The sequence below is a fragment of the Protomyctophum bolini genome (genome assembly GCF_963924005.1).
Source record: "Protomyctophum bolini genome assembly, chromosome: 1".
Classification (NCBI taxonomy): Eukaryota; Metazoa; Chordata; class Actinopteri; order Myctophiformes; family Myctophidae; genus Protomyctophum; species Protomyctophum bolini.
The window spans coordinates 42,862,869-42,927,115 of NC_137862.1; the positions used below are offsets into that span (position 1 = coordinate 42,862,869).

The 64,247-nt window shown below is 43.1% G+C and overlaps 4 protein-coding genes across 6 annotated transcripts; 3 read left to right on the forward strand and 1 right to left on the reverse strand.

The window, feature by feature from the left end:
* The first annotated feature begins 7,156 nt into the window (after positions 1–7,156).
* hdgfl3 (HDGF like 3) lies at positions 7,157–16,781 on the forward strand. 2 transcript variants are annotated; one of them, XM_080772744.1, is made up of 6 exons: positions 7,157–7,389; positions 8,585–8,661; positions 9,071–9,209; positions 11,680–11,841; positions 15,435–15,560; positions 16,119–16,781. In XM_080772744.1, exons 1-6 carry the CDS (start codon positions 7,306–7,308, stop codon positions 16,143–16,145), a joined length of 615 nt encoding a protein of 204 aa, XP_080628870.1. In that variant the 5' UTR covers positions 7,157–7,305; the 3' UTR covers positions 16,146–16,781. The 2 variants fall into 2 exon arrangements, with proteins under 2 accessions (XP_080628870.1, XP_080628869.1); XM_080772743.1 differs by having other exon boundaries at positions 7,160–7,389; positions 15,432–15,560.
* Positions 16,782–20,665: 3,884 nt separating this feature from the next.
* LOC308312658 (histone-binding protein RBBP7) lies at positions 20,666–30,812 on the forward strand. Of its 2 annotated transcripts, none has more exons than XM_080759321.1 (12): positions 20,666–20,825; positions 22,633–22,777; positions 23,181–23,331; positions 24,096–24,267; positions 24,901–25,016; positions 25,645–25,805; positions 26,114–26,240; positions 26,627–26,704; positions 27,541–27,617; positions 28,188–28,245; positions 28,870–28,980; positions 29,438–30,812. In XM_080759321.1, exons 1-12 carry the CDS (start codon positions 20,810–20,812, stop codon positions 29,504–29,506), a joined length of 1,281 nt encoding a protein of 426 aa, XP_080615447.1. In that variant the 5' UTR covers positions 20,666–20,809; the 3' UTR covers positions 29,507–30,812. The 2 variants fall into 2 exon arrangements, with proteins under 2 accessions (XP_080615447.1, XP_080615448.1); XM_080759322.1 differs by having other exon boundaries at positions 23,181–23,326; positions 24,094–24,267.
* Positions 30,813–32,532: 1,720 nt separating this feature from the next.
* On the forward strand, positions 32,533–53,975 carry LOC308316245 (alpha-taxilin-like). Its single transcript, XM_080764746.1, has 12 exons — positions 32,533–32,584; positions 33,992–34,106; positions 36,593–36,749; positions 37,045–37,136; positions 37,282–37,452; positions 38,362–38,556; positions 40,993–41,112; positions 41,322–41,396; positions 41,814–41,906; positions 44,144–44,239; positions 46,361–46,490; positions 48,136–53,975. Exons 2-12 carry the CDS (start codon positions 34,014–34,016, stop codon positions 48,750–48,752), a joined length of 1,839 nt encoding a protein of 612 aa, XP_080620872.1. The 5' UTR covers positions 32,533–32,584; positions 33,992–34,013; the 3' UTR covers positions 48,753–53,975.
* A 1,265-nt stretch (positions 53,976–55,240) lies between these two features.
* Positions 55,241–60,658, reverse strand: LOC308316254 (gap junction delta-2 protein-like; the record flags this gene model as incomplete). The annotated part of the gene is made up of 6 exons (XM_080764757.1): positions 55,241–55,763; positions 56,205–56,269; positions 56,575–56,787; positions 58,716–58,858; positions 59,790–60,021; positions 60,512–60,658. 6 exons carry the CDS (start codon positions 60,656–60,658, stop codon positions 55,241–55,243), a joined length of 1,323 nt encoding a protein of 440 aa, XP_080620883.1.
* Between the last annotated feature and the right edge of the window lie 3,589 nt (positions 60,659–64,247).

A 64,247-nucleotide genomic window follows, 5' to 3' on the forward strand; every position in this document is an offset into this window, starting at 1 on the left:
ACAGAGTACATTACAGCACGAGCCTTGGGCCGTTCCTGGGGCTCTGGATGTTCCCCCCGGGGACCCCCACACGGACCCCCCGTGGACCTAACTCTGTCATTTCTCCACCGTTTTTCTCGTGACATATACGGTATCTTTGGGGGAAAGATCTAGCAGGCTATATATTTACGTACCGTTAATATGAAAAAGGTGCTATAAATGTAACAATGTCATTCAGGTGGTGCCATGGATGAAAGATTTATTTACAGGTGTTGACCTCTGTGTGATTAGCGAGACACGATAGATCAGGGGTGTCCAAAGTGCGGCCTGCGGGCCAAATGCGGCCCGGGGAAGAATTGCATGCGGCCCGCAGCTTCACACCTGAATTTTATTATGAACGGCTCACGCAACAGTATAGGACATTTTTACGGAAGTTTTTTTTTTTTATTCACCCGGTTATTTCTTTTTGAAAAAAGTTTGGACACCCCTGCATAGATGGATCTTTCACATTATTATCACCCCCCTTGATCTGGGGGACAGCGGTGGTAGGGAGTTTTGGGTCCTCTTCAACCCTGCTCCCTTCCCCCACCCCTTTCTTTCTCTCTCTCTCTCTCTCTCTCTCTCTCTCTCTCTCTCTCTCTCTCTCTCTCTCTCTCTCTCGGGGTCTTTTGGTGGGGCGAGAGAGCTGGCTGCCAATTACTGCCAATCAGGCCAGCGGTGGACTGATGTGGTGGCAGCCGCGTGGACTGCAGGGACCACCTGGCTAGCGTTCACAGCTGGCCTCTCTCCCCGCCTTGCCTTACCTGTCAGGGGCCGGGCCCCTCAGAATGCTGCACGTCGTATATACGCACAAGGCTGGAGAGCTCATAAGATGCGCTGCCAAAGCCTAGCTATGTCCGCCATGGTTTATTAATGCCAGGGCCATACTAAAGTCTGCGTGCATGTATGAGATTGAGACAAAAAAAAACAAAAAAACACAGCGTGTGGGCAATTCACGTCATAGTATCTCAGCTATAGCCCTGCAAACGCCCAAGAGTCTCGTCTGAAACCGCCATTTTAGAACTCAAAAGATCTTTGTAGAAATTGCACCTGATCTGTGTGTTCATTAATGCATCAGCTTTCCTTTTTGTTCTGTAAAAAAAAAGAGTTGGCTTTTAGCAAGGTTTGCGGGACAGTAATGCCACCTGACGTTCGTTCCCAGCAGTCTTGACAAGTGGCCGTAAAAAAGAACGGCATCAGGCTCCTTGTGATTGACAAGGACAAAAAGAGAGCATAATCCCATTTCTGTTTTTGAATTGTCAACCGCAGCCTTGGGATTTGAGAGCGAAGGATGAAACCGTGACTTTGACTACAAGAGGTAAAGGACTTAAGCATGACAAGTGTGATTACAATATCTGGGAGAGTCATTTAGGAGCGGAGGCAATCTGAGCAGGACATTCAATTATTCATCACACCAGGGAGAGAGTGTGCCAGCTACATCATTCAAGGCCAAACACCTTGCAGTCTTTCCAAGGGCAGTATCTTGTATGTATAGCCTACTTAAGCAACACTAAAATCACTGCTTGGATCAGTGTTAATTTTGACAACATTTTTTAGTTAGTTAGTTTTTGTCAGTACAAAGTTGGCAGTAACTAGTAAAAGTATTAATAATAATAATAATAATAATAATAATAATAATAATAATGAATAATAAAGTGCTCTTTATTCATTCATTCATACATTGGGAGGTGAAGCAGTGAACAGTCGACACCAGCATCGTCACTTCCCACATTCACACACCGATGGTGGCAAGCTCACACCGACCAACTCATTGGACGCAATGTAAGGTTCAGTGTCTTGCCCAAGGACACGTGGACAGGACGAGCCGGGATTCCAAGTAATAAGTATGTAATTACTGTGTTATTACTTTTTCTAAGGAGTAATAAGTAATAAGTAGCATATTACTCTCCAAAGTAATATTGCCCAACACTGGTGTTTCCGTCTACTGGCTGATGATACTCACACTCTACACACGTACAGAACACTCCAATGGGAGTCACATGGTTTGACCAAACATTTGTGTGTGATTGCTGATTACTGTCCCCCCTCCCCCCATCAAACACAAACGTATGGTCAAACCATGTGACTCCCATTGGAAAAGCATTGAGGCGGCCATAAAAGACAGACAGATCACAGAACATGCGTTCTGCACGTGTGTATGGGGCCTTAGTGTATAGGGAAGGCCTATATGCATCACCACAGCAAAGGCACATTTCCCCCCCTTACAAAAATGAGCACTGTTTTGTTTTGCCCACTGTGACATAATGTCACACCAATTTGGATAAGTTATGATGATTTTATCCTCTCTATATACTAGTAGCTGGACGGGTGTCAAAGTGTGTTCTTTGTGTTTATGTGAAGTGTCTCATGTAATTGCTGCAAAGCATGAAATGCCCTTTGGGACGACAAGGCCAACTTAGAGCTGCATGTCAGTGCAATGTGATCCCTGTGTGTGTGTGCGTGTGTGTGTGTGTGCGTGCGTGTGTGTGTGTGTGTGTGTGTGTGTGTGTGTGTGTGTGTGTGTGTGTGTGTGCACGCACACATGCACACACACGCACTGTCTATTGTAGCCATGCATGCTCACTGGGCTGTGAACACGGTGCGAGGCGAGGCGAGGCGAGCGGATGTGAAACGTATCACTGGCATAGTCACACACACACACACACACACACACACACACACACACACACACACACACTGGCCTATAGTCACACACACGCGAGGCAACGAGAGGCGGGGGCATGGTGGACAGTCAGACACCCACACCAGATGCCGCCCGCCTGTGTGCCCTGTGGGCTCTGTAGAGACGGTTATCCCTGTGAGGGCACATCGCCAGGGCGGGGTGAGGGGGGGGGGGGAATGAAACAAGCACCTGTCATGTGCCAAGTGAAGTGTTAAGCGCACAAATTGTGGAGGCGAGGGTGATGCTTCCGTCCTTAGGGGGTGACAGCTCTCTGGGTCTGGGGTGCCATGTCAGAGCCTGGCATATCACACAGAGGACTCCACAAGTATACCAGTTTCAAATAAATGTAGTGGAGTAAAAGTACAATATTTGGATCTGAGATCTAGTGTAGTGGAGTAGAAGTACAAGTATTGGAAATACTCAAGGAAAGTATACAAATACCTCAATACTGTGCTTAAGTACATTACTTAAGTAAATGTACTTAGATACTCTGGTCTACTCCCCCCAGCACTGCCCGCTGCTGTGAGGCACAATGGCAAGTACTATTTACTGGCTGTCTGCCTCATTTCTCCACATTCGTCCTGGCTGGCCATCGCTGGGCCACGGGGGGTGCATTGTGCCCCCCCACCCCGTGTCATTGCTGAGGGGGGCGGCAAGTGGCAAAACAATCTCATGGCGATCATTAGGATCATTTATTCGTAGCACCGGGGTGTCAGAAGCAAAACCAAATTGCCTTGCATTTGTTGCTGTCGCGCGGGGCCTCCTCTCTCTCTCTGTCTCTCTCTCTAGCCTCGATCCCGTTTCCATGCAGGTCAGAGATGAGCGCGGCCGGGCGGTGCCAAGGTGCGTCAGGTATCAAGACTAACGCTAATGTCACCTGAAGGGCCAAACGATGGAACGGTGTGAAACTGTAAAATGCATGATAAATTGAGTGTGCCGGGGGGAGGCTTGCTTCATGGCTGTGAAACACTGCAGTGTTGTGACTGTGGTTGTTTAGTATCATGGGACTTGACAGTAGCACCACTGGCAGCCATAGAATCCAGATTTATCTGCATTTTGTGCACCAATGAACAGCAGTCACTGTGTGTGAGGCACGGGGAGAAAACACAAGAGTTCCAGAGGCGGTTTGAGTAGTATAGGGCAGGCCATAGTTCCACATAGGACAGAACTCTCAAGGACATAATAAAATGTGACCCAGACCACAGCCAATGAGATAAATAAAAATAAAAAAGCCTGAACAAATGTATTACGGCATTCAGCGCTGCCTACTACTTTTTGGTAGAACACCTATAATATCTTCAATGTGTGACGGCCGCGATTCGAACCACACAGGGGCGTCATTTGGGGCACCAGCCGAGGATTGCAATTGCCATTCCCTATAGTGCTCTCAACCAAGCGTTGAGAGACATTTTAGAAGTGTGGCTTTAGATATTAGGGTTTTGGTCATCAGGCAGAGGCTCTGTCTGACCCTTTACCGCTAAACTCACCCCCCTTTTGACCTCCCCCACCACTCATGGCGACGGCGGGAATGATAACCCTGCTCTCCCGTGTGGAAAACCATGCAACATTTCCCCCCTGGGGAGAGGGAGATATTCGGCTATTGGTCATCGGACAGAGGCTCTATCTGAGCTATACCTGTAATAATTAATTACTCAGAGCTCATACGTTGATTGATTGATTGATTTATTTCACAGAATGCAGTCGTACCCAGACAGCAGAGAGCTCTAGGACTCAGAGCAGCAGTCGCATCCAGACAGAAAGCTCTATAGGGACTCAGAGCAGCCGTCGTACCCAGACAGCAGCAGAGAGCTTTAGGACTCAGAGCAGCCAGTCGTAGCCTACCATGCAGCAGTGGTGAGCAGTAGCACACTTCTGTAACACACCAGCCTTCGCAAGTTTGCATCTCGAGAGTGCATTTCCATTTTTTTTACTGTAGCCTACTGTGATGATTTTTTTTTTTTTTTTTTTACCTGTGATGATGATATAGATTTTTGCTGTTATTGTTCATGTCATGTCTATGAATTGATTGCGTAGGGCCTAAATGGAAACAAGACAGCAATTACCTTTTTTTAGTACTCTCGATCCCTTTTGGACTGAGTGTTTGAGCCAAATCCGGGTTTGTTGAACTCCCTCTGGTGTTGTGATTGTGATTGAACACACCTGAAAGGCATATGAGCTCACCTGTGCAGCTTTCTGGAGACTTATAGCTTGATTAATGTTATTATTTTATTTTATCTTGTTCTGCGTATGCTTTCCTGCCCGGTGTTGTGATGATGACACTGACTGCACGATGGAGTTCCAGCCTGGGAGGAAACATCTGGAGGTCAAATATGAAAACTGGGGTCATCGCCATGTTGAGAATTTGCCACGGACCAGGCCAAGTCTTTGCCACGGACACATTTTGTCTGTGTGCGGACATGTCGATGACCCCTGGTCATCAAATCAGAACAATATGAAGTGGTCCAGTCCACTAGTCCAGTCCAATAGCCTATGCTGAATGAATACTCCATTGTAAAACTCGCCCTCCAAAAATAGCAGATCTAGAAGCTCATAATGCACTGGACTGTCTATGTTCAGCGAATGTCCATGACTCTGCTGCCACCCACAGCATTAGCTGGGTACTGTTGGACTACCGATCATCTTGTTCAGTGGTAGTTTTCCAACCAGTGGTCTGTCAACCATCAGTGGGCTTTGAGGGGGTTCCAGGTAAATGGTTGGTAACCAAATGGACCTTTAACTCTTGAGAGCGTAAAATGAAATAATTTTAGCTCTCAAGAGTTAAATTATTGTTAAACTGCATTACTTTAGACAATTAGGTATTAATTAATGGTACCAACACATCAATACAGCATGGAAAATCTTATCGTTAACGATAACATATTTGGGTGTGATGTATTGATGAAATGATGAATTGAAAATGCAGGACCCTGATGTAAACAAGTCCTAGTGCTTTTTCTGTATTTATTTTCACTTAGTGGTTTTTATATTGATCTGTTACCATTCTGCAATCAGTTAATAAAACTAAAATTACATTCAATCAATCAATCAATCAATCAATCAATCAAAACCATTGTAGCTAGTCTACTGGACTGTCTGGTAGAGGAAAGGGAAATCTAATTAAGGTCATACAAGGTCATACATCTTATGATGTATGACACTTTAATAAAAACTCTATCTATCTTAGTGCTTTTTCTGATTTATCCTCTTAGCGGTTTTTGTATTGACCTGTACCTTGGACTCAATCAATCAATCAATCAATCAATCAATCAATCAATCAATCAATCAATCAATCAACCAATCAATCAATCAATCAATCAATCAATCAATCAGGTCATCCAGGGTCGAATAATGCTGCTGAACAGGATGTTGTAGCAGATTAATACCACTAGAGTGTGCTGTTGGTTGTTGAGCATAATGAACAGCTCACTTTAGGCTATATGCTTAAAAATTATATTACTTTTGTTTGCCTAAACAATGAATATCATATTGACTGAATGAAATATAAAACTTACCGTTTATTGTGATATCGTTGAAATGACTGTTGAGGTGGTCCATGCCATATGCCTGATGCCATTTCATATCACAGCTCTATCTATCTATCTATCTATCTATCTATCTATCTATCTATCTATCTATCTATCTATCTATCTATCTATCTATCTATCTATCTATCTATCTATCTATCTATCTATCTGTCCATGTCTGTCTGTCTATGTTTTACTTTCTAATGGAGAGTAGCCTAGTCCTGGGGATAAAGCATTGTTAATTTTCCTTTTTATTCTGTGACTCTTAAACTAACTAGTAACTATACTCAGTATAGTATACTGTTATTTAGTGAAACATGACAAACTTCAACCTGTGTTTTGTTGTGCTCCATGCATGTACAGCCTACTTACATCTACATCAACGTTCAGATTCCAAATAGAAAGTGTTCACCCCAGAGCAACGGATCTTGCACGTCTCCTCGGGTCGGTATTAGCGCCCGTACCTTCCGGATCGTCCAACGAGGAGAATTTTAATCCGATCGGTGGCCATACATTTTCTCCGTTTTCTACGCGACTCTATCGGTTTGGAGGTGTACTGCACGCTGATACACTACTTTATGTGGGGGGGGGATGGCCACCGATATGATTAAAATGCTCTTTGTTGAACAATACGGACGATTCGGGCGCTTATACACACTCAAGGACGTGTGTAACATCCGTGGCTCTGGGGTGAGCACTTTATATTTAACCTTTGGCCGTTTGCGTAGACGTACGAGTTGTATAATGGACAGAGTCCACAAAAAAGGCTGAAGTTCCGCCATAACGCTCGTGACGGACGGTGATCATAGAGGCTACGTACGGCCATTCTCCATTCATTTTTACGCACATTTTTGTGCGCAGGAGGATAGCCTTTTCCATGGCCTTTTTTCCCTCCGCGTTTTAATTATTTATTTCCGTGTAAACTGCAGTCTAGATATATATATATATATAATAAAAAAAAACATTGATGGTCGATAATTTACTCCTGTGTGTTGAGGGCCCGAGGAGTATCTAGATACTGAAAGAATCATAAAATAAGAATACAGTTTAACTTCGCATCTATTTGACCGTAACATAGACATGGCTCGACCACGGCCGCGGGAATACAAGGCTGGAGATCTGGTTTTTGCTAAAATGAAGGGATACCCACACTGGCCGGCGAGGGTGAGTCTGTGATGCAGCCGAGCTGAAAGCGAGGAAGGCGGGGTTGATCTGAGACAATACAGCCTGTATGTGTGTACATATGCCTCTGCAGATCCTGGAGCATTTTTAGGATGCGTGCATGCTTGTTTTCGGAACATATTAGGCGAGCCATCGAGTATAGGTTCTACCACCGTTCATCATAAACGCATTTACTCCCCGTGAGAGATCGTGTTGAATTGCTGATCACAACAGTTTAGCCTCCTTATTAATAATTCAAGTGTACAGTATACCGTTTTGTTTCCTCTTCATTTGGAGAGGATATGTCGTTAGAACTACTTTTTTTTTTTTTTTTTTTTTTTTTTCTTTTACCGAATATGATTTTCCCGGGAAGATTTCCCTCAAATTGGCTTAGGATAGTCTATATATGTATACAGTATCATCACTTGACTGAACAAACGACCATGGCATTGACCTCAAGTAACCCGCTGTGCCAATAGATATCTAGTCTCTGCAACATGTTGACATTTTGACCACAACAAATCGATGTTTTGCAGCGTGCATGACAGACACTAGACAGTCAGACCTAATGACATTTGATTTTTATAAGGTTACAGTACATTTGCAAACATTCAAAAGACTATAGTGGAGTCGTGAGAAGTCAGAAGAACAGCATTCTCTCAAATCAAACGCCAAATCCAGTGGTTACTTAAAGTACAATTTAGATTTAGGCTACTTTACTGTACTTTACCTTACTGGAGCAGGCCAATTTTCAGTATAGGCCTATTGTATTTCTACTCCATGTAGGCTTCTGGCTATATATATAGCCGTATTAGCATACAGATCTCAGATGAAAATATTGTACTTTTTTATTATTTTTATTTTACAACTTTATAGTTAGGCCTACTATTATAGTAGTAGTACTATAAAAATATATAGTAGTACTATATATATAGTTACTTTTTAGATCTTTATATTACAAAACATGAACCACTTCAGCCCTATGTAGGCCTAATACATTTTGTCCATTTGAAGATAGCCGATCTACAAGCTCACACAGCCTGTAGATCTGCAATATATTTAACAGATTTTTTACACATTTTATACATTTAAAAACTTGTGAAAAATGACATTTTACTTAATGATAGGCCTACTTCTCTCTCTCTCTCTCTCTCTCTCTCTCTCTCTCTCTCTCTCTCTCTCTCTCTCTCTCTATCAGATTGATGAACTTCCAGAAGGGGCGGTCAAGCCTCCTGCTAACAAGAATCCGATCTTCTTCTACGGGACTCATGAAACGTAAGCAAGCTTCAAACTCTTCCTGGACCTGTGTGTGAAGTGTGAACGATGTACAGTTGAATAATAGGAATATTTGTAAAACCCATATAATTGCTACTCCATTGACCGATGGTCCGCCAGGGGTTGGTACTGTTGTACTGTTTGATTGGCTGAGCACCCCATAGTGATGATTTGATTGGCTGAGCAATGTATGAATTGTGGATAAAAATCACACCCGTGCAAAGTGAGTGGCGCTCTTATAATCATGCATCATACTGGCCAATCAGAATGCCTGTTGCCACAAATCTACGTCATATTTGGCGGACATTTGACCTAATTTCTCCTTTCATTTTCGATGGCAAATATGAGACGTGCGGGGACAAGAACAAGATGACGTAAATGTTCGTATATTCCTTCCTTCCTTTTATAGTGCATTTCTGGGACCCAAAGATCTGCTTCCATACAAGGAGTACAAAGACAAGTTTGGCAAGTCCAACAAGAGGAAAGGGTTCAACGAGGGCCTCTGGGAGATCGAGAACAACCCCGGGGTCAAGTTCACCGGCTACCAGGTCAGTTGGCTCTCCGCTATGCTTGTCTATGACTTTGATTGATTGATTGATTGAACATTTAGCAGTTTACAGAATGGGTACAGTTCAAGGAAAGTACAGGTCAATACAAAATCTGCTACGAGGATAACACACACACACACACACACACACACACACACACACACACACACACACACACACACACACACACACACACAAACTCCCCATGTCCATTATTCTGTATAGTTGCTATGGGTGAATAATCAATAATTCCATGTTTGCCGCTTTTCTATTGGATTAGTTAAGTGTATTACTGGAACATTACTGCATTATGAAGGAGCAGTTCCCTCAGCTTATAGTTTACAACACGTTAACCAGATATGTGTTTAGTATGTTTACAGTGTCTGTGGAACACGGGAATAGACACTTTTATAACAAGGCAACTATACACTACACTCAACTCTAGAATGACACTTCAGTCGTTTTGGACTATAGTGTTATAATATACGTCAGTGGTCCCCAAAGTGGTGTCTAGAGTTCCAGGGGGTCCCCAGCTAAATGATAATTAGGAACAAAATGGACCCTTATGGTTCTGTAACTCAGAGAGTGTACACATTTGTATACTCTGAGTTAAATTAACTTTGATTAAAATGCCATTAAGGCGAGACACTACAGGTGAAATCATGATTTTTCTTCTTTTTTTGTTTTTATTATTTATGTTGCTATTTTGCTTCCTAAACATGTTTTCTTTCAAACTAAAGCAAAATACACATTACAAATACAGATTTAGATGTTTATTTTGATCGTTTATTTTAGCCAATGACAGCTCGTTTTTCTGGGTGAAAATCTATTTTCATGATTGGTTGTTGGTACAAAGGAAGTGACCATATTTGGATCAGACCACAGTCAGCTCGAGGTCCAGACCTTTCCAATGATATATGCCATTATATGTTGTTGCCAAGGTTTTTATGAGATATTTTGTCTCAAAATATTGGCTTCAAATAAAACGTTTTGGAATTTTACAATACAAATCTTTAAAGGCCGTTTTCTCAAAATGAGTTTTCCTCATACCTGGGACAAAGAATCTCCACTTCAGTTGAACTCACATACACCAAACGTTCCAGTCTTATTCATAACTATATTCCGCAGACATTTACAGATGGATTTGTTGATATATCATTCACAGCCTGATTTACATCACATTTTATACCTAAAGTGTGATTAGAGATATCAAAAGTCCCATTTGTAATTTTCTTTGTCTCTAATGTGTCAACAAAATGAAATGATAATTTTGAACCTGGCTTTATCCGATCTTCAGATTTATCGTCCCGAAATGTATGCAAATTAGTGCATATAATGCCTAATTTGCATATTTAAACATATAATTTCAGAAAACTTGTAATAAAAAAAAACTTAGTTTATAAGTAATCAACTGGAGAAGTTTCATTGTGATAGCTATTATTTAACTTTTTTTCCCTATTCACCTGGGGTGTCTCGCCAAACCGGGGGCCCTTGAAAAGCCGTAAAATAAGGGTATATGGGGGGGGGTCCTTGACATGAAAAAGTTTGGGAACCCCATGATGCCATGCACATTTAGATTTTGTTTAATAATCTTTTGAATACAATTCCATTTAGTCCACGTTTCTCATCTGTGTCATAGCTGGCTCATGCTGGCTCATGCTGGCTCATGCTAGACATTAACATCTACATAATGAAATTTATACGTATATATGTAAAGTTTATACGTATAAATTTCATTATGTAGATATTCCACTGTTACTTTCTTAGCTTACGCATGTTTCATGATGAATGTTTTTATGTGATGTATTCCCATGCTTTTGTTCTTGCTTAAATTAATGTAAGTCGCTCTGGATTAAGAGCGTCTGCTAAATGCCTAAATTGTAAATTGTAAATTGTAACATAACCGGGCAACAAATCCTATGAGGTGTGAAATCAGTAATCATTGGTGTGGTGGTGATGTTTGTGTGGATGGAAAGATTAAGGTAAACATCAATAGTAGGACATGGCGGCAAACAGGCAGTGGACAGCATGTCTGCCTCCTCTAGATCTCTCAGTGTGAATGGCAGGGATATTGCTTTTATAGCTCACTGGAGGCACCGGGCCCAGGTGCTCTCCAATGAGTAATCAAGATGGAGTGCCCCACCCAGGCTCACCTATAGGAAGACAATTAGGCAGGTGCTCCCTAACCACTACACACACACATACGTACTGTGTGTCTATATGTGTGGGGCATCATATCACATCTGAAATATGTTTTAGTTGTAGTTTAATTTTGACTAAATATAGTTAAAATATATTTAGTCTTAGTTTTTGTCACCCAGCTTAGTTTTTATAAAGTTTTCGGCAGTAAAAAAAAGGTAGTCGACGAACATTTTTCGCCATAGTTTTGGTCGTCGACATTAACACTCTCTCTCTCTCTCTCTCTCTCTCACTCTCACACACACACACACACACACACACACACACACAGGCCGTCCAGCAACAGAGCTTGTCGGAGACGGAAGAAGGGGGTGTAGCGGCCGACGGCAGCAGCGAGGGAGAGGAGGGAGACCTGATAGAGGAGCTGGACGACCAGGAGAAGGCCAAGGGAGACAAGAGCGCGTCCAAGCGGAAAAAGACGGCCTCCTCCAAGGTAACAATAATCATCTTTATCCCATTTAGACATGAGGCCAATTCTAAAAATATGTCTTCTAAATCAGACAGTTTTCTGAAAAACCTCATGTTTCTATGTCAGTGGTGCTCACCTTTTTGTCAAGAACCCCCAGAATTATATGTAATCGGCCGCGGACCCCCATCTGAAAATATGTTGTTCCAGGGACCCCCCCCCCCCCCAGAAGCAAAGATTTTAGTTAAAAAAACGTTCGCTTTGAAATAATATATATTCAAAGATTTGCACCACATTTTCAAGTAAAAAAAAAAAAGCAGATCTAAGCTCATAGGCTAGCTCTCTGCTACTCTGTGCCACGCTATGAGCTTGTATATTTTTCAATAGGTATAACATAATGCTTAAAACACCAAAAGGGGTTCCCGTCCAGAATGGGTTATTATTTTCCCCGCCCGAAGGGATATTTGTCTTCACAAGTCTGTTCAACACCAACAGAAAAGTCCATAGACTTGGTTACAGACATTATAAAATCACACCTGTTTGAAGTGAGGGGCACTCTTATCATCATACATCATCATACATCACAGTCCGTGCTCAGCCAATCAAATCATCACAAATGTCATTCCGGCCGATCACAATTTGTTTGTTGCTTCACTTTTCTGTCCTCACTTTTGTGTTTACACAAACACGGCAAGCTGGGCATATAGTAGGGGCTAGCACCATATGCCTTCCGCCAAGTTCCTTCTCAACCTACAGAAGCAGTTCGATCAGTTGGGGGAGTCAGGCACAGAGATGCCAGCACCCCAGCTGCTCATCTCAGTCTACAGAAGCAGTTCATTACAGCACGGGGAGTCAGGCACCGAGATGCCAATACCCCCACCGTTCATCCCAGTCTACAGAAGCATTAAGCAGTTCACTACAGCACGGGGAGTCAGGCACCGAGATGGAGAGTCATTCCTCTCCATGCAGGCCTTCAGGCCTAACGATGACACCAATAAAAGTGGACCATGCATCTTCAAGTCAATTATTAAATTATGGAACATTGTTTGCAGCATGACCGCTCCGAGATGTGACTGATGCACCCATTGCGTGCCTCTAATCCTCCGGCTATAGTTTGACAGCAAATTTTGGAAAAGTCGTAGTCTAAAAAACCTAGTTTTAGTCCTATTTTAGTCATCTGAAATAGTTTAGTCTTAGTCGACTAAATATCAACAAATATCAACATTTTATATATATATATATTTATATATAGAGAGAGAGAGAGAGAGAGAGAGATTTTCAAACCAGAGAAAACTTCTGTTGGAGAAGGAAGGGACCACACACTCCAAAAGATGCTCGACAACAGTCACAGGACTTAATGCTTCATTTCATGTTTTATTCACACAACACGCTTCGCCATGTTGGCTTCGACAGGTGCTATATATGTATACAGCACCTAGCACCTGACAAAGCCAACACGCTGAAGGGCGTAAAACATGAAATGAAGCATTAAGTCTGGAGTCCCTTCCTTCTCTAAGGGACGTTTTCTCTGGTTTGAATACAATACCTGGCCTACCAGCACGGTAGCACCTCCTCCACCTGGATGTGCACGAAAGCTATTACTGTTTGATTGTATTATGTATTAATTACAGTACTGTAATTTGCAGAATTACAGTACATTTCAAGCACAACTCAATACAAAAACTGTTAACTGTGAGTGGACGACACCATAAAGCATTACACTTGTTTACATTCGGATCCACCTCATAACATTTAGAGACGTACAAATATACTATAGCCAAAAACAGGAAATCATAGAGGGGGTGATAAGGGAAAAAAAACATATACAGTGAGGGGAAAAAAGGGTGTGGGGGATTCAGATTTTACGGGGGCCAGTTTCGAATTGCAGCCATCCGTATAGGTGCCGTTTACTTTGTACTGTGTGTACATATCCTTGCCTCTCTACACAGGATGTTTCATATTTTCCATGACAATGCCCCTCCTTTGTTAGACCATGCCCTAATTCTGGATTAAAGGCTCTTTAAATGAACTGAGCAGTGCAGAGATACAGAGAATACTGCTGTAGTAGTAGTGTGTTATAGCTATACTGTAATTCCACTGCAAATGGAAGCAGGTTGAAAAAGTCACCCACATCTCCCACTCCTCCTCGCTTAGCAACCACTGTTGCCTAGCAACTGGCCTCCGTTTACGCACGGCACACGCGGTGCATCCGAAGGAATGTAAGCGTTTTTGTGGAGAGCGGCCATGTGCTGATCCAAGACAATCCTGTCACATCTCTGAATCTCTCTGGGGTGGAGGGGTGGGTGCTAGAGGTTAAAATTGTCACATTATATTCTGTTGTTCAACCCATTCAGGGCGGGAACCCCTTTTGGTGTTTTATGTATTATGTTATGCTTTAGCTATTGAAAAATAGAAGATCTACAAAATCATAGCTACAAGCTTGTGAAATTGTGAAAATGCAATATATATTCACAGTGAACGTTTTTAACTCAAATCCCCGGGCCAATTTCATATATTTTGGGGGTCCTTGACATGAAAAGGTTTGAGAATGACTGACATAGAAACATGGGTTATTCAGAAAACAGTCAGGATTTAGAAGGCACTTGTTGAACTGTCCTCACGTCTATATGGGTTAATGTAGACGTTTTTTCAAATCGTGGCTTGGACACCAGAGGAATCTGCCACAGTAAGATAAAAAATAAAAGATAAGAATCCTTGGGCAGATTGGGTCTGGCACTCCTCAGTTTAAATTACATTTCGCCCACCCCAGAATTGTGGGTGACCAATCAGAGCCCCCTATTCAAAGTGACCCTTTTCTTTGGTTGCGGTGACACAACCAAAAATCTTCCACACCGAAGTTCCAGACTAATATCTACGCAGTGATATAGTCTGGCAATGTCAGGCTATATTAAAATGGTGCTCTCGAGGTATTTGTGGCTGTATAGCAGTGGTTCTCAACCAGTCCCCAGCTAAATGATGAGTTGGAAACTAAATGGACCCTTATAGATCTTTAAACAGGAACCGTACAGGTCCATTTGGTTTAATTTTACGCTCTCAAGAGTTACATTGTTAAACATCTGCATTAGTTCATTTTGATCAACAATTGTCTGTAATCTCTCCTAATAATACCACATACTGTAAATTCAGCGTAGAATTGTCGATACAATTTTATCCAACAGCAACAACAAAATCTCCTGTATAGTTTTGGGTCAGAGAGGCTCACATCTCATCAAATTGGCTCAAATGCCGAATAAATAATGGTCCTTGATAAGAAAAGGGTTGAAAACCACTGATGTATATTATAGGACCTACACACTGAAAACAGTGCATGGCCACCTGCTATTTTGCTCATTGTTACTTCTTTAGCACTATATTTGTGTTTACGTGTTCCCAGCCCCGAGTGTGAGATGGGGTTACAATTTACAATTTAGGCATTGACCAACTCAGTGGCCTTTAGTGGTTTGAGACTGTCCGCCCTGAACCTGGAGATAGGCTCCTGCCCTATGGGCCACATGGCTCGGCAAGGCTTACTTACTTACTGTGTGTGTGTGTGTGTGTGTGTGTGTGTGTGTGTGTGTGTGTGTGTGTGTGTGTGTGTGCGTGGGTGCGTGCGTCAGAAGTCCTCCAAACTGTCAAGGATCTCCTCGGGGGAAGAGGACCTGGAGAAAGACGGAAAGGATGACGATCAGAAGAGTGGCTCTGAGGGAGGAGACGATGACATCATGGAAAACACCACCGACAATAAGGTGAGGGAGTTGACGATGAACCCGTTGGTGTGAAAAGTACTCAAAGTTTTTCACTTAAGTAAACGTGTGAACAGCATTTTTCACTTTAACCTTTGATTGATTGATTGATTGACAGTTTGCAGAATTACAGTACATTTCAAGTACAACTCAAAACAAATACTGTATACACTCATGTGGACGACACCATGATTAAGCATCACACTTGTCACAACAGGGTCCACCATTTTCAATTCATCAGAACATTTAGAGACGTACAAATATACACTTCTATATAATAAATAATCACATCCGTGTGAACTGAGTGGTGCAACTCCCCTCTCCCCCTGCCTCTCTCTCTCTGTAATTAGCAGGCAACAGTGCAACACTATCTCTCTCTCTCTGTTTCTGGCACAACAGCGCCACTTTTGCCACTACTGGTACTCTAAACATCGGGAAATAGTCACCACTCAAAAACAGGACGCTATAACCTTCCCTACAGTCGCCTCGGTTGATCTTAATCACATTTGCATAATTGTTTATTAAATAAGTTATTGATTTGTTGTGTCTCCTTGTCCCCAGAACCAGCTGCTCAGAGAAGAACATTAAGTCCTGAGGACGATGGAGGGAAGTCATTCTTTGTAGCTGTGGAATTGGAATTACAACATGATTGCTCATCATCAGCACCATCTCCTGGCCACCATCGTCACTACTATCACTATCTGTGAACTTGTGTCACTAGTCTGTATGAGGGATGCACTGACATGCTGCCTGGTGTTGGATTTCGTGCTTGATAGCAGGGCAAAATTGGACCTTAATTGACACAATTCCTACAGTACAAAAAAATCTGATACCAAAAGCTTATATTGGTATCAGATATTATGTATCGTGTGTCATATAGCAAAGGGACTCAAATTTCAGTTTTCCAATCCCCCCACATTATTCAAAGATAATGGATCTCTCTAATAGAGAGTTATATCTAATAATTGCACAGACTAAAGAAAAACCACCGGAAAATGGAGAAAGAAATGTTTTTTTCAGCAAAAAAGAAAAAGCAAATTAATCAGAGTGATATAGGTTTTCAACATACCTGTAATACTTCAATCTCCGCGTGCACAAATCAGTTTTGGCACGGCCATGAGGAAATGCTGCCGGTGTATCCCTGTTCCATTTGCACATCGTTCGTAACACACTGTATATTTACCAGTAAACCTCTCTTTGGGCTCGTATAGGCCAGCCGAAACAGACCGGAGGGTGGTGGGATGTAAGGTGGGGTGGGGGTGGGGAGGGGCCGGGTCTTGTCATCTTCACTTCATAACCGAAACCACAGTGTAAGATAGCCATCAATCAATACAATATTTATACTGACTCATTGTCTATATACCTATTATGAATTGACTCAACCATGATTACCTGTCATCATGTACAAACATGTCTAGTTTCTATCACGTACACACCCCGTGAAGCCTTGAATTCACAGAGATATGTTTGTTTTTGTCACATTCCTAAGACAAAAATGTGATGACCGGCGGAGACTCAATGGAGACTACCAGAGACTCTGCCATCCATCCGTCCGTCCATCCATCCATCCATCCATCTTTGACCGCTTAATCGTAGTTAGGTCGCGGGGACAACAGGGCAACGGGTCGCGGGGGCCCAGAGCTCCAGACTTCCCTCTCCAACATTATAGTAACTTCATCCTGGGGGATCCCGAGGCGGTCCATGGCCAGTGTGGAGATGTAAATCCCTCCATCTGGTCCTTGGTCTGCTCCGGGGGTCTCCTCCCAGTGGGACGTGCATCGAGGACCTCCCTAGGGAGACGCTTGAGAGGCATCCTGGACCTCACTAGATGCCCGAACCACCCTAAGCTGGCTCCTTTCCAAGTGAAGAAGCAGCGGGTCTACTCCGAGTCTCTCTCGCGTGACTAGGAATGCGACGAAAACAAAAACAAATCTCAATGAATTCCACGTTGCACGGGGTGTGTAAGTGTATATACTGTATATATACACACACACAGACACTCTGTTACAGTCATTCCATGACATGTTGGTATTAATGCAGTGTACTGATCACTCATCCATCATCACGCCACACATACATACATACGTTACTCTTTTATGTAACCACAAAAAAAGAAAATAAACGAGGAATGGACGACGTACATATAGATAAATGTATGAAGTGTTGTGCACAAGTGGGTTACACATTGTAGCTCAATATAAACTATAATATCTGTATATTTTACCTTTGTTGTGTAGAATATTTAGAAGCACTACTGTTCTACTTGGACTGCTCTAGAATAACCGCTCATCTTTTTATGGGGATACTAATATTATTATCTGTTCTTCTGTGTATCTGTGGAATGGGTTACTGTATATTTCAAAGCTTTTTATATTAGTGGCATGCTCAACTTGTACTTAAAACAGTTGTTTTATATTATGGTGTAATTAGATTTTCTTCTTTTTTACTTTGATTTGATTTTTGATTTTCATAGTTTTGTCTTTATGCGGTGCATTGGGGAGCAGTGGTTCTCAACCAGTGGTCTCCCTTAAGGGGGTTCCAGGTGGTCCCATTCAGCTAAGTGATGGAAAGTTGCTAACGTAGATCTTTAACTCTTGAGGGTTATGGTTAGTGCCATGAGTTACATTATTGTTAAACATCTGCATTACTTCATTTACAGGAAGTCTACACAATACTATAGAATAACAGTTTAATTATTCTGACCCCTTATCCATCTTATACATTATGGATAATTAGTGTGGACATAAACTGTTATTCGTAGATAGTACTGAGAATGTAGAAGAATTGATGTTTGGAATTGTGGACAAAATCTTATCCAACGATAACAAAATATCCTTTAGTTTTGGGTCTGAGAGGCTAAATCTCATCTAATGGTGGTCCGTGTGGCTCAAATGCTGAATAAACAATGGGCCTTGATATGAAAAGGGTTGAAAACCACTGCATTGGGGGTGTGGAGCTGACACACAGGTTGAAAAGCACTGCATTGGGGGTGTGGAGCTGACACACAGGTTGAAAACCACTGCATTGGGGGTGTGGAGCTGACACACAGGTTGAAAACCACTGCATTGGGGGTGTGGAGCTGACACACAGCCATGTTAAAAGCACTGCATTGGGGGTGTGGAGCTGACACACAGCCATGTTAAAAGCACTGCATTGGGGGTGTGGAGCTGACACACAGCCATGTTAAAAGCACTGCATTGGGGGTGTGGAGCTGACACACAGCCATGTTAAAAGCACTGCATTGGGGGTGTGGAGCTGACACACAGCCATGTTTGGATGCACCTTCTGTTGCCTATTGGTTCAGCATCCTCATATACAAAGCAACGATGACGAACTTAAAATAGCTCCGAGAATGTACAAATGCAACCACATTCCTATGGTTTACGTGTGTATACTCTCGTTAATGGCTGCTAAATCAATAACACTGAGGGTTTTACGGTGGTGTACATAAAAACTGTACATATTACTTTCAGGAGAACAAAGTGAGGATGAATATAATCATAAACTGCAACGATGGTGCATAGGCATGTAACGTTCATTCACTCAACTCACACTGCGATTCGAATCACGGTATTAGGTTCACGATACGATACAATCATTTTTAACACAACATATATTTCCATTCAAATGACCAATTTATTTTCTCTTACACAAATCCAGTATTTTCTTTCTCTTTAAATGTACGTCTCATCTTCTATTCAATACAGAAAATGACTGATTGTCCTGTAGTTTCTTCTCTTTTATAACGCACTCTGATGTTTGCATCACGATTCAAATTGCGATCTAATTGCGACTTCAATTGTCACCAGTTTGAATCGATTTGAATCTATTTACAATAAATTCTAGGGATGTCCCAATCACGTTTTGCTGCTCGTGATCAGATTCCGATCATTTGATTTTGAGCATCTGCCGATACCGATTTTTCCCGATCCGATATTTATATAGAACACATTTATGCCATATCACAATATACAAACTCACAGACAATTTCCAGTCTAATATCATGATATGGATATATCACGTTTTTTTTTTGGTCCCGATCCGATCACTTGAAAATGACGTGATCGGATCGGGACAACCCTAATATATTCGTTACACGCCTAATGGTGCAGCAGCACTATGCTATGACAATGCCTATCGAAATGTGCCAAATTCAATTAACGATCATGCAGACATGCTGATTTAGATTTGACTAGTTGAGAATTAATCCACACCCGCTCAGTCTATCTATGTGCCAGTTTTTGGCTTCCATAAAATATTGTCTACATGAAACATAGCCGATTTATTTATTTGGATGATGAGTTGATCATACAGCTGTCTGTCTGTATAAGCTCGTGCATTCTTTTATTTCCCTAACTTTCAATCTTTCTTATGCTTGCATTGTATTGGAACACCTTTTACATTTTCAAGGTTTGTAGTTTTACTGTAAACTGTTTTTTGCTGTTTATGGACAAGACTTTTACAGAATAAACTCATTGGAATGCATTTAATTTGGTGTTCCTGAGTCAGTGTCTACAAACAATTTGTAGAATGGGTACAGTTCAAGTACAGTACAACTTTTGCTAAGAGGATAAAACAAGCACTGAGACTTGTTTACATAATGGTCCTCCCTTTTCAATTCATCAAAACATTTAAAGACATGCAAATATATTATTATTATTATTATTATTATTAGTAGTAGTAGTAGTAGTAGTACTGGTAGTAGTAGTAGTATTGATTGATTTATTTATTAACAATTTCCAGAATTACGGTACATTTCAAGCACAACAAAAACTGTTAACTGTGTGTGGACGACACCATACAGCATATTACACTTATTTATAAGAGGGTTCACCTTGTTCAATTCAATAAAACATTTAGAGACTGAGACGTACGAATATACACTTCTATATAGCCAAAAACAGGAAATCATCATAATAGTATAGTATGTAAGAATTTACCTTTTTTCATGATCAACACTTTATTTGAGTTTTAACAGCTACAAATAAACATGTAACAAAATGTATTGAACGCATATTTTTTCTTTCCTGCGCAGTTTGTACGCAGCCGTGAAGTTTACTAGTTTGACAGTGCGCGCGTGCGCAACACGAACAGATGAAATCCGCGCTGAAAAGGGACGGATACGACTTGTGTTGTGTGTGTTCATACATACAAACCAACAGAATAATAATAACAACAACAAAGCAAATCAATAAATATCAGTTGTAGCATCACCGTCTAGTTGCTGTTGTGCCGAGCCTGGAAGGAACAACATGGCTGATAAAGAAGGTAGGAGGAATAGAGCCAGAGAGTGGCCCAGTTTACATGCTGCATGCTGCTTTGTGCTGCTGCCTGTGTGTGTGTGTGTGTGTGTGTGTGTGTGTGTGTGTGTGTGCGCGCGCGCGTGCGTGCGTGTGATGATTGATGCTTGAAGACGTACTAGTTAGTTAGCATCGCATGCTAACCTCAACCCTATAAGTGTGAACTGTTGAGAATAGGAGGCTAGCATAGAATTCAGAGTATTTATTAGCAAGCATTTCAAGCCCAACTCAATACAAAAAACTGTTCACTGTGAGTGGACGACACCATAAAGCATTGCACTTGTTTACAAGAGGGTCCACCTTGTTCAATTCATCATAACATTTTGAGACGTACGAATATGCACTTCTATATAGCCAAAACACTGGAAAAGAAAACGTATACAGTGAGGGGGAAAAGGGGTGGGGATTCAGATTTTATGGGGGCCAGTGTCGAATTGCAGTAGCTTTTTTGGGGGTTTGTTTTGGGTTGTTTTGCGAAAAAAATCCTGCTATTTTATATATATATATATATATATATATGTGTGTGTGTGTATATATTATGTATGGTAATACAATCACTAGCAATTCAATTCAAAGGAGTGTTATTATTGACATTGCCAAAGCAAGTGTCAAAATGGTTATTATTATTTTATTTTTTATATATATATACGATTTTTGTAACCCATTTTTCACCCCTGTGCCAATCATCTACTGTGATCCTGGGCTCTACACACCCTCCGCCAACCTGGGGAGAGCAACGGACTTAACTCATGCTCCCTTCATGCCTGAGTGTCCAAGTTGCTCCTTTACACCTGACAGGGGGGAGTTTCCCTGGTTGGATGTAGCACGTGGAAGGAACATGTTATTCCAACCAGTTCCTTTCCCCTCCATCAGGCGCCCCGGCTGGCCAGGGGGAGGTCCTTTTAAAAAAAAACAAATGGCACCAATCTTGCAATCACTTTGAGACAAATGGCATAATTTCTACTGAAAACTATTTAAATAGTAGGCTACACACTCTAGACGGCTAGACCCCATGTTCACTTGACTAAGTAACTGCATAATGTGTGTTGTGTTGTTCCTGACAGTGTATGGACTATGGAATATAGATCAGGATTACTGCATGCTTTTTGTGAGGGTACCGACCCTAGGCCTAGGGGACACGGGAAGAACATGTGAGGGTACCTACCCTAGGGGACACGGGGAGAACATGTGAGGGTACCTACCACCTAGGGGACACGGGGAGAACATGTGAGGGTATACCCTAGGGGACACAGGGAGAAGATGTGAGGGTACCTACCCTAGGGGACACAGGGAGAACATGTGAGGTTACCTACCTACCCTAGGATTACACGGGGAGAACATGTGAGGGTACCTACCCTAGGGGACACGGGGAGAACATGTGAGGGTACCTACCCTAGGCCTAGGGGACACGGGGAGAACATGCAGCAAACTCCACACAGAAAGGCCCTTTCACCAACCCCACCCAGGTGGGAGGTGATGACGTGGAGGAGAGAACACACTCCCAGCGTCCCTTGCAGGAATCAAACCCAGGACCTTCTAGCTGTGCGGTGACGGGACTCTCTTTTTTCGTTGTTGTCTTGAGCCTGGGGGTCAATGGGCTCTGAGGGGGCGCTTGTTTTACAGCACCGGCAGGCGGCTACTACTACTACTAGCAGTACCAAGTAGTGTGATGCCCGTGTGGGTGGGGCTTTCATATTCTAATCCGACTGCGCCACCGCGCCACTTACCAAGTTCACTTGACTAACCGCACAATATGTGTTGTGTTCCTGACACAGTGTACGATGACGCCGTGGAGGAGAGGGTCATCAATGAGGAGTATAAGATCTGGAAGAAGAACACGCCTTTCCTCTACGACCTGGTGATGACGCACGCGCTGGAGTGGCCCAGTCTCACCGTGCAGTGGCTGCCCGATGTCAACAGGTATGAATGCACATAACTCTAAAAAGCCGTATCGTGGAGACATTGTATCGTCCCGACGATATTTATCACCATATCGAACACCCCTACCGTGCAGTGGGCCTCAACGGAGAAATATTTTGCTAGCTTGCCTTGCTCTCGTTTCCATTAATTAGCTAAATAATCCAAAGTGTTCATATTTTGAACGAGAGGCAGATGAGAGTCAGAAATTAAGCGCTTGGTATATCCATCAGATCAAAACCACGGAGAGCAATTCATAATATTATTCTCTCACCTGATATCATTGAAGATGCGCTAGGACGTGTACACACGTCATTGTGACCCGTCGGTTGGATTCCCTAGGACGTGTGGTCATGTCGGATGGACGGAACCTGTTCATATTATGTCCCTGCGTTTTGTGGTGCAGACCTGAAGGGAAGGACTACGCGGTCCACAGACTGGTTCTGGGCACCCACACGTCAGACGAGCAGAACCACCTGGTCATCGCCAGCGTCCAGGTACCCAACGACGACGCCCAGTTCGACGCCTCGCACTACGACAGCGAGAAAGGAGGTAAAGTTCTCGGTTCACAGTTTTCACACGGGTGTGATTTTCTTCTTTTTTTTTAATAGTTTATCTCTCACACTTACGCCAGTGTTCCCTTGACCACCCTCCTTTGTGCAAAGGTTGCCTAGCCCTGAACCGTACATTAGGGGGCAGTAAACCATTTTTTAACAAGTTTGTGAATTGTCATTATCATTACTGGCTACTGACATGTTGTTGTTCTGCTTTCCAGCAGGTATGTTGAGGGGTGTCCGCCTGTGTTGAGGGGTGTCCGGCTGTGGTGGGCAAGGGTCCAGGAGCCTCACTGGTCCTTTGTTGGGGTGATAGTGGTGCTAGTAAAATGTTTGTTGGTTTGTAAGTCAACGGAAGACTCTGAAGGTAGAGTTGAAGCCTGATTCAGTTCATACATATGAATACAGATGGCAGATTTTGAAGACTTTTTGACACATCATGAGAAGAGGTTTGAGGATGTGTGTCAGCTTTTGGAGAATAATCTGTGTTTTTGGAGTGTGATTTCAATTATTTCAACATATGTTGGATGCATTCATGATTTTGTCAGTTAATTTTTCTTTTATTCTTTGTGTGTATGCATACACTTAAAACTAGCAATAGTTGTATTATTAGGTGAGGAAAAAATATTATAATGTGAATAATATGGTTGGTAGAGTTTGAAACTATTAACACCACAGCAGCCACAGATGTACAGTATCGTCTTATCTTTCAGACTCTTGGATGCAATAACAGCAAGGCGTGAGTGACCTGTATTCTCTCCTCAGAGTTTGGCGGCTTCGGTTCGGTCAGTGGCAAGATCGAGATCGAGATCAAGATCAACCACGAGGGAGAGGTGAACCGAGCGCGCTACATGCCCCAGAACCCCTGCATCATCGCCACCAAGACCCCCACCTCCGACGTGCTTGTGTTCGACTACACCAAGCACCCGTCCAAGCCAGGTACGGACGGCTCTCTGGATGCTCTTGCTTCAGTGGTTCCCAATAAAGTGGGGTCCGGGGACCCCCAGGGGTCCTTGAGGGAGTTCCAGGGGGGTCCCCAGCTAAATGATAGTTGGGAATCAAATGTACCCGCCTATGGGTCTGTAACTCTGAGAGTGTACAAATGGTGTACAAATTTTCTCTCTGCCTCAGGTCGTGACCACCAGGCTTTTCTCTCTGCCTTAGGTTGTGACCAGGCTTTTCTCTCTGCCTTAAGTCGTTACCAGGCATTTCTCTCTGCCTTAAGTTTTGACCAGGCTTTTCTCTCTGCCTTAGGTCGTTACCAGGATTTTCTCTCTGCCTTAGGTTGTGACCAGGCTTTTCTCTCTGCCTTAGGTTGTGACCAGGCTTTTCTCTCTGTCTTAGGTTGTGACCAGGCTTTTCTCTCTGTCTTAGGTTGTGACCAGGCTTTTCTCTCTGCCTTATGTTGGACCAGGCTTTTCTCTCTGCCTTAGGTTTACAATGAAAATGTAAAAAGGTCGACAAAGGTCGAATTAACACTGTCTTGAATCATATATTTTGGGAGTTGGAAAACCTATGGTCAATAATGGCATGTGTTTGTTTGATTCTTTGTGTGTGCGTGTGCGTTTCCAGACCCTAGTGGAGAGTGCAGTCCAGACCTGCGTCTCAGAGGTCACCAGAAGGAGGGCTATGGTCTGTCCTGGAACCCCAACCTCAGCGGGAACCTGCTCAGTGCCTCTGACGACCATGTGAGGACCACCGACATGTCTGCATTCACTAACAATTATAGCATTATATGATCGTATACTTATTATTAATAAAATGCGTAACTTACAATATAACCAATCGTCACTGTCGGCATGAACCAGCAATCTCCATTTTTCTACTTTTTTAAATACATCAGTGGTATTGAACACCCCAACGTCTGTGGATTTTAGTATTAAAGAAACAAGTGCTTCTAGACTAAAGCGCATAACTCCTTTGGATCCTCAAACTGTCGGTCAAACCACCTAACTCCAACTTTGGAGATACCTGTGTCCACCATTGATTAGAATGGGAAAGATCTCCACATAAAATGATCAAAAACCTCCTAACTCCACTTGAGCTGTATTTGAGTGAAGTAATGATAATATAAGGACACATTCAAGTATCTGACATATCTATATGAAGTCACCGTACTAACTTTGATCGAAAAACATGTTTTGTTTTCTCTTTCGTTTCCTGAAAAGTTAATATTTTTAACATGGCATCTTGTTTCTGCCCAGCGAGTGACGGCAGAGAAATATTTTTTTTAGTACATATTTTATGTATATATTTACTTCCAACTGGTGCTGTTTTTGTCCTGTGCTGAACACCTCCACCCCTCCTCATCTCCAGACCATCTGCCTGTGGGACATCGGCGCCGGGCCCAAGGAAGGGAAGATCGTGGACGCCAAGACCATCTTCACGGGACACACGGCCGTGGTGGAGGACGTCTCCTGGCACCTGCTGCACGAGTCTCTGTTCGGCTCGGTCGCAGACGACCAGAAGCTCATGATGTGAGTGTTATTAACCATATTGACCAGTGGTTCCCAAAGTGGGGTCTGGGGACCCCCAGGGGTTCTTGAGAGGGTTCCAGGGGGTACCCAGCTAAATGATAGTTTGGAACCAAGTGGACCCTTATGGGTCTGTGACTCTTGAGAGTGTAACAAATGTACATTAACATTTGTACACACTAACAAATGGACCCTAACGGGCATTTCATACTGACTCATTTAACATTACATTGTCTCCTCAGATGGGACACTCGCTCCAACGGCCCAGTCACTCTGTGGTCATACTGACTCATTTAACATTGTCTCCTCAGATGGGACACTCGCTCCAACAACACGTCCAAGCCCAGTCACGCAGTGGACGCTCACACTGCAGAGGTCAACTGTCTGTCCTTCAACCCTTACAGCGAGTTCATCTTAGCCAGTGGCTCTGCTGATAAGGTATGAATGAATGAATGAGTTCATCTTAGCCAGCATGATAAGGTATGAATGAATGAATGAATGAGTTCATCGTGGGAGAATGTTTAGGCCTGTCACAAAAATGCAAAGTGATGTTATCTGATGTATATCTGATTGACATTTATACCACTTAAATGGTGTAAAAGATCAGTTTCTCCAGATAGGGTAAATTGCTGATCACAGATAGGGTAAATGCTGATTACTGATCAGAGTGAATATCGGCCGATATGGCCGATCACCGATCGCTGGCCCATTATCGGAGCATCTCTACTGGCGTGCCAATAATCACGATAACGCACACCCTCTTGTGTAATATTAACTTGTGTCAACATGTCTGAAATCCCCCCTCCCTTTCTCCATTCACACAGACTGTTGCATTGTGGGACCTCAGGAACCTGAAGCTGAAGCTTCATTCTTTTGAGTCCCACAAGGATGAAATATTCCAGGTAATAATGACATCATAATGTCATCATAACCTGCTGCATGACATCATATCGTGCTGTATGCAATGTTTACTCATACATTTTGGTCCACTGTATACCTTTATAAGCTGCATTGTGAAATACTTTGGATTGTCATAAAGCCTGAAAAGAGTGTCAGAAAATAGCAGATCTACAAGCTCACAACGTGCCGAGATGTGACTTATTGTGAGCTTGCAGTTGGGTTACTTTCACTGTTTTTGCATGCCACAATTGTACAACGTGGTACAGTATGTTACAGGGACTTAAATGGTTAATCAAACTAATCAATTTAGTCTATTATAATTTATATACATTTTGGTTTTTTTGCCAAAATGTATTGTGAAGATTTGATTGGATACAGAATGTGATAATGTATGATGATAAGAGCGCCCCTAACTTCTCACGAGCGTGTTTTATTTTTTGGTGAGTTTGGTGAGTCCCGTAACCAGAGTCAGACTCCATTGGCATGTCATGAAAAACGATAGCTAAAAATAAATCCCACCAATGTGAAGTGAGGGGAAATCTTATCATCGTACATCATCATACATCATCTCATTCCGGCAAATCAGAATGTGCGTCCTCACCTTCGTCTTCAATGCTTGTGTTACGCATTTTGTTGTGTTTGCACAAACACTCAAAATTGTCCATTCATTGTCAATGGAATTTAATGTTAGTTTGTGTTGGGACAAAATTTGAGTTACATACACCAAAAGCTGGACATAGAAAAACATGACTATTTGGACAACCATGCAAGACACAGATTAGGTAGTCATGTCAAAATGTAGTTTTATTGAACTGACTTTCTCCATGACCGTGATCAGGTGCAATGGTCCCCTCATAACGAGACCATCCTGGCCTCCAGCGGCACCGACAGACGCCTCAACGTCTGGGACCTCAGGTGAAAACTGCAATACCCAGCATGCATTCCTTCTGCACACACACACACACACACACGGCTAGCCTTGAATCTCCTTGAAATGTACCCAATGAATCCAGTCGGGAATCATCAGTTGGAAATAAGAAGCATAAAGGGCCTTGCAAACAATGAGACCTGCGTTTTTGCTCGGAGCAGTCGCTGTGCGAGAACGCAAGCGTATTTACGTGAGCGCGGTCCCATGAATTTGTTTTGCGAGTGTGCTCGTTACGTGCACACGCCCGTGACTCACCAGACCTGGATTCTGTTTAGCTTCTTTTTTTTTTTTTCGTTCCTCGCTTCACGTTTGCAAAGCCCTTCATACTGCATATAAAAGTGTCGTTTGTGCTATTATTCAGAAGTCTCATTTGAGTTGACAAAGATACAGTAAAACATAATTTGTTGAATTGAGTGGCAAAATAAGTTGAGACATGTCGAGTCCATTTTTAATATACATATGTACTTGTTCAGATCATATTTAATATCCAGTACATATACTTGTTCAGATCATACTGCCCAGCCATGATTGAAACATTCTCCTTCCCCCCTTTTCAGTAAAATCGGAGAAGAGCAGTCAGCCGAGGATGCTGAAGATGGTCCTCCTGAGCTGTTGGTGAGTTACTGTTACTGACCACTAGGGGTGTCCCGATAGACTTTTTTTCGTTTCCGATCTGATCCCGATATCACAATTTCTGTGTTAGCCAATACCGAATACCAATACCAGTGTTGTGATCTCGTCATGTGTTATAGCTATCTAGCTATATATCTCGTGTTTATAGCAGACTCCTCACTCAAATGTGCACTTGCAGTTTGGGCAACTCCAAAGCAAACTCCGCATGCCCCAACATTTTATTTACTTGCCATAGTGTCAAACCCTTACCCCTGTGTCGGATCGGTTGGTTAGACTGGCATATTCACCGATAACGAAATGACCCCATATGACAAATAAGGGACGATACCTTACCGATACAGTATCTGGACATCTCTACTGACCACTATCCCTTAATTCCACCACACCCTGTTCCAAACCAAATCCAACCATCCCTTCTGTTCAGTGTTCACAACAACCACGCCCCTTCCCAAACCAAATCCATGATGCCTCATCAAGCCCCCTAGACCCAACACCATGTCAGCTGGCCCCAGCCCTATCCTAGATATTACACTATAGTGTGTTCAATACACCCAAAAGTCAATTTTTGTGATGTTACCCATATGTCTGTCTGCTCTACTCCTCTAGTTCATCCACGGCGGTCACACAGCCAAGATCTCGGACTTCTCCTGGAACCCCAATGAACCCTGGGTAATCTGCTCTGTGTCAGAGGATAACATCATGCAAGTTTGGCAGATGGTGAGTGTTAATATAATCATTTGTAACTGTGGTAATTTCATCTAATGAACCATCTCTGAACGTGTCCCAATCAGTCCAGTCCAGGCATGCTGCAAGTTGTTCCTTGTTGTCATCTGTCCATGTCCTAACTACCTTCTTCTCTGGCTGTACTGTACTGTACTGTACTGTACTGTACTGTACTGTACTGTACTGTACTGTACTGTACTGTACTGTACAAGCCCTCACTGGCCTGTGTGTTAGGCTGTGACACTTGGTGACAAACGCTATAACGCTATTTTTGTGCTCGGACACAGCCAGGGACAGACCCAGCCACACACATAGCTGTCTATAGTCTATAGTATTTTGAAAAGTGCTTTATAAATAAAATTTACTTACTATAGGAGTGGTTGCACCACTCAAAAATCTGCTAAATCTGTACATCAGTCAGTTGTGAATAAAATATCTGTTCCTCTGGCAGGCGGAAAACATCTACAACGACGAGGAACCAGACACACCTGCTTCAGAGCTCGAGGGCCAGGGATCATAACCTCTAGTCTGGGGATCATAACCTCTAGTCTAGGGATCATAACCTCTAGTCTAGATGTTTCCACTGACTGGTCCTCCCCGGAACCCCAGGGACCCCCAGCCCTTCATCCAGGCATTCTCCATGAGTCTATACCCACTGGTCCACACATCCCCAGGGACCTCCCAGACCTTCAACCCATTCTGGTCCATCTCTCACTGTCTCTAATATATCCAGTCTGAATTAACTGGATAGTTATAAAGCAACATAGTCAATACTTCAACCCGGCAATTTTAAACGAAGATGTGGAGTGTCATCCTGCTTGGAATCTTTCCATTGCCCAAGTTTTCCCAAATGTATCTTTAGGAACTACGATAAGTTGGTTTACATGCTTTTCTCTTGAGGGACTCGGGTGGGTGGAGACTTTGTAAACGGCACATGTCTTTAATGTGGATAAATCTGACCGATGTGACTGATTCTAAATGCCTTATAAAGGGACACCGTCACCCAGTTCATGTGCATTTCAGTTCATTGTTGATTGTTATGGTCTACCGAAAGAACAATACTGGTATATACCAGACGATTCCCCTTTTTGTCTCAACATTTCTGATTGTCAAGATTTACTGTTTGGCCATAAATGGCAAACAAGGACAATGTCATCACGGCCACCGTGGGTAGAGGCAAAAAACAAAAACACAACACAATATAAAGTGTATCCTGTGTGTCAACTTCAGCTGTGCTTCAGAGAGCCAGAATACTGCTCATTTCTATGTTGGAATTAATTTGACTCTTTATTCAAGTACTTTATTAAAACAAAACTATAAAATATTTCTCATACCAATTGGAACCAAGATTATCTGAGCACCGAGATGGGTTTTGGGAAATTTTACCCAGATGTTTTAGAGAATTGTAGGCATTGTGGATCTGTGAGAAGAGTTTCTGGTGATGTGACACGACGTTGCACTTATACACTCATTCTTTTCACCCTATAAGGACTTTGATGTCATTGTACATTTTCCCTCTTCAGTAGTGTTATGCTATTCACACATTACCCTCATTTAATAGTCGTCCCTTAAGGGGGAAAAAACATTCCCAGTATTCTTGTTTTGTTTCCTCCAGCTGTTTTCAGGTACACAGACATGGAACAATGTCTAATACAGCTAAGTAAAAACAAACTACAAAAAAAATAGAGTGGAGAGCGCCAGACTAAACTAGTGCACTTCAGGTAAATGCATGTATGTTTATTTTTCTCCTCATTCCTGTTGAAATGACTAAATGCAACATGCAAGTCTCATGGAGTTGTTTCTGCTCAAACTCCATGATCTGGCAATAAAACACTTTTCTAAATTTTAAAAGTTGACTCATTTGTACTTTTTTCTTTTTACGATTGCATATGCATGGTTTTGAAAACGGGGCTAATTTATTTTTGACAAACCTCAGGAGCATTTCTATAGTATCTCCACTGATTGGTATGGCTTCATCTTGGATATTGGACTATGGTTTCTTTCAGTCAGATCCAATTGCCATAAATGTGTGGACTGGAGGTACTTCCTTGGCCCATGGCCCAAGACTCACAGACAGACCCATTTCTAGATGGCTCACCTAATGCCATGCTGTAATAAGTCTGGAGCTGTCTAGAGTTAACAGTGAAGGGACGCTTTAATTAATAACAGTGCACAGTAACTAAGGACACGGCATTAAAAAAAATACCAACTAAATGTCGTAATTGTAACTATAATGCTATTAGTTACAGACTCAATTAGAAAAACGCCTGTGGTCTCAGAGGCTACTAAGCCAGTGGTCCTTGAGGGGGTTCCAGGTAAACCTGACTCCGCCACATGGTGGTACTATTGAGTTCTTGGCATCTGGTGGAGTCAGTAAGTTAGTTCCAGGTTAAATGGGCCCTAAGAGATGCAGAAATTCTGGGCACAGGTCTCCACCAGGAGGATAGGAGAGTGTGATGTTTGGCAAAATGTTTAGGAGTAATTTAAACGTGTGTGTGTGTGAGAGACACAACTTGGCCTGTTGTAGCGCCACCATGAGGCCTTATCGATCTTAACTCGAAGCGTAAAATACGCTTTCAAGAGTTAAATTGTTAAACAACTGCTTTACTTAATTTAGTCTAAACAATTTTGAATTGTTTTGATAGCTCTCCTATGGCTTTGATACCACATCAATGCAGCATGCATATGTTACGAATTAGCTCTGGTCCATAGCTCTAAACGCGTTATTAGAGCTTTGGACCAGAGCTAATGTTACGTAGAATGGAAACGGGGGACAAATCCTATCCAAAATATTTAAGTCTTAAGGCTAAATCTCAAATTGCCGAAACATCAATGGACCATAATATGAAAAAAGCTGAAAACCACTGCTGTACATTATTATTGGTGGCAGTCTCTGTATTGAGTTTGTGCTTGAAATGTACTGTAATTCTACAAACTGTTAATAAATATTTCAATCAATCAATCAAAAGCAGACACACTCCAGGCCAGTTGGAGGCGACACGAACGCACAGAAGTGGTTTGCCAATAGTCAACAAACAGTGCAAGAAGAAGGAAGAGCAGTGTTGCCATGTCTGCTTATTATAAGCCATAGATATATAAAAGCCTTTATATATATATATATACCGGTATCTAAAGTGTAGGCCTAGTCGATTATTTGGGCTTGTTTCCTAATGTTATTTAAACCAGTGATTCTCACACATCTCCATGTCAAGGACCTCCAGATTAATGTATTTGTCCAACTAAGGAGGACCCTACATTTAAAAATGTTTCGTGCCAGGAACAAGATTTGTGTTGTTAAAACGTTTCAAAAGAATATTCCACATTTTGTGAATATTTTTTCCCCATGATTGTTGTTTTCAAAATAGCAGATCTACAAGTTCACAACGCGTCGCATTCATAGAGCTGGTCGCATTGCGGCGCGTTGTGAGCTTGCAGATCAGATATTTTCAAATAGCCAGTAGTACGTCAGGCTTCTTAATTTTGGTCTTGTTTTCATGGACCTGGTTGCTTGTTTCTCTCGCGCAATGTGGCAACACTGAGGAAGAGTATTTAGACATCCACGGCCAGGTTGTGTAGAACAGTGGCAACACTTCTTCAGGTATATACAACTCTTATTTTAAATGACATGTATCTGTTCTGTCGACTAATCCAGTCAGGAGTAGCATTAAGTACCTCTGCTCTATTATACATACACTGTATGTGTGGACTTATTTATCTGACGAAGTTGGTTTGCTGGTATAGTAGCAAGGATTAGCAACTGTGGCTAACTAGCTGCTCCCCTGGTTGCTATAATAGTGAAAACACAACAAGGCAAACTATAGTTAAGATGCTGTTGACAGACACCCAGGGACTGGCAAGTGCACAGAATACATCCATGTTATTTTGACTGTCTACGATAAATTGTCTTTCTTTATATAAAAGCTGTATTTTGCTTCAAACGTTGGGTTGGTTTAGCTTCAAGGCGGATCATGGAGGAGGTGGGAGAAATGTAGGGATGAAGATGTCATGGTTAGTCCCTTTGTCGTCACAAAATATCCGGAAGTCGTGTAGCCTGGTGTCGCGGTTTTCACCGTGCACTTCCTCGTGTGAAGTTGACGTCGTGGTCGGCTCCTTGGTGTGTTTGTTCTGGGATGATGGAAGTGCTGCTGCTATAACAAGACAGACACACAGAACCCAGTTCAGGATTATGTTGTCTATTATTTATTATTATTATTATTGTGGATAAACTTTGGTTTCATAGAGTTTGTGTCGTAGTGGTTCCCAAACATTTTCACGTCAAGGTCCCCCAAATTGACACTAATTAGCCGCGCGGAAGCCCAGGTGAAAAATATATGCCAATGACCCCCATAAGGGAAGAGTTTTACGGCTCTAGCAGTGATTCTCAACCTGCTTAATTTCAAAGACCCCCTGTTTGACATGCGGGCCCCCATTTAATGGAATTTGTCTCTCTGAAGTTTATAATTGTAAAATTAATGTTAATTTAACTCTGGAACTTGAGGGAACCACTGGTGTAGAGTTTAATTCACCAGCCCAAAATACTAAAGTTGCCAACAAAGTAATTCTGTTTAACATTATCCAGCTAGCATAAACACAGGCAGTTTGACACACCTGTCCTTCTGCACACACCGAAAATAAATTCGTAAATCTACAAGCTCAACAACAGCATGAGCAACAAGCATAACAGATTTAACATTTGAATGCTTGAGCTGCATTATTGTTATGTTTCCATTGATTATTTAATCTCCTGGAATGACATTTTTTCCCACCACTGCACCACACTTTCTTTACACTCCTTTTACCACTACTTATTTATATACATATTACCATTATTGTTTCTACTAAAATGTAACGATCAATAAAAAATATTATTCTGAGGATGTTATCATTGTTTGTTTTCCCAATTTAAAGTGTATTGGAGGTAGGATTTTGTATTTTTGTGACAAAATGAATCATCTATGTTTTAATGTAAAAACCTCCTCCTTTCATGAATCCTGTCATAATCTAGCTTGGGACCAGTATCACGACCAATGGAGGACACTGCTGTGTGCGAGATAGACGTGGCAACAAGAAGAATCGTTGGAGGTAGCGTGTCGCCTACTGAGCTGGACAGCCCTAGTCAGGTAAGAGGCATTAAAACCTCCACCTATGCTTCTGTCCACCTATGTGTTATTGTTGTGGTAGCCTGGGGTCCACCTATGTGTTATTGTTGTGGTAGCCTGGGGTCCACCTATGTGTTATTGTTGTGGTAGCCTGGGGTCCACCATATAACAAAAAACATCGCATGGATGCACCTGGGACGTATCTAGCCCCACAAGCAGAACCCAAATGTACTGAAGTTTCTGACACTTTTTAGACTCAGTACATTGGGTCCTGGTCCGCCGCCGGGCTGCCACCAGGTATGCACACATAAATACAATGTAAACACGTAAGGAGAAAAGAATCTGCGCCGTATTACGACGTTTTTTTCCTGTTATGGCTTCCGAAGGTGCGAACTAGAAGTACCTGACATACCTCTGAGAATATCTCCTGTGTCGCGGAAGCCGTTAAGTATTTTTAATCTATGTTTGATTAAAAATGTCGCTTCTTCCTACCTTGTTTATTGACACCTCATTGTACCGCCTATCTGGCTAGCTAGTGGCGCTATAGCTATGACGTAGCCGGCACAAGCCAACCGCACATCGGGAGGCGGTACAATAAACGGTAAATAAACCAGAAGAAATCAAAGCGACATTTTTAATCAAACATGGATTAAAAATACTTAACGGCTTCCGCGACACAGGAGATATTCTCAGAGGTATGTCAGGTACTTATAGTTTGCACATTTGGAAGCCATAACAGGAAAAAACGTCGTAATACCGCGCAGATCGACTAAACGAGGAGTTTGTTTATGTCCGCGTTCCAACAACCGCATTAGAAAATTTAGTAATGTCCAGGAACCCTACCCTAAAGCTTAAAGTCCAAATTTCATAAAAGATTTATGGAGGGTTCCGAGAGGGGCTAGGACGTATCCTCAGTGATGTATCCGGGGTTTCGGGTCTCGCAACATCATACCCCTCACTCAGGCGACCCAGCCGGGAGTGATCAAGTCCAGACTTACGTCCCAGTAGCTACCCTCAATCAGTCCCATTAGGGAAAAACCAGGGGCACACAATCCGTTGGAACTACTCCAGAACTACTCTGCCAGGGCTGGGAGGTACACTTCTGGCACATGGAGGGACTAGTGTGTTATTGTTGTGGTAGCCTGGGGTCCACCTATGCTTTCTATGGCATAGGCAGCTCCCGGCAGCATCCACCGGGGGAATCTAGACGCAGCTGCGCGACATGAGACTAATTCATTAGAGCGACAGAGAGAGGTGTGTGTACCGGTGTGCGTCAATTTAACAAAGGTGCAGACGATCAGAAATCAGCAGAGTGATCGACGTTTGCGCTACTCTTATGCCGAATTGAAGTGGACTCGGTCCCAGACTTTTTTTTTTTCTCCCTGGAAATAAAAACGTCTGGGCTTCCGAGGCTATTGTTGGGGTGTCTATAAGGCGCTCCTCCCTGTCCCCAGTTAAGCTTCGTTTTTGGCTAGAGGGCCCATCCTTCATCCAATCAGGATAGAAAGGGGCCCTTCCTCCAGTCATGATCAAGCGGGGGCGGGCCTTGGTGCACGTGCTGTTGGCCTGTTGCACATCCCCCCCACTGTAGAGCGTGTGCATGTGCACATCTTGTTACCGGGGCGGACCGGGGGTTTTTCCAAGTCACTGAATGCTCCTTTAAAGTTCTCAGTCGCCAAGACATGATTTCAGTCATTTGGATTCCATAGAAGCCAGCATGTCTTCTATGGAAGCAAAACAAATGAACAGGTATCAATGACAATTAACGAACTCCATTTTACTAAGGGCCTTCAAATACAGTACTTTTACTTTTCAACAGACGGAAGGCAATTGACCCCCAATAAAATAATCTTAAAGTAACCTAACTGGTTAATAATTGTACCGCCACTTTAAAAGCGTAATTTTATTTCCCTGGACAGTGCTGGTTGACGGGTATGATACACTTTTAGGTCGACATGTTTGTGCCAGCATGGATGATTACATTTATTTCATTTCTGATGATTCTATTTATCGCCTCTTGTCTTGATTGTTTAAACATGATGTCATGGGCCACTATGCTCGTTAACAGGCTTGACCAAAGCTTATTGATAACGTGTACTTAATATGCTTGTTATCTGATTTTTTCCGAGTATCGGTTATCGAGCTCCATCCCTAGTTCTGACCTTATAGATCGGCTATTTTCGTTTGTTAGTTATTTTAAGATTTGTTTTAGTTATTCTTTTGTTAAGAGTAGTTGAATTGATCAAACTAGCAATAGAATACATGTTTTAATTAAGAAGCATCTTCCATAGACATTAATGGTCTCAGAATTGTGATAAACGCAAAGGACATTTTTGCGCCACATTTTCACGATCTTTCAAAAATACTTTAGCTATTGAGAAATTAGCAGATCTACAAGCTCATAAGTGCGCGCTATGAGCTTGTAGATCTGCTAATTTCTAAATAGCTAAAGTTAACATAATGCTTAAAATCCTGAATGGGGGTAATAAATCTTTTATTCCATGCAGGAGGATGTGGGTGAATTTGGCCTGGCGCTGTGCTCCTCCTCCTCCTCCGAGGTGAGGGGAGAGACCCCGGGCAGGGAGAACAGTCCCAGTGACCTGCTGGGAGAGGCGGAGCTAGACCCTGGGGGAGGCGGCAAGACGGTTGGCCACAAAGCCTTTGGTACGGCGGTCGCTTCTCCTACTTTTCCGGATTCAATTCTGTTTCTCAGAAAGACTTCAGGTTTTAGGGCGTCTTATATAAAACTGCCTTGGGGTTCTTTTAACCCACTGATTTGACCAATATGTTGATAATACATCGTCAACATGTTTTGCTTCACAAGAAGCTACATAATATTTCAAAAGAATAAAATGCAGAACATTCCATTAGGGCGGTAAAGGTAGACTTAATGGCCCGAGTCGGTTTGCAGATGAATTACACCATTTAAGCGTCCTACTGTCATGTTTGTGCCCCACAGGGAAAGAGGTGGTTCTACTGATGCAGGCCCTGAACACCCTCGCCACGCCAGAAGAGAAACTAGCTGCCCTCTGCAAGAAGTATGCAGACCTGGTAAGGACTATCTCTCTGGAGACACATGTACACACATACAGAACCGTTGGTGCCGAATGACATGGTGTTAATTCTATTGCTTGTTGTCAATAATGGCGTCTTTGGACTGCGTCTGCATTTGTTCCTGTCCACGGTCTGTGTCTAGCTGGAAGAGAGCCGTTACATGCAGAAGCAGGTGAAGGTGCTGCAGAAGAAGCAGTCCCAGATCGTGAAGGAGAAGATCCACCTGCAGGGGGAACACAGCAAGGCCATCCTGGCCCGCAGCAAGCTGGAGAGCCTCTGCAGAGAGCTGCAGAGACACAACAAGACGCTGAAGGTATGTCTTCCAGGCCTGCAGAGCCTCTGCAGAGAGCTACAGAGACACAATGTCCTCCAGGGCTGCAGAGCCTCTGCAGAAATCTACAGAGACACAATGTCCTCCAGGGCTGCAGAGCCTCTGCAGAGAGCTACAGAGACACAATGTCCTCCAGGGCTGCAGAGCCTCTGCAGAGAGCTACAGAGACACAATGTCCTCCAGGGCTGCAGAGCCTCTGCAGAGAGCTACAGAGACACAATGTCCTCCAGGCCTGCAGAGCTGCAGAGACACAACAAGACTGAAGGTGTGCCATCTCTATTTGAGCTCAAGTTGTGGTGATGGTTGGTGTAGGTATGGGGACCCTCACAAACGAGACCAGAATCTCTCAGATTTATAGACCCTCCAGAAAAATGCGACTAAAGGTGTGTTCAGACTTGGATGGTTGGAGCGGCGCGATTACATACAAGTCAATGCAAAGACCAGTAGTTGCGTGAGCTCCGCGGACGGGCGTGGCAAGACCTGGCGCAGCACAAACGGGACGAACCAACTGGCGAATATTTAAATTCAAGTCTGAACGCACCTTTAGACTAAATATATTGACAATTTCATCAACAAATCAAAAACTAAACTACATTTTTAGGAAGGTAGTAGTGGACAAGATATCCAGTATAAGTAGAAGTCATTTTACACTTGGTTGCATGCTGAAGATAGCTTATCTCCAAGCTCACAACAGCTCACTACTCGGCGACCCGTTGTGAGCCTGTAGATCTGCTATTTTCAGCAAGTGTAAAATCAGTCATTACGACGGCATCAAGGCCCGCCAAAATACATTTTAGTCGACTAAACACAAACATTCCAGGTGACTAAAATGTGAAACTATTCAAGAGACTATGACTAAAACTAAAATCAAATCAATACTGCTCTCCACAGGACGAGAACGGCCAGCGGTCCCGGGAGTACGAGGAGCAGCGTAAGGAGGCCATGCTCCACTTCCAGATGACGCTGGGCGACATCGAGGTGCAGATGGAGCAGCACAGCTCCCACAACACCAAGCTGCGTCAGGAGAACATGGAGCTGGCCGAGAAGCTCAAGAAGCTCATCGAGCAGTACGAACTACGAGAGGAGGTACGCTCCCCCCGCGCTCTGCTCGCATTCATCATGGCTAACAGTGGTGGAAAACCCATTTTGGGCGGGAACCCCTTTTGGTGATTTAAACTTTGTTATACTTTAGCTGTTGAAAAATACCAGATCTACAAGCTCATAGCATGGCACTGAGTGCCGCGCTACAATCTTGTAGGTCTGCTATTTTTCAAAAATCGCTTTCTGGAGGGGTCCCTGGAACAACATATTTTCAGATGGGGGTCGGCGGCCAATTACATAGAATTCTGGGGGTCCTTGACATGAAAAGGTTTGAGAACGACTGACGGAAACTAAATCTAAATGGGTTAAGTAAAAGTAGCAATACCGCAATATAGAAATACTAGCACATAGACCAGGTGTTGTTCACCTGTTCTCATGGATTACAGTTCTCAGTCGCCACGACTGATTTCAGTCATTTGGAATGCATAGAAGCCAGCGTGTCTATGGAAGCATGTTGCGCAGAGAAAATAGAATATCTACAAGCTCACAACGCGTCTCAGCACAATGTGTTGTGAGCTTGTAGATCGGCTATTTTCTGTCATTAGTTCATTCAATTCATTCAAGTTTTATTTATTCTCGAAAATTACACTGAGTAATTAAACTCCTTTACAGTGTCGTCGAGTAATACAATATATAAAGAACATCACAATACATCAGGAGAAGGAAAACAAAAGGTATACATATGAATTACATAGGTTACAAATAGAAGCTAACACAAATTTCAAAACTATCTAAAAACGGTTACATATTGTGGGGATCTGTATGCACCAAGATTTTAAAACGACTCGGGGGTACCAATGTGGTCAATTTTAATGTAGTTTGCAGGTCATTCCATGATTTCTTCAACCCGTTGTCTCTTTGTAGAACAGCAGGAACATGGGTTTAGAATGATGATACATCAATTAACTTTGAGTTATGAGTTTTCTTTTTTACAGATTTGTTTTAGGCTTTTCTGCCTTTATTGATAGTATCAAGTGAAGATAGACTAAGACGGGAGAGAGAGAGAGAAGGGGAGAGACACGCAGCAAAGTAAAGTTCGTCATGAACGGGACTCGAACACGCGACGTCAGGCCAGAGCATATGTGTCATGCGCATGTACCGCTAGGCCAGCGGGCGCCCCGAGTTGTGAGATTTTGTTTAGCTTTATTCCAAGATTCAAGATTCAAAATTCAAGACTTTATTGCCATGTCAACAGAGTTGATTGGAATTTGTTTCAGTGCACTAAAAACATAAATACGATACATACACATATTCACATCACATAATCAGACAGAACACGATACAAAAGTACAGACATCATATGAGGGGGACCAATAAATAAGAAGAATGCAAAACGTTACAATTCATGTTGAATAAATAAATAGCAAATTCATCACAGTTCATCGTTTTACAAGGCAGCTTCACGCTGTAAAGTGCGAGTGAAAAGAGGGTCAGCATTCAAGAGGCGAACAGCCTCGGGATAAGTGCTGTTCTTAAAGCGGGAGGTATTGCACTTTAGAGACCGGAGTCTCTTACCTGAGGGCAGGGGTGCAAAAAGAGAGCAGGCAGGGTGGGAGGCGTCGGCGATCACCTTCTGCATTTGCGCTTAGTGCGTATGGTGTAGATAGAGGAGACGGATGGGAGGTCGAGGCCAATGATTTTTGACGCTGTGCGTACCACCCTTTCAAGCCGTTTCCTCTCTAAGTCAGTGGTGTTTCCATACCACACTGTGACTGAGAAGACGAGGACACTCTCCACAGTGGCTCTGTAGAAGTGAACCAATGCCTCCCCAGTCACACCGAACTTCTTTTAGAGGCGTAGGAAGTGAAGCCTCTGGTGGGCTTTACTCAAGATGTTACTAGTGTTAACTTCCCATTTTAGGGAGCAGCATATAGTGGTGCCAAGGAATTTAAAACTGTCGACCTTTTCGACAGGCTGGTCATCGATAACCAGGGATGGGGGCATAATCCCCTTTTTCCGGAAATCAAATATAATTTCTTTGGTCTTAGCCAGGTTTAGGATAAGGTTATTATCAGTGCACCAGTCTACGAGGGCTGCCACCTCGGCCCTGTAGGCTGATTCGTCACCATTTTTAATATAGCCAACGACAGTTGTGTCATCTGCATATTTAAAAAAATAAACAAATTGAGAATGTGAAATAAAGTCATTGGTATAAAGTGCGAAGAGGAGGGCTGAGAGAACACAGCCCTGAGGGGTGCTTCCGGTTTGACAGAAAGTCTAAAATCCAGAGACAAAGAGAGTGATTAATACCCATGGCCAAGAGCTTATCAAATAATTTGATGGGCAAGATCGTGTTAAACGCAGAACTGAAATCAATAAATAAAACCCTAACCTATGTGGCAGGGGCCTCCAGTTGCTGTAGGATACTGTGGAGTCACAGAGACACAGCATCCTCTACCACGTGTTCTCTCCCTCCACCAGCAAATAGACCAGGTGTTTAAGCACAAGGCGCTGCAGCAACAGCTGATGGACGCCAAGCTGCAGAGAATCGCCGAGATGATGAGGGAGGTGGAGGACAAGCAGCAGAGAGAGAGAGACTTTGTGAGTTCACCTCTTTGTTCTTCCGTCTGTCATTAAAGGGATTGTTAGTTCCCCCCCCCCCCCCCCCCCCAAAAAAAAAAGAATAATAATCTATTACCATTACTCACACCGTGGAGACTTGAATTCATGGATATGTTTTTTTTGTCTCATTCCTAAATCTAACATAATGCACAAGTACAAGGTGTATTGACTGTGTTGTGTTGGTACAGCTGCTGAAGGACGCCACAGAGTCCAGACACAAGTGTGAGCTGATGAAGGAGCAGGAGACTCAACTCAAGCAACAGGTACGCTCCCTTCCTATTGGTTGTTCAGAGGGGTTTGTTTCTTTTATCATTGAGTGTCATGACTAGATGTTAAATTAAGTCCTTATAACCCATTCAGGACGGGAACCCCTTTTGGTTTTGTAAGCATTATGTTATACTTTAACTATTGAAAAGTAGCAGATCTGCTATTTTTGAAAAATCGTGAAAATGTGGTGCAAATCTTTGAATATATATATTGTTTCAGAGCGAACGTTTTTAACTCTATCTTTTCTTCTGGGGGGGGGGGGGATTTCTGTCTATTTATTAGCTTGCTCTTTTCCATTATGCAAGATTAAATAGAAATGTTATTTGAATACTGGTCGCATTAACACATTGAATAGTCTTCCAATGTGCATGGAAAGACCGTGTTACTTACAGAGTGTTTGGGTGTGATTCTAGCTGTCCCTGTACATGGACAAGTTTGAGGAGTTCCAGAGCACCCTGGCTAAAAGCAACGAGGTCTTCACCACCTTCAGACAAGAGATGGAGAAGGTATTTAATCCATCTGATAAACAACAGTTTACAACGACATTTTTTCATTCTTTTTTGGTATTCAGACAGCCAGCAATGGGTAAAACGCTCCCGCCAAAAATGTATTCTCTGTGACACATCTGCATTCAAAGATGTTCCTGTTGATCAGGTCTTAATAAACACGACGCTTATTCAGTTGTAGATCACTTTATTTACCGTACACCGGCTCGACATGCAAAAACTGTTCCCTCCACAATTCACATCTAAATACCTGCGCCCACTGCGCATGCGTATATCCCACAGAGAGTACATTACCGTAAAGGAGTACAACACAAGTTTTAACAATCTCCCTCTTCTTTCTTTAAAATAAAAAAGTGCAATGAAGAAAAGTGCATTTCAATAACATTCAAGAAAATAGCAAATACAATACAGCATTTCCCGTCTTTACAAATGCATACAACATACAATTTAGGCCACATTCCGTAGTCCTTCACTGAGTGCTTTCAAGAGCACTAGAGGTGATGCTCCCTTTGTGAGACAGTCAGCAAGTTGGGCTTTTGTCACTGACCAGAGCACCTTTTTGATTGTTTTACTCTGAATGAGCTCTTTGATGCCGCTTATGTCTAACCGAAGTCTCTTCTCTGTGACCTGTTTTGTCGACTTAAGGGCATCGTAAAGGGAGTGATTGTCAGTCACACAAACCAATGCGGGAGCATTCAATTCAGCAGTCCCAGTAATGAACTCAGAAAAGAGGGTGGCAAGGAAGATGGCATTGTCTATTCCATCCGACATGGCAAGAGTCTCTCCCGCAAGGGTGCTTTGAGCCACGCGTCTGATCCTCTTAGATTGCCAACAGAGGAGAAAATGTCCCGCTTTCCACCATGAGTGTGATCAATGTTCCCCCTTGTGTACCTCCATCTGGCAAGCATCACTGAAAACAGTCAAGTTCAAAGCATCATTGTTACCCAAATGTTGTAATTTCAGAGTAACCTTTTTAAGTTTACGAAATACCTTATTTGCATCATGAATAGACTGTACAGTAGCATTTTTTTGACTGGATGCCAAAATACAAGCATCAAACATAACATCAGGCCTGTTTGCCTTGCAACCCAAAGAATTTGTCCTATTTTTGATCTCGGCTGCTCTCTCTGTTTCGCTAAGCTGAATCTTTGTATAGCACGTGCTGGCTGCATGTTAATGAGTTGCATGTTGTCAATAGCTCTGCTGATGCATCTCTATTACACCATTTATAGTGACTATATCCAATCCCACATAGCAGAAATTCTCATGTTCCTTGCGTCCCACATGGAACGCAGACTTCAGTCGAGGAATCACATCAGTTACAAAGTGTTGAGAGCCAGCCCAGAGAAAATCATCCACATGACATGCCAGTACACCTTTAAGTTTGTAATAGACTTTGTCTCCTGTCTCATATCTTTCATCTGTGGGTCTGAGCTGCTTACGTAGTGCTCTCCTTATCCTCTCTGAACATTCACCTTCAGTGAAAGCTTTCCTAGAAGCATGCAACGCTGATATGTGTTGTCCTACCCTTGCACTTACTGTAGTGCCTTCCAGTGCAGGCAGTTTATCAATGAATACAGATGGAAGATTAGGATTAGGAATACCAGTTGATGAGGGCTATAGCCTATAACCATGAACACTGTGCATACAGTTCTTAGCCCAGTCTAGGGCAGTGTGCCACTGTGCCAGTCACATCCGTTTTCCTGTCTCACCTTCAGGAGGATGTCGGTGAGAGTCTGATTATGTCTTTCCAACAGCCCGTTGCTCTGTTGACTGTATTGACTGTATCCTGCTGTTGTCCTCGTCTCCATGTTGTTTTCTGCCATGTCCCTGAACTCTGCATTATTGAACTCACCACCGTTGTCGCTGTACAGAATCCGAGGGGGACCGTGAACACTTATCCATGTGTGGATGAGGGAGTTGACTATTTAAGAGGCTTTCTGCGCATGCGTATATCCCTCAGAGAGTACATTACCGTAAAGGACGAACACAAGTTAGCTGTTCCTAGAAGCTTTGTCATTGGGCAATTTGCCTGTCTACTTCCTGATTGGTTAGTCATTTCGACCGGGTTGTTTTTTTTTACCAATGACAAAGCTTCTAGGAACATCTTTGATGTGGATTGTGGCTACTACATTTTTTCTGGGGAGCGTTTTACTCATTACTGGCTGTCTGAATACCAAAAAATAAGTCATTACAATGTTTGACATTATTGCTTTAAACCTTTCTCTCGTCATCAGATGACCAAGAAGATCAAGAAGCTGGAGAAGGAGACGACTCAGTGGAGGACCAAATGGGAGAGCAACAACCAGGCTCTGCTGCAGATGGCTGAGGAGGTGACCAACACTCACTCTAACTAACACTAACTTAACCCATTTTGGGCGGGAACGCCTTTTGGTGTTTTAAAGCATTATGTTATACTTTAGCTATTGAAAAATAGCAGATCTACAAGCTCATAGCGTGGCACCGAGTGCTGCGCTATGAACTTGTAGGTCTGCTATTTTTGAAAAATCGTGAATGTGCTTAAAATCTTTGAATATAATAATATAATATAATATAAGTCTTTGCTTCTGGGCAGGTCCCTGGAACAACATATTTTCAGATATCATTTTTGGGGTCATGACATGAAATATTGAGCACTGATACAGAAACAACAGGTCAGGGTTTTGAAGATTTTTTTTTAAATTTCGATGTCCGGTATTTTTCATGTGTTTATGAGGGGACAGTACTTCATTAGACACCCTGTAGTAGTTTTTATGTGTAATGGTGTATTAACTTTGTATTTAGGGTTTCTTCCTGGAGGCTGAACCCTTGACAGTCAAACGGGCCAATGATATAAACACTGATAGTGTGACGTATTACTATTGCACGCACACACACGCACCTCCCCTCATTATATATATTTTTAAATACGACAACCTCTGTGGGTGGAGCTGCCTGCCACATACGTGTGAACTGAACGGCGCAGTTTGCTGCTCTGTGCTTAACTGTGTGACAGATTTTCAAACGGTCATTTCACACATTACCAGATCACAGCAAAGCAGACGTCCATTAGATTGTTTATCGTTAGATTGGAAGCAAGTAGATGTTCACGTCAGGTCCTCAGGATTAATCAAGGAAACCACAAACCAGCCTTATACCTGCTCTGCTGTCCAGTTGCTCTTGCTGTTCTCAAGAAGTTCAGGTTGTTTCTTTTATAATCAAAGTGGTCGAGCTTTGATACAGAGTGTAGTGGCACAGTGTGTTGGCTCAATATGTAGGTCCTAATACTTATACAAGGCTGTAAAGTCAAGAATTAGAAGTATCTGTTGTGTCGCGCTGGAAGTCATGTTGCCATATCTGGCTATTACAAGCGACTTGGGCTTGTTTTCATATAAGTAACTTGCAGGGGAGATGTGGTTGACTTGACCAATGGTTCATGTGAAGGACCCTCAGATTAATATGTTGTTAAAAGGATTGGTGTTGAAACGTTTTCATAAATATTCAAGGCAATTTCTGTGACTTGTTTTCGTGGACCTGGCCCCTTGTTTCTTTAAATCTGGCAACGCGACTTGCTGAAACTCAATGCAGTCAGAAGGAACGGATTATTCATGTTGTAAATTAAGTTTAATCAGAGCAATAGAAGAGTGGAGAGTCTTCTGTCCAGAGCATCATGTGCCTAGGGCTGCTGTTAAACTATGATTTAATTGGATGATGAGATGAGCAAGAAATAAATAAATGATTAAAAAAAATCTGAAAAAAACAGGTCTGATATGGTATGGATGCATGGGTTATAGGCATATACATGGATAAATGGTGGCAGTATAAGTGCATAATGGTGCTTATCCGACATCTCAGAAATATGGGAAGTGTTAACTTCTAACATATTACAGACACCAATTTGTCATTTTGTAAACAAAAGGGCAGAGCCATGGGCTGTCCTTTTTTAAGGAGGGGGAGGGACTAGGACAAGTGGGTAGTCTTAAAGGAGGAGGCAGAGGGACTGGATTAGGTGGGTGGTGGTGCATATTTCAGTTGACAATTTTATAGCGATTTTTATTATTATTTACTATAGTCCTACTAGACTCCAATAAATTACATCTGGCCACAAAATATCACAAAGATGAATGTGTCAAACTGACATATTGAGCCTATGACACACAGTATGGCATCCCCCCAGTAGGCTACCTTCACATTCGGTAGATCCTGTGATCTTTTGTGGCCAGATTTTCTTGGGGTCTAGTAGGACTATAGTAAATAATAAAAACATAAATGGCTATAACATTTTGTAAAATAAAATGCATATTTAGACATATGTTCGAATTCCCCCTCCCCCCTGTCAAAAACAGCTAAAATCCCTAAAACGAAAGAAAGCAGCAAATGAAAGAAAATTAACACTCATCCTTTTCTTTCTCTAATAACAACCTAAAACATGAACCGTGGTTGAAAAAAACTAAAGTTGTCCTTTCATTTTCCAGAAAACCTTGCGTGACGGCCACTTCAAGGCCCTGCAGGGGAAGCTGGAGCTTCTGGAGAGGCTGTGCAGAGCTCTGCAGAAGGAGAGGAACGACCTCAACACGCGCCTCAGTCTCCTCCACGAGGACCAAGGTAGGGTTGGCACCATCATTACATCATTCGTCTAGACTAGAGTCTAGAACAGTGGTTTTCAACCCTTTTCACATTTTTTAAGTATAAACTAAATAAAGATGCCACTAATTTCTTGGAAAGTTTCAGTTATTTGTCATTTCTGCCCCCGTGAAACCTTTTTATTACGAAGTGCAATTTCTATTCATAACCAGGGCTCGACGCTTAGCATTTTTCCAAGTAGCACGTGTGCTCCTAAGTTGAAAAATCTAGTAGCGCACAAATTATTTTAGGAGCACGATGAAAATTTATCAAATTAAGTGTTATATACAGCTTTAGTCCCCACATGTCTCAATATTTGCCATTGACAATGAACGGAGAAATTAGGTCAACATTCCGCAAAATATGACGTAAATTAAACATCAAAACATTAAACGACATTGACATTGAAAGGACAATTTACGTCATATGTAAACGAGCAAAGTATGGCCAGTATGAGCCATTTTATATCACTTTAATAAAGTGATATGAGGTGAGGTAGGGGCGGGCAATATGGCAAAATATTATATCACAATATTGATATTCATCTGGATATCATATTTTTTTATATAATCAATTTGTTTTTATACTGATAGACTATTAGTTTGGTATGCAGATAGATATTGATGGATAATCAATTCATTTTATGAATGGATGGACAGACAGACAGACTATCCGTTTTTATCTTGCTGTTCTATCATGCGAGTGTGACATTTAGTGCAGAGGCTACTTGATGGTGAATTAGTAATGTAACATTCTCCTTGGCTTTGACTGCTTCAGTTCAGACAGAACATCGGACATATAGGCTACACCTCGGCGTGGTGGAAGGAGGTGGTGGGGGGATCATTGCCTTTTTTACGTTGCTCGTTATGCATGCCAGTGAGTCCACTGACTAGCTCTGGTCCATAGCTCTAGTTTAATGCGTTGCATTTAGAGTTATGGACCTGAGCTAGCCACTGACTAATATATCCAGCCAGGTCGGTCATTCGTATTGTGCTGCGCACACGCTTTTGTAAGCGAGGTGCTAAGCAAGGGTTGTTTTGGTATATCAATCAATCCGTCCACTCCATGTGTGTGCGCGGCTGCACACTGTTTCACCCACGTTTGGTTAAAAGTTATATCAAGTGATGTTTTAACATTACAAACTTTCTAAATGGCTTTAGTATTGAACGTGTCGGGGTCCTAGCAACTCCTTCTGTCTTCTGTGCTACCATGCTATCCTGCTGTGTTCGCTCCACTGCTGACAGGGAAGAGAACGCAGCAACACAGGGAGGGGAGGGGCGGTGGGAGCAAAGGGGACAGATCTTCAAATGAACGCCACATTGAGCCTCGACACGTTGTTAGCTTGTAGCTCTGCTCTTTTTGGCGAACGACACCGCCGTTCAGAAATATAAATTTAGGTATAGAACCGCGACTATAGAATGTGCACTTGCTGTAGACAGAGCCTTGTCTTTATCACGATTGAATGGTCAAATCCTGTAGTCGCATCTGTGCTACAAATTTAATTTTACAACTGATATTGTGATATTTTTTGTAGCAAATGCGAGCACCTAGTCGCACTGTCGAGCCCTGTTCATAACGGTGTGTAACAAACTAATCGGGCAACTAAACATGTTGTAAATGGTGACAGCCCTAGATGTCGAAGAAGGGACCGCAGAAGCAGCAGACCCTACTAGTCTGGGACCCCTCCAGCCGCCGACCGAGGCCCAGGAGGAAGGGGGCAATGACTCGCCGGGCGACAGGCCCAAGACTGAGGAGGCGGAGGGGATCCACCAGGCATCCAGGCCCCCCGAAGACCTGGAGGAGGAGGCTACTGCTGCCAGCACCACCTCCACCAGGCCCCTTGAAGACCTAGGGGAGGCTGCTGCTAGCACCTCCACCACCAGGCCCCCTGAAGACCTAGGGGAGGCTGCTGCTGCCAGCACCACCTCCACCAGGCCCCTTGAAGACCTGGGGGAGGCTGCTGCTGCTAGCACTTCCACCACCAGGCCCCCTGAAGACCTGGAGGAGGCTGCTGCTGCTAGCACCACCTCCACCAGGCCCCCTGAAGACCTGGGGGAGGCTGCTGCTACTAGCACCACCTCCACCAGGCCCCCTGAAGACCTGGGGGAGGCTGCAACTGATCCCTCTGCTACTGCTAGCACCACCTCCACTACCACCAGCAGCTTGACCCCAGCTCCAGCCCCTGCTGCCACAGCTCCAGTTCCAACCCCTGCCACCACGACAGCACAGCCCCAGGACTACTGATGGTGGGGCCTGTGCAGAGCCTCGCTTGAGTAATGGGGGAAGGGGGAGTGTGTGTGTGTGTGTGTGTGTGTGTGTGTGTGTGTGTGTGTGTGTGTGTGTGTGTGTGTCCAATAGCCTCTATGCACACAGAATAACCATTTCTACTTCCAGGCTCTGTTCCATTTAGTGTGTACAGTGGTTCTCAAACGTATTCATTTCAAACTTTCACCTGACACATATCACTATGTGATAATGTCTTGTTTCCACCAGTGTGTATATAAAAAGGAATATATTCGTAACACACCTGTGGAGAATGTTACGGCTGTCTTCGGGGAATGGTGTCCTTCACTGGTGTTCCCCAAACGTTTTCATATATGGTCCTCATGTAAAGTGGTACCCATAATTCATCTTGATTATCGGTAGTGGTCAATGCTCCCACGGTGCAACAATGGCATCTTGGTCCAGCTCATGATTAGTCCAGGACTGGGAGAGCCGTGGAAGACGGCTGGATAAATCTAGGGACGGCACTCCCTTGAGCACATACGCTCCACAGCCGAAAGGGGCGTCTACCTTTTTATGTCTCGCCACCCAGGCTGTCTTTGTCGTACCTTGACGGCTCGTCTGACCTCGACACACAACAGAAAAAGATGTGCCCAGTTGAACAGTTTCAACAGCATAATGTTCAGTGATTGTGAGTACGGATTCCAAATAAACCCTTACAGGCCTGTAACACGAGTGTATTTTAGTTGAGGAACTGGGAATACTGAAGAGGATTACATTAGAATACATTATAGAATAGAATTATATAATACAATAATAATATAATATAATATAATACAATTATATAATATAATATAATGGCTAGCCATTATAGAATACATTAGACGGCCGACATGATGATGCACAGTATGGAATGCAAACGAGCCAACAAATTAATAAAAAAAATGGAGGATGTCTCACCTGACACTCCTGGTTGGGCTCTGGAGGTTCTCATTTCAAACTGCCTGCAAATCGGAACCAAAGCCCCTAATTAGCTTATGCATTCAAAGAACATAACACTCGTGTCTGCATCTCCCTGCTGTTATTCTCCTGGTCACTGGAGATAACAGCTTGACCTTCAAGGACCCCCAAATTGACACTAATTATCCCGCGGACCCCCATTTGAAATGATATGCCAGGAACCCCCATAAGACGTTTTAGGCTCTAGCAGAGATTCTCAACCCGTTTAATTTCAAGGACCCCCTGTTTGACATGCTTTCTATCTCTGGGACAGTGGGACCCCCAATTTATATTGTAAAATCACTGTTAATTTAACTCGGAGTGTACAAAAACTATCATTTAGCTGGGGACACCTTTGGAACCACTGCTTCAGAGTGCCTCATCTTTCTGTATCACCACTTCACCAGGAGCTGCCCAAGAACAACGGAATCCTTTTCAATGCCCTTCTGTCTCTTCCCAATGCCTGCTAGCACCATGACGGATTTCTCTCCCTGGGCTACAAATGGAACCAAATGGATTTGTACACACTCAGAGTTACACACCCATTTGGAAACCCACTCAAGGACACTTTGAGACCCACTGGTGTAGCAGAGTGTTTCCAGTGAGCACAATAGCAGCAGCACCCTGCCTCTGTTTGACCAGACTGGAACAGAGCCTTCATTATTGTCATCTGTGACACCTGTGAAGGAAGTAGGAAGAGTTATTCTGTGTGGATGGAGCCTGTAGCATTCTGGTCCCCTAGATTTTACAGCCTATACTAGTCTAAAAACTAGATGAAATCAAAAAGCATCTTCAGTGGAGATGAGTGTGTTTTTTGTTTGTTTTTTTACGTCTAGGACTATCTGGATCTCACAAAGGGGCGAGCTGTGTGTGTGTGTGTGTGTGTGTGTGTGTGTGTGTGTGTGTGTGTGTGTGTGTGTGCGTGTGCGCGTCTGTGGGAGATGATTTATCAAGAGTTCAATGATTGTCTGGATAATTCTATTCTAGTACTTCACCGACACGTTGTACGTTGGTTGTAATAATTGGCTTTGTGGCGAGCACTTTGTACTCCCTGTTTTTCTACCATAATTGTATTTTCATAGGAAATTAACATGCAGTTAAATCGAAGTCTGACTCAATACTAGCCTTTGTTTTTGTTTTTGCGTGCCTCTCTTGTCGTCGTTGCTCTGCAGCATATCTCTCGTATTGGAAATAAATAAAGCTAATTTACAGGAGGATTCATAATAATGGTGAAAGAAAATGGGAGTATATCGGATGCATATCGTCAGGAGATGCTTACTTATTAACGTAGTCTTGTTTGTTGTTAGAATCTGAATTGGAATTCCATAAACGGGATGTTAGGATCCATAAACGGGATGTTAGGCTGCATATTAGAAGAGCGAGTGCATGCAATGTTTCCATTCCTGAAAGCAGAGCGCTGGTGTTTGGAGTTGGAGCGGCTACAGGGTATCTGTTCTGTTGTGATGTGTTCTCCTTTCAGTTGTTAATCGGGTTGATTAAAAACTGTCCTTAACATTTCATGGCAAGGACCCCCAAATTGACACTAATTAGCCCACGGACCCCCATTTGAAGAAATAATGCCAGGGACCCCCCCATAAGAAGATTTGTACGGCTCTAGCAGTGATTCGCAACCCTGTTTTGGGGTTTCGGAAAAGAAAGTGACTCACTTTTGCTGACTATTCCGGGTTGAGTCCCTGAATGGTTAGTGAGTCTCTGCGGTGGGCACTGCTGTCTGCGTGCTTATTCAGATTAATGTTGGGCTATGTGAGCATACACAGGTCTTATATTGATTTGGTCTCTCGGCTCCCATCTGCAGCCATGTTGTGAGTGACCCTCCAAGTAAGCATCTTTATTATTTTTGTCCAAGAAAAAATATCGGCAGCAACAAAAACCTAAGATGAGCACATAGTGTATTTTAGTCCCATCTAGTGAGGATGGCTGAGAGGGAAAATAAGTATTCACAAAGTGGGGAAACGTACTGGAAAGTTAAGTGCGGTGCAGGAAAACTGAAAAATACGAGACTTCTACGTTTTGCGCTGGTTGGCTGGTTTAATCACGTGAACCCTAGGATCCCTATTCTGGTTTAATCACGTGAACCCTAGGATCCCTATTCTGGTTTAATCACGTGAACCCTAGGATCCCTATTCTGGTTTAATCACGTGAACCCTAGGATCCCTATTCTGGTTTAATCACGTGAACCCTAGGATCCCTATTCTGGTTTAATCACGTGAACCCTAGGATCCCTATTCTGGTTTAATCACGTGAACCCTAGGATCCCTATTCTCGGCATGTTCGTTACAGGTGAAAATGGACAAATATTTGGTGGGAAATGTTTAATTAGCCACAGACAAATGTACCTTTCGTTAAAAAAAAAAAAGGAGAGCCTTCTAACTTAATATTGAAAACTGGTTTGCTCTTTTTCTTTTTTACGCCTTTGTTTCTCCTGGATCTTGCCCTCTTTGATGTGTTCATGTCATTCCAGCAGCAATAGACACTGCAATTCATATAATTATGTATCAGTCCTCCTGATCATGTGAGAGTTGGAAGTCCAACCCTCCCATCAATCTTGCACTGACTCCAGATGGACCAAAGGCTTAGTCATGTAATGCATTTCGTCAAATGGCTGACGTCTTGTCTCCAAGGAAGGCTTGCCAACGTGTGCATGCCTACATTGATTACCTACATGGACATAAAATCAATATCTTAGCCTTTGTACAACTATATAAAACCAGCCTGGTTTTGCTCTATGGCAGCTACATCAAGTGATGGCTGCTTGCGGTGTTTATTATTGGCATAGATGTATATTCTCTTACCGCCCGCTGTTGAGCCCTAACCACACCAGAGGGTCGCCATGCAACTCCTTGCAATTACTAACAACTATATTTCATTGGGCTTTAGGCTCCATTCCACAAACCATTCCCACGTCGGTTGATAACAGGGTTTCAAACTATTGGTGAGACAGCTAGAAATATGCACTTATTATGCCCATATATGGCCACACAAGAACCCTATTATACCCTGCCTTAGATGACGTTCCTGTTTATTCACTGAACTGTGAGTGTGCACATGTTGACTCAATTTAAACCTTTAAATTGGAATTATTGCCCCTAAGCACTGAACTGGGGTCAGCTTATACTCGCCTCAGCCTCCAAGTGGAGGAGATTCACTGACCACTGACCAGTTACCTACTTGATTCTAACTTGGAACTTCTAATTGCTGTGCATTATGCAAAAGGGAGAGAAGAAAAAGGCAGTTATGATTTGTTGAATTTCGGATTACGGAAGACACCTGCAGTTGTGGTCATCGTGTTCTGTTGTGTATTCATTCATTTAAGCTATTCCAAATCAAGAGTATTTTCCATTTTGTAAAGTAATTGGGAATGATTGTTGCCAAATTGACATTTTGATTGTTGCTTGATCTGTATTCACAGCCCAATTATGTCACAGTCACAAAAGTTATGTTCAAGTTGATTGCTGAACGGTACAGAAATGGGGAAGAAACGTGTTTAAATTCTTGAGGTCTGATTATTCCTTTATACAATAGCTAATGTATAATTTGGCTAGTAGAATTAAGTTAAAAAGACCAGTAAATGTGCGCTTCATTAACATTTTGTTCTCCTGTTTCTGTTGGATTACCAGTTGGATGAAAGACTAGCTTAACGGGAAAGTCGTAAAATTTGGTTCATGTTCAAATCAGCTTGAATTCATGTTCTGTTCACCTTTTGGCCATCTCACATTGCTTGTAGTTTTGCCAGGATTCGTTGCTGTTGATGTGTGTCGTCTTCTATCCCTCATGATGATTTTTTTTGTTTTTTAGACCCATTGCATTGATTTGTATGTAAGCACATCCTTGTACCACCTTTGTTGTTCTACCTGCATACGAACCAGATTTCAAACCTAAAACTCTTATTCATACTCTGTTGCACCAGTGTCTCCATTTCTTGTTTTTCCACTTGAGAATCGGTTCTAGGCGAGCCACACTCTGCAACCAAGTATAAATGAGGCCTTTAGTCGACTAAGGGAAGGTTTTCAGCATGAGTTTCCTCTTTCTTTGGCGTTGCCCCAGATCGATCAACTCTCTCAGGTAATGTCACAATCTACCTCTGCAGGTGAGACCAACTGTGAAAGAGGGACGAGTCACGGCGGCTAGCTTCCAGAAAGCTGTATTTTTATTTTAAAACAAATGAGCCCACATTCCCCCTTGAGAGATTGTACAATGTTCTTATAGTCCTGTCTTGCTTTTCAATAAACATTTTGTAGAATTTTTCCTTAACTGTTGTGAAGTTTCCTCCATAATTGTGTAAAATGGAAGTGACAGGCCTCTGTATACTGTACCTGCCTGTGCAAGGCAAACAGACGCTGTACTTTACTTTAGTCCAGTGGTTTTCAGCCTTTCATATTATGGGCCATTATTTGGCATTTGAGCCACGGACCACCATTTGATGAGATTTAGCGCCTCAGACCCAGGACTTAAATATTTTGGATAAGATTTGTTCCCTGGTTCCATTATACATGCATGCTGCATTGATGTGGTATCAAAGCCATTTTGAGAGAAAACGGGCAAATGATCAAAACAATTCTAAATTGTTTAGACTTCTTGTAAATTAAGTAGTGCAATTTAACTCTGAGTCCATTCAGCTACCAACTTAACTCTTTTAGCTGGGTACCACAATGGATCTAACCTTACTCCACCATATGGCAAGAATACTACCACCATGTGGTGGAGTCAGGTTTACCTGGAACCCCCTCAAGGACCACTGAAATAAAACGTCTGGGTTTCCGAGGCTACTGGCTTAGTAGCCTCGGTACCGGATCACTGGTTGAAAACCACTGATGTAGGCTACAGTATATTAGCCTCGATACCCAGGCTTTCATTTTAGTATATGAGAATAACCACTGCCACTAATTAAGTGGTGGAAAAAGTATACTCAAATGTTTAAATCTACTTAAAAGAAAGTATACACTTCAGTACTTGCCATTTAGAAACACTTGTTACAATAAAAAGTCTGGTATTCAAAATGTACAGTACAAAAGCATTGGCATAAAAATATACTTAAAGTACCAATTTACCAAAAGTAAAACTACCCATTATAGGCTACTGTATATTCCCTCCGAGGTGGAAAGCCTGGTGACAATTTCATGAAGAAATCAATGAATAATCAAATAAATTCCAAAAATTTGAAGATAAATGTTTAAGAAGTAGTGAAAATAGCTGATCTAACCCAAGCTTCACGCCACATTGCCACAGATATGTTCACTTTAGTTTGGGACCCGGGGAAACATCAAATTTCTCTTTTGGGCTCAAAGTTTTGGAACCACTGCTCAAGACGTATACCGTTCTGTTCTTCCCAAGGCCCCTTTTCTACCAGGGTTGAACCCGTTGTTTGGTTCTGTTTTCCTGCCTAATATTGAACCAGTTCAGCGCGTTCAAGAATCTAGAACGGAACCAGTTCTAAAACCAAAGTTCTTTCGGCTGAAAAAGGGGCCCAACTAAACAGTGGTGGTGGTCATTTATATCCAGACCTCGGTGCTCCTGTGCTTATCGGACCGGTCCCTTCCCTCCATCCGTTTGCCCTTCAGCGGCTGCCTCTCTCCTCTGTGGGAGTCCTGCTTCTTAGTCGTCGTCTGAGCTCTCAACTTGGGCTCTTTATTGAACAACGGAGGACCATCACCACCACCGCAGTTCCCGGCACACGTCCAGTCGGGCTTGTGTCCGACCACCAGGTCCAGGGTGGGCAGCGAGGCGGTGCAGGTCACGTCCCTGAAGCCCCCCTGCAGGGAGGAGTGCAGAGACGAGGGGTCGCTGTCGGGAGCAGGGAAGGTCTCGTAGCCCATCATCCCTTTCTTCTTCATCGCCCCCGGCGGGTAAGAAGAAGCCCACGGAGAGCCTCCTCCTCCTCCTTGCTCCTCCCTGGCCTTGACGGCGCGTCGTATCTTCTTCCAGCCCAGGTGGTTGAGCTCCAGGAGGTTGAGCACGATGCAGAACACGCCCACGCAGTACATGAACAGCAGGAAGATGGTCTTCTCCGTGGGCCTGTGATGTGGAGACAACAAGGTTAGAATAGTTTTAGCTATAGTTAGTTTTGAATATGCTTTTTTTGTTTTTGCTAGTTTTTTATTAGTTTTTATTTTTTTAAATGCTATTTAGTTTTATTCTGTTTTTATTAGTTTCCATTATTAGTTTTAGTTGTTTTATGTTCAGGTGTGATATTGAATAGCTAAGTATTGTAATAAAATATAACAAAAGATAGCATTCAGTTACAGAAGAAACACCAACCATACATCCACAAAAGAAAACTGTGCATTTTGTCTAGATCATTTCTTTGTCTATAATTTACTGTAATTCCAATGTTTGTTTTAGTTAGTTTTTATAAACAATACAGTTTCACTTAGTTAGTGTTTATTTATTTGTTATTGTAGTTTTATTTTATTTAGTTTAGTTAATGAAGTTAATTTTGAACTATGATAAGCTTGCCTGGACACGTAGCAGTCCACTGGCTGGGCGCAGGGCACCGACGAGCACAGGAAATGGACCGGCACCTGGAACAAAGGAACTAGTGTTGATTTCGTCGGCTAAAACTGTGACAAAAAAGGTTTGTCGACACAGAGGAAAACTGAAGTAAAACTAGATTACAACTAAGCCATGATGATGAAAACTAAGATTAAATATGTTGACAATTGAGTAAAACATTGGGAAGGGACTAGTGGACGAATATCCAGTTTAAGTAAAAGACACAAGTCATGGCAGATTTTTACACTCCAAACAACTGCGGTTAATGTGTGTGACAAATCGTATGACTTTAGGCAGAGAATGAGTTAAGTAGACGAAATCAACAACACTATACCTGGAAGCCGAACAGCATCCACTGCGCCAGCACGAAGCCCACCTCCAGCATGGCGCGCAGACACACGTGGAACACGTAGCACTTGGACAGCACCCCTCCGGAGGCGGTGGCGGCGGGGCGGCGGGCCGGCTCGCCCCCGACGCCCTCCCTGCACATGCGCAGCGGCACCTGGTCCAATGACACCACGGTGTTGGGGTCTCCTCTCTGCAGACTCTGGTTTACAATTTACACATTTTAGGCATTTAGCAGATGCTCTTAAAGGCTAATTTCAGACTAGAAGGCTTTCTTAACTGTATGTGTAGTAAAAACTACTTATTTCGATGGAAATAAGTGAATTAGCACCAAAACCCAACCCCCATTGAGGGCTTATGCTTATGGTAATAGCCAATAATGCGCTTTTGCACAAAATAACACCTGGACCTCTTTGGTGACAACTACAACTACAAATAAAGGTATAAGAAAGCCTTCTAGTCCGAAATTCTCCTTTAATCCAGAGATACTTATAGTCAAGGTCAACACAAGGTAATACTGTACAAATGCATAGAAATGGCCTATTCTATATGATTGATGAAAAGTATATCCGGTATAATGCAATGTTTGTCAATCTGTCCGTGGTGCTCACTCGAATATCTGCAATTTTGGACCCCGTAGATGTGCGTGTGACTCCATCTCACTGGGGCCTTTGTACCTCGTGAAGCCTTGTAATTTGTATACTGAGTGTTTTTGACTCCAGACGGGTTGTAACCTGCCACGGGTTAGTTGTAACCGGCCACACATGTTGGCTTGTTGGGAGAGACGGTGTTGTCGGACTAATGCCTGTCAGACTGTTAGTATGTCTAACCAATGTATGCACCCCGAACCTATCATCAGTCTAACAGTAGAATATCCCCCCCACACACACACACACACACACACACACACACACACACATCTGAGAACTCCATTCAAACCCCTCAAACATGAGGTATGCGGTCAGCTATATGGCTGGCTCAGGGAAGAGGACGCCCCTGCCTTGCATAGTCCCGTGGGAGGCAAATCTCAATGATTGGGCATGGGACACAAGCTAAGGCTTGATCACCCTTTAGCTGGCCACCTTTGATGAGGGTGTATAGTGTTGGAAGGCCGAAACACCCGCTGATTCTAAGGCACACTACTGAGGATGTGTCCCAAAATTGACATCATAACCTAGTTAAGAAATACACCTCCTAATGCCACTCTTAACATCAAGGCAATCTCATGAGAGCCCACACTATCTATTGGCACAATGGACAGTCTTAACATCACGTCCCGTGTTTTATGATTCCAAAGAAAACCAATAATCTGTACAATACATGGAAACTATAAACACTGTATAGGATGGCAGATCAATAATGACCTGCATGGCATCTGTCTACATCACTTGTACCCAAACACTGGGTCGGGACCCTTTGTGGGTCGCGGACACATGAGTCCCTTTATTATTTGTTTTTGCCACATTTAGTTTTTGATTATTTAAAAAAGAAAAATCTAAAAACATTCCCATAAAAGCAAAGATTTTCATGAATTCTAAACAAATTCAACAGTTGTTTTACAGTAGAAAAAGTAGTGAAATTAGTTGATCTATACAAGCTCATAATTCGGCACAAAGCGACGTTTTGTTCGCTATAGTTTGGATCCCGGGCAAACGTCTAATTGCTATTTTGGATGTCAAGAACCCATTTCTACAAAATGTCTAAATCATGACAGTTTTCAGAAAAACCTGTTTCTATGTCATTGGTTCTCATAGTTTTTCATGTTAAGGACCATGAAAACTATATGTAATTGGCCTCCTACCCCCATCTGAAAATATGTTTTGTGAATTTGAGTTTTGAGTTAAAAACGCTCTGAAACAATTTATATTCAAAGATTTGCACCACATTTTCAAGATATTTCAAAAGTTGCAGATCTACGGTGGTTGCAGATCTACAAGCACTGCTACAAGCCCGTAGCGGTTCCGCGCTACGGGCTTGTAGATCTGCTACTTTTCAACAGCTAAAGTCTAATACTGCTTAAAACGGCACCAAAAGGGGTTCCCCCGTCCTGAACGAGTTTAAAGTTTTGGAACCGCTATATATACATATATATACATATATATATACACAACATGCGTACTGTATATCCACCTGGTTGTTGAGGCCCTCCAGCACATCGGCCAGGCTGTGGCCCAGGTGCTTGTGGGAGAGGATGGAGCAGCTGTCCGAGTCGCAGCTCCGGTTGTAGGCTTCCTGACCGCCGTCCCGCGCCGCCCCCGTCCCGCCGAGCAGGGCTGGCACCGTTAACACATACATATATAACACAATTTAATTGTGGGGTGTTTTTTTTATTTGGACTTTGGAATGTAAAATGTTTTATTTGCGTTTTATAGGCTTCGTAATCACAAATGCGCAGATAATGACAAATAACTTAAATGTACGAAGAAATCCCTGACACATGTAATAATAAAAAAGGAAAAATAAAAATATATGTCCAAAATAGCGTAGCCTATATAAGTGATCTACAATCTTACAACACATCACTTAGTGACGTGTTGTAAGCTTGTAGATCTGCTATTTCCATTTTTGAAAGTTTTGAAGATTATGCAAAAATAATTGCGATAAAGGATATGCGTATGCATAAAGTGAGTGGCAAATCACGTGGCAAAGTGAGTTTAACGCATTAATGCAATCACATTCTTTCCTGTTTGGATGTAATGAGCTCTCAAGGCCAGAAAGTGTTTTTTTGGGGGGGTTTTGCCGCTAGGTATAGCGTTCCCGCATACGATGATACCATGATGTCACGTGCATACCCTCCAAATCGACACTTATCACCCGCGGACCCCCATTTGAAAAGATATGCCAGGGACCCCCATAAGAGAAGACTTTTACAGCTCTAGCAGTGATTCTCAACTATTTTAATTCTCAACAATTTTAACAGTTTGAATTGAATTCTACGATACCCTAATGGCATTTCTATCTCTGGGACCCCAATATATTGTAAATATATATTGAAATGTTAATTCAACTCTGAGAGTGTACAAATGGAACCAAATGGACGGACCCTAACGGGTCCATTTGGTTCCATTTGTACACTCTCTGAGTTACAGACCCATAAGGGACCATTTGGTTCCTAACTATCATTTAGCTGGGGACCCCCTGGAACTCCCTCAAGGACCCCACTTTGGGAACCACTGATGTAATAATGGTTGACAACAGGCGTACCGCTGAAGCCTGCCCCTTCTCCGGGGGTTGTGCCCCCCTGGCCCTGCCTCTGATGGCTGGCGTTGTGGGGCAGCTTGGACAGGTTGTGCCAGGTGTAGATGATGAAGCATAACGACGGCGTGGACACGCTGATGATGTGGAAGACCCAGAAGCGAGGCTGCGAGATGGGAGCGAAGGCGTCGTAGCACACGGTGGGGCAGCCCGGCTGCATGGTGTTGCACACGAACATCTCCTGCTTGCAGCAAGGGTTAGAAAAAACATTGGGATTTTTGTTTAGTTTTAGTTCGTTTCGATTTTTTTTCTTTTCTAATTCAGTTTGTTTTAATTAGGTTTTTTTTTCTTCTGAAAATGCTAATATCCTATATTCAGCTATAGTGTAGAGTCTTGTCCTAGAAACACATTAAATGCCACTGACAATGAACAGAGAATTTACATCATATGTGTCTGAGCAAATGAATGGATGCGCCCCTCACTTCACACAGGTGTGATTTTCTTTACATAATTTGGGTTATTTGTAAGGAGCAGGATTGAATTGTGTAATATAAACGTAACAAAATATAGCATTTTAAAAATGTATTCTTTTGTCTATAATCACTTTGGTTTTAGTTAGTTTACACAATACAGTTTCAGTTACAGTAGTTTCGTTTAGTCATTTTCATTCTAGCTTTGATTTAGTCCAGAATGGTTTTATTTTTAGTTTTGGTCAACCATAATAACCTTGCCTGCTCGTCTGCGTACACGTCCTCGGTGGCCACGGCGACGATGAGCAGCCTGAAGATGACCATGACGGTCAGCCACAGACGTCCCATCATGGTGGAGTGCTGGTGGACGGCGTCCAGGAGACGCTTGAGCAGCGTCCACTCTGTCATGATGGTGGCGGAGGTGACCTGATGGTGGTGGTGGTGACCAGCACTGACCCGCAGCGGAGGGTCGACGAGCTGCTGCTGCTGCTGCTTGGAGCGCTGCGGTCTGCTTAAAGTAAAAGTAAGCCTATACTCACTGTACAGAATGTCCCATTTGAAGTTTTCAACTGTATAAATATATTTAGAGACTTTCAGATCCACAAGCTCACAATTCAATGCGTCACAATTGTGAGCTTGTTTGTGGATCGGCTGTTTTCAAATGGTCGAAATGTATATTATAGGGCTGAAGTGGTTACTGTATGTTTTGTCAAATATTCAATCTATAAGAAAGTAACTAACTAAAGTTTTCAAATGATTGTACAATACAATACAATACAATACAATACAATACAATACAATACAATACAATACAATACAATACAATACAATACAATACAATATTTTGATCCGTGATGTAATGGAGTAGAAGTGAAAGTATTTGAAATATACCGTACTGCAAGTTAAGTACACAAATCATTACAAAATTGTACTTAGTTACCTTCCACCACTGCAGATCCACCTCTCCTCTCCTCTCCGCTCACAACCTTTGATGCACTGGATAAAACTCTCTCCTTTTAGTTTTGGGACACTCCTGGGATGAACACAATCCTCAGGAGGTGCTCTGTAGCCTAGAAAATAATCTAGACTACCTCTTCACCACCAGATTGAAACATTTACAACTAAAATCACATCCATGGCCCCATGAGTGTCAAGCCTTGACTACCCTCCCTATACCCCCCCCCGGCCCTGAGCCCTGCCTGGCAGGCTGGCTGGTTGTGCTGTGAGTGGACATCAGGCACTCAGAGGTCTGAGAGCCCCGGCCCATTGGAAATGAGAGAGAGAACCATCGTCTCATCCTTTTCAGATAACGGTGGGGTTGGCGCGTGCGTACACACACACACACACGCACGCACGTATGCATGCACACACACACGCACGCACACGCACGTCTCGCACACACACGTCGGCTGGACGACCACTTGACATATGAGTCACGTGGCGTGCCCTGGCTCTCTCTCTTGTCTTCAGGCTTCCATTTTAAAACCCCTCTGGGGGGACCGTTGGACGGCACCCTTAATTCCTCCACTGCAGGACGGACTGATAGCACCCTCTCTGACTGAGATAGAACATTCTTTGTAGATTAGTCCGGGGGAAGCTAATGGGCCCGTCCTTTAATGGAGAGACGCTTATAAATGTGGCCGCGTGCACGCTTCGTTACAAGATGCACACGAGCATGTTCGCTGTCATGCACACGCTCCTCAAAGCCGCTCAAATGTTAGCGGTTAACACATCTGGGTGGGACTCTATACCTGGAATTAATTAAAGTAACATCCGTAGCTTGAAGTGAACAAAATGAAGGTGTCCACAACTATCTGTAGAAATTGTGTCAAGACCCCTAGCTGGGTGTGTGTCTGTGTGTCTGTCTGTGTGTCTGTGTGTCTGTCTGTCTGTCTGTCTGTCTGTTGTGACGGCTGCTCTAGCCACCTGCCAAGGCCGTTATCAGTGCTTTTAAAAAAAGATCCTTGAAAGGTCTGCTCACATCAAACCACTGAGACTGAGCACCCCCCCCCCCCCCCCAGATAAAGCCCTCTGCAGTGACCCCTATTACTTCAGATATCTGTCTGTCTGCCTGCCTGCCTGCCTGCCTGCCTGCCTGCCTGCCTGTCTGTTTGTCTGTCCCTCTGTATGGAGGGCTAGTATTGCAGCAGAGTGAGTGCAGGTGTCACAAAGAAAGAAGACAACAGTGAGTTTGAGCAAAGAGCAAGAGTATACGGAGCACATTTTGAGATCTCGTATTATCATTCAAAAATATATATATACTGTATCTCTCTCTCAATGGCCACTCCAGGGTTCCGTACAAGAGAAACATGTGACAACTCTGTTTTATAAAGAGCAGCTCTCACCACCTTTATTGGCCTTCGTGGCTCCTGACTGACTCCATCAGCTGCAGTTCTCACACACAGATTGACAGTTTTTTAGCTTCTTTTCAGGGGAGAGTTTCCCCGGCCGGACGTGTGGAAGGAACACGTTATTCCGACCAGTTCCTTTCTCCTCCATCCGGCACCCCGGCTGGCCAGGGAGAGGTAGTTTAGAGACCAGGATTACTGCATGTTTTTTGAGAGGGTACCTACCCTATAGGGGACACAGGGAGAACATGTGAGGGTACCTACTACCTACCCCTGTCTCTTACTAAAGTTCAATATGACAGTCAGGGCCTATGTTTTCTATGGCACATTAGGAGTGTACAAATGAAACCAAATGGACCCATATAGGGTATACATTTGGTTCCATTTGTACACTCTCAGAGTTACAGACCTGTTATGGTGATTCAGGGAATAGCTATTTATGTGATTCTGGTCATATTATTGTCTGCTCATTTTGTATGTCCGTGACGCCTGCATGACCCCTTCGTGGAACATGTTTGTGTGTGTGTAGACCTAATGTCCAGACAGCCTCCTCCGGTGCTTCTGTCTGCTATCGATCCAGAGAGAGAGAGAGAGAGAGAGAGACCTTAAGGACAGAGAGAGGTGCACGCTGGATTAACATCTTTTAATGGCTGTTGTGGGACCTCGATGACAGGAGGGATTAATAGAGAGGAGCTCAGGGGGACCAGGGGGGTGGAGACGGACTATAGTGGCCCCTGGGCCCTGCTGTGCTGAGGAGGATTAGAGGGGCCGTAAGGGTCCATGCTAACACAATGCACATGTACGCGGGAGGCCCAATGGCAGATAGAACCTTTTGACTGAGAGCCAGACACAACATATAGCCAACCTCTAGACCGGCAAAGAGCCATTGCCCATGCAGCGTCTGTCTGTCTGTCTGCCTGCCTCCCTCTCCACAGTCCCTCTTCCAGTGCAGCGTGACGGGGTGTATGTGAACGTGTTTATATGTGGGATCCGTTAGTCCAGCCATGTCTGGGGGATACTGTCCCATATCTGGGGGATACTGTCCCATGTCTGGGGGATACTGTCCCATATCTGGGGGATACTGTCCCATGTCTGGGGGATACTGTCCCATGTCTGGGGGATACTGTCCCATGTCTGGGGGATACTGTCCCATGTCTGGGGGATACTGTCCCATGTCTGGGCTGCTGCAATTCCACATTTCGCCAGTAGGTAGTGGCAGCTTCAACGTTGGATAGCCTTACTGGGGGCTTGGCTGCTGTACAGTATGTTTGAGGGTTACTGTCCCATGTCTGGGGTGGTGTTGTATCTCTGGGGTGCTGCTGTATTTCTGGGGGATACTGTTCTGCGTCCGAGGGAGTTGTGCATTAATACGAGTTCGGTGTGTTCATGAAAGAATTCCCAATGATGTCCAATGATGTCCACTCCTTTTGAGCTTCGTCAAGACTCAAGAGCAGCAGAATATCCCGTCGACAGGATTAGGGAAATGGAGAGAGGAAAAGAGGAAAGGGACTGCATTGAGAACCACTAGTAGTTACGACTCATAATATGCCTAGTGTCGTAGGAAATCAGTTAGCTCTGGTCCATAGCCCTAATGCCCTTTGCTGCCGTTGCATTAAGGCTCTGGTCCATAGACCTAATGCCTTTTGCTG

What these genes read in the sequence shown, in the direction of transcription:
- hdgfl3 (XM_080772743.1), top strand. Translation starts at nt 7,306, where the DNA reads ATGGCTCGACCACGGCCGCGGGAATACAAGGCTGGAGATCTGGTTTTT. An exon ending in TTCTACGGGACTCATGAAAC is followed by an intron (nt 8,662 to 9,070) that starts GTAAGCAAGCTT and finishes TTCCTTTTATAG; the next exon opens with TGCATTTCTGGGACCCAAAG. An exon ending in AAAACACCACCGACAATAAG is followed by an intron (nt 15,561 to 16,118) that starts GTGAGGGAGTTG and finishes CCTTGTCCCCAG; the next exon opens with AACCAGCTGCTCAGAGAAGA.
- LOC308312658 (XM_080759321.1), top strand. An exon ending in CAAGCACCCGTCCAAGCCAG is followed by an intron (nt 24,268 to 24,900) that starts GTACGGACGGCT and finishes GTGCGTTTCCAG; the next exon opens with ACCCTAGTGGAGAGTGCAGT. An exon ending in ACAAGGATGAAATATTCCAG is followed by an intron (nt 26,705 to 27,540) that starts GTAATAATGACA and finishes GACCGTGATCAG; the next exon opens with GTGCAATGGTCCCCTCATAA.
- LOC308316245 (XM_080764746.1), top strand. Translation starts at nt 34,014, where the DNA reads ATGGAGGACACTGCTGTGTGCGAGATAGACGTGGCAACAAGAAGAATC. An exon ending in GCAAGAAGTATGCAGACCTG is followed by an intron (nt 37,137 to 37,281) that starts GTAAGGACTATC and finishes GTCTGTGTCTAG; the next exon opens with CTGGAAGAGAGCCGTTACAT. An exon ending in TGCTGCAGATGGCTGAGGAG is followed by an intron (nt 44,240 to 46,360) that starts GTGACCAACACT and finishes TTCATTTTCCAG; the next exon opens with AAAACCTTGCGTGACGGCCA.